This window comes from Tenrec ecaudatus, chromosome 5 (genome assembly GCF_050624435.1).
Source record: "Tenrec ecaudatus isolate mTenEca1 chromosome 5, mTenEca1.hap1, whole genome shotgun sequence".
Lineage (NCBI taxonomy): Eukaryota > Metazoa > Chordata > Mammalia > Afrosoricida > Tenrecidae > Tenrec > Tenrec ecaudatus.
Window position 1 is genome coordinate 152,710,243 of NC_134534.1, and position 71,493 is coordinate 152,781,735.

The window sequence follows — 71,493 nt, forward strand, 5'->3', positions numbered from 1 at the left end:
AACTAGGGGAAAGTTATGTTTCATCGTTGTTACACTGCACCCTGACTGGCTCATCTCCTCCCAGCGACCCTTCTGTAAGGGGATGTCCAGTTGTCTACAGATGGGCTTTGGGTCCCCATTCTGCACTCCCCATCATTCACAATGATAGGATTTTTTTTGTTCTTTGATGCCTGATACCTGATTCCTTCGACACCTCGTGATCACACAGGCTGGTGTGCTTCTGCCATGTGGGCTTTGTTGCTTTCTAGCTAGATGGCAAAAAATACAGGATTTTATAGTTCAATGGAGAGGGGATGCCTTAAGGGGAGGGATATCCAAACAGATGTATTTATTATTAAATCATTTTATTGGGGGGTCGTACAACTCTATTACAATCCATGCATACAACAGATGTATTCTTTTATTATTATTTTAAACAGATGTATTCTTATCAGGATGGGAGGAGAGGAGACCAGGGGGGAACAGCACAGCTGTAGATGCTGATGCAGTCTAACAGAATCGTTTAAATTTCTTGCTAATTGGACAGGCAGTTTGGAGACATCTTGAGAGTCAAAGTATGTCAGGAGAGAAGGGAGGGGAAGGAGAGGAAGGGGGGTTACCTACTATCAGTGTTGAAGGTCATTTAAAACAAAGTGGATTATTTTATGCTAAGTTGGGTTACCAGGTTATCCAAAGAACACAGGATGAAGATTAATTGGTTACCTATGTGCCTTGTCACTGCTTCCAAACACCTTTTATGTGGATGGAAACTAATGGCTAGTTTCAAATTAAATAAAACTGCGTTCATGATTCAATTTTTCTTAAATGAGAATGTTAAAAAAAGTGCATGGCCTTGAATTATCTACCAATTACTTAAATATTTGTAGTGCATAGTAATGTAATACATGTTCAAAGCAAGATTAAGAAAATTTAAAAATAAAAAAACCAAGGAAATGGGGAGAAATGTCAATAGAATTATAACCACTATTAACATTTTTTAAATGAGCATTTTTATTATAAAATTTGCGGGAATGTCTGAACTGCCTTTTTCAATGAACCGTGAATGACCTTGTGCTTGGGACAGATGTGGCTTCTTAGATGGGTTGAATGTGGGATGACTACCCTTACTGGATGTCTCAGTACAAACACTCCCTATAGTAAACGGTGCCCTCTGAGCACATCCCTTCCCTCTTGCCTTGAGCTCATTTCTAGGAATTGGATCCTAGCTAAGCATGTGAAGAGTCCCACTGCTGTAGCTGCCCCAAGTGAGGGGCTGGGGTATGCAGGCCATTCCCTGCTTCCACTAGAGATGCAATGAGAGCTAATGACCTAACCTGGGGTACCCATTTGAAGCTACTGTGTATAAAGCATTGTTTCATGCAGTGGACCACCTGAAAACTGCTGCCTTTAACGGATCCAATTCATAACCCCACATGCAAGAGAATGAATGAAACACTACCCAATTGTGCCAGCCTCACAATTACTCAGGTTTGAGCCCATTGATCTAACCTGTCCAAGGTCCTCTTTTTCACTTCAATGCTTTACGAAGCAAGTCTTCCTCCTCCTTTGTCTTTAGAGCATTCTGGCTAGAATTCTTCCAAGATCCATTTTGGCAGTCCATAGAACTTGAGTGGGTTACTTCCTGTCCCCCATGCAACAGGAATCATCTCTTGGAGGTATATGGCATTACCACCTGGACAAAAAATATTACTTCTTATATGCACATAAATTTTTATCAATTTCATATGTATCTCTTAACTATCTGACTTCAATATACATTTGAAGTTCCAGAAAAGTTTCAATAGTAAAATTCCTATGTATTCTAAAAATTCCTGTTCCTTTTGACAATTTTGAGGGCTATTTTTTTTTTTTTGCCATTCACCGCACTTTTATTTCTCCTTACACAATGCCGTGTTGCTGGGGCATAACAGTAGAAAACCAAAATTTGTTGTGTCATTTCAAAGTGTTGAGAATTGCATACAAAAAATACCCTTACATAAAAGAATGAGTAAATTTACAGGTTTAAATGCAAACCGTCTTCCAACTCACAAGTAACAGCCCCCAGGGTTCCAGTGGCCAACATCAGCTAAAGAAAGGACACTTGGTTCCAAGGCTCAGATTCTTCTGCCCCGCAGGCCACACACTGCAAGGACTGGCTGCTTCCGGTCCCCTGCTGGCCTCCGGGCGATCCTGGCAGGGCTCTTACAATTTTTCCTTACAATCCATACTTCAATTATCAGGCGTATATGGCAAATGTTGCCATTTGTTTCTAGACAATTACTTTCTATTAAGCCTGCAATTATGATTTTGTGTGTCCCTTCTCCAATGGTTTGTTCTTCTCTCTGGAAGGGTGTATGGTTTTGTGTCCACCATTATGGTGGTCGCCCTTCTTCCCTTCCTCCCCACTCATGCTATTCCCATTCCTGCTCCGGTGTTGCATAGTTGTGTTCCTTTTCAACGTGTGTTGTCTATTAACATTTTACCAAATCTACCATTATCATCACAGCCAAAATTTGCTCATGGTGACTTCTATTCCAATTACCTAGTAAGATAAATACTATTATCCCTCATTTTACATACTAATAAATTAGGTCTTGTTTAAGGTTATGCACTGAGTCGTCTTTAGGGTTTCACTAACAGCTCTATATGATGATCCACAAGAATCTCGAAGATCCATGACAGGACAGAAAGACGTTTGTTATTGAACCTTAAACATCTTATGAATGGGCCTAACAAAGCACAAGATGCACAATAATTTTTTCTGAGCATTTTATTTTTTAAATTTTTCTAAGTTTTATTGGCATATAATTCGCATACCATACAATCCAATAGCTCAGTCAGAAGTCATTACGTCTTAAAATTATGCTAAAAATTTTTTTAAACGGGGGGGGGAGAAACTTTGTTATTGTAGAGATCTCTTCATTCACTCCGCCTAGAGATCATTTCACCCACTGCTCTGTTTGGCAGCCAGTCTCTTGTCTCTCTCTTCAGCAATGGTGAGGCGGATACCTTTTCCTCGGGGAAGAGAAATCCACGGTTTGTTGCCTTTTCCAATAACGAAAATGTTGGAAAGCCGGGTGGCAAAGCTATTGCCATTGGCATCTTTCACATGAACGACATCGAAAGAGCCAGGGTGTTTCTCTCTATTAGTGATCACGCCAATTCTTCCCAGGTTAGCACCTCCGGTCACCATGCACATGTTGCCTGTGTCGAACTTGATGAAATCAGTAATCTTTCCGGTCTCCAAATCAATCTGAACGGTGTCATTCACCTTGATGAGAGGATCAGGATAGCGGATGGTGCGAGCATCGTGAGTCACCAGGTGAGGGATTCCTTTTGTGCCCACAAAGATCTTCCTTACTTTGCACAACTTGTACTTCGCCTCCTCAGGTGTAATACGATGAACAGCAAAGCGACCCTTGGTGTCATAGATCAGACGGAAATTCTCTCCGGTCTTGTCAATGGCGATGACATCCATAAAACCAGCAGGGTAGGTTATATCAGTTCGGACTTTGCCATCAATTTTAATGAAGCGTTGCATGCAAATTTTTTTAACTTCATCTCCAGTCAGAGCATACTTAAGTCTATTTCTTAAGAAAATGATCAGTGGGAGACATTCTCTCAGCTTGTGGGGACCAGTGGATGGACGAGGAGCAAACACACCGGTGAGTTTGTCCAGCATCCAATGCTTTGGAGCAGCTACACGCTTCAGGTGCTTTTTGGGACCACGAGCCATGGCAGCACTGAGTACAGAAAGAACAAGAATTAATTTTTTATACCTTCTAAAGACTTTACTGTTTTTAATGGTGAAAATGCTTTGCTAAATGTAAACATATAAAACACAGGGTACTCAAAGATGTAAATAATTATCTATCTTTATTTAAAGCCCTTATAAGTAAGGCCTGAGGCAAATACATCCCATATCTCAGTAATCTGGGGTTGCTTTCCAACAATTGTTCACCGCTGTGCAATCATCCCTGACTTCTGGTGACCCCCGTACCACCCAGCAACACTGTCCCCAGTCCTCCGCTGCTCCAAGAGTGGGCAGAGATCACTGTTAGAGACACAGGGTTTTCACTGAATTTTAGAACTGCATTGGCAGTTTGTTCTCTCCACTCTATCTTAGTCAGAAATTCCAACTAGTTCAGCATTGTAACAATACACAAGCCTCCAAAGAAAGGTGAGCAGCAAGTGCTTGCATGAGGCGCCTTGACAGGATGGGAATTAAACTCAGGTCCTTCACCCAAAATGGGGATGTTTCATTGTTTTAATTATCCCCATGTGTCCACTTTTTAAAGGCTTAGGAATAGCACACCAATTTATTTTTCATACTCAAAGATCAATTCCAATGCTGAAGCTGCTACATTTCACAGGCATTAGATACACCTGAGTGATTCTTTGGCAGAATTTGATGCTGTCATTGTTTTACATGACAATCACCCTAAAGGGTAAGATATACCAACAAAAGAAAGTTTTCTCTGTAGAGAACAGGCATTTACTTCAATCAAAAGACCTTGAATGCCACCTTCTCCAAACCCCTACTTCCCTTAAAAATAGCTAGCTAGCTTTGAAGAGGGCTCAAGTTTTTATATGGATTTGGATCTTTTGCTGCAAGTACTAATTTTGACCTTGAAATTTTAATCACCTTTAAGTTGAAGCTCACAAACCTTTATTAAACATCCTGGTTTCAGCTTGAGAGGTGACCCCCACAGTTTTTCTATTTTCTCTTTGGAAGCAGAACCCTGGTGGTGTAGTGGTTGCTCTTGGGGTTTTAACTCCTAACGACTCTACCTGTACAATAGAACAAGCCACCTCCCAGGTTTGCATCATCCTTGCACTCATTCCTGTTTGAGTCCCTTGTTACTGCCACTCTGTTAATCCCCATCAGTCTTCCTCTTATTTAATATGCCTAAAAATCTAGTGTTATGTGTAATGAATGTCATACCAGTGGTACGAGCCTCTAACATGCATGATGTCCCTCTCTAGGGAATGGTCTCTCCTGACCATGGCCAACGTATGAGACAAATGTCAACCTCACTCCTGAGTATTTTTTTAAATAATCATTTTATTAGGGGCTCATATAACTCTTATCACAATCCATACATACATCAATTGTGTAAAACACATTTGTACATTCATTGTCATCATTCTCCAAAGCCCCTAGCTTCAACTCCTCACTTTCCCCTCCCTCCCCAAAGAGTATTCTGGTTGTACTTCCATTTGTTCATTCTTCTACCAGTCCAAGGTATATTCAATATTCTTCACATCATTACATCATTTGAATTCATTAATTTTTCTTTGTCTTTATTCAAATTGACCAAATCTAATTTTAAAATATAGTACTTGTCCATAGCACATTCCAAGAGACACAAAGTCTTACGGTGAACACTCAGTAGCCCTCTTATTGTTTACTAGGAATTTTGTTACTGTGTCCCCCTCAATCAGTGGTTGGGAGGACTGAAATAGCCTTAACGCGCAGGACGTGATAAAACCCCTTTCGAGAGCCTCAAGAACCACCTGGGCTGGGAGTCCCTGGGTGCAGCCCTCCCCCGGGACGGGTTTTCGGCGTTAATGAGTGATTGCAAGCACAAAATCCCGGCTTCTGAGGCACATCCCACCACGCCAAGCGAGGGCGGCGGCGGCCCTGAAATGGAGTCACCGCCCTCACTGTGGCAGCGCTGGCCGCCATCTTAGGCTTTCGCCGGGCTCCCCCGTCAAGCAAAGAAACCTGGAAACCCTGCGGCAGTCATCTTACGTGAACCAAACGAATCACTGCGCAGCTTCTCGAGTGTTCCACACAACCTTAAAAGCAGCAGTTAGCTTAAACGGCACCCCGTCCCAAACTTAGGCCTGGTCGGCTGTGAACTCACGCGGCAGAGTAGTGAACTCACGCGGCTGAGTAGCGTACTCCCTGGAGGCGAGACCGGAACAGGAACGTCGAGGGCGTGGCTTCCGCCTTTATGGGGCGTGGGCTCTGACGTCAGAGGACGCAGGCTGAGAAGACCCAATCGGGACGAGGCTTTGATCTGAGCATGCGTGTAGAGCTGTGCGCGTGCGCTCCGCGGGCGGGCCCTGGGGGCGTGCCTTGGTAAGAGTATGCGCTGTCAGCATTGGCGACCGGAAGCTCGGCGGAGTTCCGGTCCTCCTCGTACCGCTTACACGTGACGAGACCTGCTCATTCTTTGTTCACTCAGTGAGGCTGTGGTATAGATGGGGTGAGGAGAAAAAAGCAGACGCACAGGGTAGAACTGCCCCCGTGAGTTTCCGAGACTGTTTACTGGAGTAGAAAACCGCGACTTTCTCCCACGGAGCGGCAGGGGGCTTTGAACAGCTGCCCTTGCAGTTAGCAGCCCAATGCGCACTCACTACACCAGAGCTCACAACACAATACGGTTCTTTAAACTTTAGGCCAGTTTCAAGAGGTCTTTGTTGATTACCCAGATAGCAGAACCTAGTTTTTTTGGTCATTAATAGTCAAGCAAATATAAAATTTTACCTGATTGTTGGGTAACTAGCTTAGGGACAGGGAGATTGTCCCTCCCATTGCCTGCAAAGGCCCACATGAAGGAGGTTGGAAAGAAACCAGGCAACCATTGAACACCTAGGGAGACCCCAAACTGAGCATGCTTGGGCATAAGGCTCCTAGGCCCAGGCAAAACCAATGTCTTGGACACACCCACCTTAGGTGCATCACAACTAACTCAGCAGTGGGGTCAACCAATACCATTAACCATGCCTCCCCAGCCGAGGTCTCAACTATCCTGGCTGTGGGAAGGCGTCCTCTCTTATCCTGCTCCTCAGCAGCTGATGGAGGTTGAGGGTTTCTCCCTGCCCCTCCCGCCTCAGCAGGCCTACAGGCACCCGCTCTGGGCATATTGGGGGTCCATAGCCTCTTGGAGCCTCTAGGGTTCTTGGACTTCTGGCCTCCCAGGATCAACCCCCTCCCCCCATTCCACACGTGTGGGTGCTCTTTTCCAGTTGTGAACCACAGCGCAGCTTCGAAATCGCACGTACCCTTTTGAGATGGTAAAACCTGAAACTTGTTCTTAATAAAAACCCACTTGGCTCATTCCACGTGCTTCCAGGCAAATTCTTTCAGCATGCACAGCAAAGAACCTAGGTATATCCCACTCTACTTAACAATTCCAAGCTATAGCCACACTCTCCTTGTTTGCCTCTAAGCAAGGTGGTGGTGGTTAGGTGTCCTTGAGTGAGTTCCGACTCCTAGCAACCCTGTTCCCAAAATAAATGAAACACTGCCTGGCCCTGCTGTGCTATTCTCATAATTGTTCCTAGGCCTGAGCCCATTGTTGCAATCACTGTGTCAATTCCTCTTTAGCAGTCCCTCTACTTAACCAAGCATGATGTTCTTCTCCAGGGTCTGGTCTCTCCTGACCACATATCCAAAGTACATGAGGAGCAACACCCTTTCCTCTAAGGAGCTGTTCTTCCAAGACAAACCTGTTCATCCTTTTAGCAGTCCATTGTAGTTTCAATATTCTTCTCCAGCACCACAATTCAAATGCATAAATTCTTCTTTGGTCTTCCTTATTCATTGTCCAACTTTCACATGCATATGAAGTGACTGAAAATACCACAGCTTGGGGCAGGCTTCCCTTAGTCCTCAAAATAACATCATTTGCTTTTTAACGCACTAAAGAGGTCTTGGTGGTAGATTTACCCAATGCAATGTATTGCTTGATCTCTTCACTCCTGCTCCTATGAGCCGTCATTGTGGATCCAAGCAAGACAACATTTTTGACAACTTCCATCTTTTCTTTATTTATCATGATGTTACCAATTAGTCCAGTTAGGAGGATTGTAGTCATCTTTATATTGAGTTCTAATCCACGCTGAAAGCTGCAATTCTTGAACTTCATCAGCAAGTATCTCAAGTCTCCTCACTTTCAGCAAGCCAGGTTGTGTCATCTGCATATTATGGGTTGTTAATAAGCTTTGCTCCAGTCCTACTGCTGTAATGCATAGCACCTGCAGTAAACAAATTAACTTGGGCTACAGTGATTACATAAAAGCAGTGACCACATACCAGGCCATTACTATCGTTTCACATTACAACTCTGAGATAACCCACTTATAGCAGGCCCTATAGCACAGGGAAGTCTGCTCCTTATAGTTCCCTAGGTCATACATCTTTATAAACTCAGACTGCCACATCTTTATCCTCAGCCACTCATTTTACAGATGAGGACAGTGAAGAAGGACAATTAACATGGCCAAGGTCACAGAAAATGTTGGTGGCAATGCTGAGATGTAAAACCAGGCAGTTTGGGATGGGAGATTCTGGTCTTCACATCTACAAGTTCTCTCTGGTAAGGACATTTTCGGAGTTCCTTGTTTCTTTTTATGTGTCTAGCTTCAAAATATTATAAAGAAACAGGAACTGAGCGTTAACGTTTTTTGCAACTGTTTGCAACCTGCAGGGGCTTCTAAGAACAGACCCAGCAGGAAGAGAAGAGAAAAATTAGGAGTGAGTTTCAGTACACCTCCAAAGAAATGGACTAGAGAGGGTGGGTGGGGAGGGAGGGAAACATAAGAAGCTGATATCAAGGGCTCAAGTAAAAAATGTTTTGAAATGATGGCAACAAATTCACAAATGTGCTTGACACATGGGTGTAGGCATGGATTGTGATAAGAGTTGTATGAGACCCCCAAAAAATGATTTAAAAAGTAAGAAAAATAAAATGGACTAGAGGGGATAGGACAAAAAAATTATTCTATTTGCACCATAATAGAAATATGGCTTCCAGCTTTGGGAATGAGAACCAGGGATGATAGGACACAGATACTAATTTAAAAAATCATTTTATTAGGGGCTTGTAAAATTCTTATCACAATCCATCCATCCATCCATCGTGTCAAGCACATTTGTACATTTGTTGTCGTCATCATTCTCAAAACATTTGCTTTCCACCTGAGCCCTTCATATCAGCTACTCATTTTTACCCCTTCCTCCCACTAATACTGATTTTTAGGTTTTTTTTGCTATGATCATTTTTAATTGTTGTGATTTATTAAGCAATTACCATCTATATGTTTAGAAACTATAATATGTCATTCAACATAATATTTACAAATTTAATGTGTTGTACTAGTCTGGGTTGACTAGAGAAACAAATCCAGAGACACTCATGTGTATAAAAGAAAGCTCTGAAAAAAAAAGCTCTATATCAAAGAGTAATTGTATATTAAAAAAAAAAACCAGCCCAGTCCAGATCAAGTCCATAAGTTCGATATTAGCCAATATGTCTGGTACCAGCCTATAAATTCCTCTTCAGACTCATGCAACAACACATGCAATGATGCCATATGCAGGAAGATCAAGGCCTGTGGGTAAAAAGTCTTGTGGATCCAGTGGTGCTAGAAGCATCTTAGTACTGGCATGGGTCTCCACGTGGCTCCTCCAGCTCCAAGGCTCTGGCTGGAATCCGCACAGCTCCATGTGTCTTGTCAGCAGGAAGATGAAGCAGAGGGTGTGTGTCCTGCCTCCAGAGAGGAAGGTAGGAATTCCCAGAATCTTTAGGAGAAGGCCATGCCCACACAGAGACATCACCGACTAGACTATGACCTGTTTGACAGGTTGTGCTCCACCCCTTCACTCAAGTGATAGGAGCCCTAATGTTTTTTTTTGCCCTAATGCTTTTTGTTTGTCTTTGATAATCTGATTTTATTCAATTGTCTTGGTTAGTGGAAAGAGCTCTAGTTTGGAGTCTTTCCAGGTTTCCAAATCAACTTGACAAAGAACGACTTTGATATTTGAGTTTATGCATCTATAAAACAGAGGTACGAACATTTATAATTAAGAGTTCATTAAAAAAGAGTTCATTTATTCACTCAAAATGTTTCCTGGCCACTCACATGTCAGGGATTGTATAATCAGCTGAGGCCCTGAGATAAACCATCTAGACAATGTCTTGCCTTTATGGTATTTACCTTCTGTGTTAGTTTCCTGTTACACCTAGAACAAATTGCCATAGGCTTAGTGGCTTAAAACAATGCAAATATATTATTTCAGCACCATCTCCGGGTATAAACCTGAAGTTAATTTTGTTGTTACAAAATCAAGACTCAGCAGAGTTGTGTTCATTCTGGAGATTCTAAGAAGAATCCTCTTTCTTGCGTTTTCTAGCTAATACAAGGTGTCTATATTCCTTGCCTGATGATCTTCCATCTTCAAATATAGCAGTGGCCAAATATTTTTCAGAATGCTTCCAGGTCTGCCTTCCTTGAACGTTTAAGGTGACTACATTGGACCCACCCAGATCACTCAGGATTAATCTTTTTAAGGTCAACTGATCAAAAATTTTATCTTCAACCTTAATTGCCCCTTGCCATGCAACCTAACATTCCCAAGGTTTATATATTTATACAAACCCTAGTGATGCTGTTAGGCACAGACACATCATCCAGATGAGGGCAACCATTAGTACAGGGTCAAAATGATGTCCCAGGATCCACAATTGGGAAGCTAGACAAATAAGGCAAGGGACAAGGGAACTGTCACAAATTCTTGGTGGTAGCTCAATACATCACAATTACAGGTGGGACTACAAGAGTAGGAACAGAACCATGATTGAGATCTATACATTACTTTAGATAGAAGGGCTAATAAGATTGGCACAGACTGATAGGGAAAGACTTTAACTCTTTCCTGGAGTAGATGCAAACCTCACTGCTACCAAGTTGTTTGCGACTCAGAAGGACCCAAATAGGGCAGGGACTGCCCCTGTGGTTAACCAAGGCCATAACTCTTTACGGGAGCAGAAAGTTTTTCTTGTACCATGGAGCAGCTGGTGATTTTATGTTTAAGCAGCTCAATTTTATTTTTACAAGTAGAAAGAACATGTTTTTAAAACGATGATGGCAACATGTACAAATGTGCTTGACACAATGGATGTATGGATTTTCATAAGAGCTGTAAGAGCCCCTAACAAAATGGTTATAAATAAACAAATACCACCCCCAAATAGTATATTCTTAACATTTTGAATAAAGCTTCAAACTTCCACTTAAAATAAGGAACGTTATACAAATGAAAGGAACTGGGGGAAAAAAAAGGAACTGTGTTAGTGCGGGTTGACTAGAGAAACAACTTCTTATACACTCATGTGTTTAAGAAAGAGTTTTATATCAAAGAGCAATTGTACATTAAGCAAGCATCCCGACCCAGTCCAGGTTAAGTCTTGAAATCCGATATTAGCCCATATGTCCCTTTCCAGCCTATCAATTTCTAGCAGCTCAATTTTTAACACAGTACGTTAGGAGAGCACCTTTACCTAAGTGCAGGGTGCTAGTAGTAATTATCCTTCCCTAATAAAAACAGGCGCCTTGGGCTGCGATCGGTAAGGTCGGCTGTTCGAAACCACCTGCCGCTCTGCGAGAGAACGCCCGGGCTTTGTAGTCCAGTAAAAAGTTATAGTTTCGGAAACGCAGAGCCAGTTCTACCCTGCCTCCAGGCGCGCTATGAGTGGCAGCGCGAAGTAGTAGCAGCAGAACAAACAAAAGGACAGCGTGGTGAGTTCCGGGAAGTAATTTTCAATCAGGCACCACGTAGATCGCCCGGTTGTCATGGAGACGACGGGTCCTCGGGCGCGGCGAGTTTTGGGAAGTCATTTTCAATCAGGCACCAAGTAGACCGCCCGGTTGTCATGGAGACGGCGGGTCCTTCTCCTCGGGCGCCGCCATCTTGTGGCGCCAGTTCCGCCCAATGAGCGGCCGCGCGGTGGCAGGAGGCGGATCGACGGCGGTGCAGGGCCAGGCCTGCCGCTCCGCACGGTCCTCGTCATGGAGGCTCCTGCCGCCCTCTTCTTGCTCCTGCTGCTCAGGGCTTGGGTCCCTGCGCTGGGCGGCGGCTCTTCGGAAGCGCTGCCGATGGTCAACGAGGACGTGAAGCGCACCGTGGACCTGAGCAGCCACCTGGCCAAGGTGACGACCGAAGTGGTCTTGGCGCACGCGGCTGGCGGCTCCACGTCCCGCGCCGCTTCGTTCCTGCTGGCGCTGGAGCCCGAGCTTGAGACCCGCCTGGCGCACCTCGGCGTGCAGGTGAGTGCCGGCCGCTGGGCCCCCGAGGCCCTTCCCGAGGCTTCGGCCACGGCTGTCGGGATCCCCGGAAATGGGGTGCGTGGCCGCGTCTGGCGGCGCGGCGGGGGTCCCGGGGGTGGCGGCGCGCCTCGGGCCGTCGCCTGGGACACGTCAGCAGAGGACGGGAGCGCGGGCGGCACCTTCTCACGCGGGGGCCCTTCGGCGCGGGGCGGTGGGAGCCAGCGCGCAGAAACGCTCCCACCCCGAGGAGCAGGAAATGAATTAAAGCGCACTCCCCGCTCCTTCGCTGCTTTCCAGGCATTCCCCGGTCCCCTACAGCTCCACAGGTCCGGTGACTTGAGTTGACTCCTCAGTACTTGGAAGCCGAGACCAACTCTTGAAGCTGCTAACACACACTTCATTATGTTACACTTAAAAGAACGTTGAGTTTGCTTTTTAAAAAATCACGAATGCTCTTTTAGAAACCACAGAAAAGTAAAGTCTACTCCCCCTTCTCATTCATTAGGCCTCAGCAGGAAGTGTTGCTCAGGAGTTTGGCGTGTGGCCTTTCCAAGCATTTGGTGAACACTTTTACAACTCTTAAGGAATGGCTGATTTAGGGAATGTATAAATGTATATGTATATATATGTATATATATATTATATAATGCACATAGTGTGCTTTTTATTACTATTTTCATTAAACACCATTTATTAAGTGATTACCCAGTTGTCTGCTGAGAACAGAATAGTCATTGCAGTCTCATATTTCCTGTAAACACACTTTATTCTCTAACAGAATCTGTAACTATGAAATTGAGTTTACAGAGATAATGTTTCTGAAATGATTGCCATTCCCTTTCATGCCTTGTCCGTCATGAAATGCTCAGTGTTACCTAAAGATTTGTGGAAATCTTTGATGAAGCTTTCATGAACTAAAACTCCACTTAAATTTATTCTGCTACCTTTGAATGTTAAATTCCGTTGTAATTTAATGAGGTTGTAATAGTGTAGACCACAGCAGAAGCTAGCTCTTTTGCCACTATCTTACAAACTGCAAGCTGGGCTCCTACACTTAATTCTTACTGCGAATTTATGTCAATTATTGTGATTTGTTTGTGTACCTTGTCAATCTTTTAACCCTAATGGCAAACCCCTGAGGTGCAGTTTTAATTCTCTTTCTGTGAGGAGGCTGTTTTCTGGGAGGGTAAATTATGTAATACCTTCCTCCTGCCTGAAGTTTTACAGTGAGGAGTGTTCGATTCGTTTGTTTCAAACTTTGTGAGAGTTCTTTACTGCACCATGTTGCTGCTTCTGACCTAGATGACTCTGAAGTAGGATTGTACTGCCGGTGTGAGACCTACAGTCTTATCACCTGGTTTAGTCACAATCAATTGTCTGTGAATTCTGAAGTCAGAGAGAAAGGAGTTGATGGAACCATGTGCTTTATACATACTCTGTCCAAATGTGAGAGGAGCCCCGTGGACCTGTGCTTTAGCACTCAGCGCCTAATCCAAAGGTCGGCAATGTAAACTCACCAGTCTGAAAAGTTCACTGGCGACCCTACAGGTACAGTGAGAGAGACACTCTGCCCTGTAGAATCACTGATTTGGAACCATCTCCTACAGCAGATTTAGTTTGGTATCCAAACGGGAGACATAAGTAGGTGATAAAAGTTAACAAAGAAGATTTGCTTTTTATAATAATTGACTGGTAAACCTTGGTGAGGTTGCTGAAATGTTTCTCACACATTATCCTCAGTGTATAATTTTAGGAGCTAGTAAAAGGAACCATTGTAATTATTGACTTAGACATTAGTGGTTTCTAACCTTTGTACAACTAAGGACCCAATTTATTTGTTCTCTCATTTGAATTTCTTTTTTGAATTTTCTGATTTTTTTCCATTAATTGATTTTTATTAGAGATATATAGTGGAACATTGACTTTTTGATAAACATGAGAATACTTGAATATTGATGTGGTGAGATTCAGATCTAAGTAATGAAAGTTTTTTATTAGGCTATAAAAACTATGGTTATAGGATTGCTTTTAGGCATTTTGGAATATTAAAAATAACTTTCTCATTCTAGCTAAGGGTTCCCTCTCGAGAATTGCTGCTTTAGCTCTGAAGGTAGTCCTATTTGTGTATGTGTGTGTGTGGTGGTGGTGGTGGTGGTCGTGGAACATGGGTAAGGGGTATTGAATTGGAAAAGGAATTGCTGGTTTCTGTATAAGAATTTCCCCCATAGTTCCACAGTCTCATGATTTGAATGCATACTGTATCTCAGAAATACCTGGAAGCCTTTTCCAGTTAGCATCCTTTTCCTAGGACACCGCTGCAGCACAGTGAATTATTTAATCTGGCTCTCAGTAATTATTAGTCTTTGTAACTTCCACCAAAGGGCTAGGCAAATGTGAGGCGCTTGTGGCCTGCAAAGGGGATTGGATCCCTTGGCCCTTATGCTGGGACAGGAGACAGAACTGTGATATTGGAGACCTAGAGACAACAACAAGAAAAAGGGCAGCGGCAGAGGCATAGCAACAGCAGAACTAGGAGACCAATTGGAGACAATGTGTTGGGCTTCCTGACCTGACCCATGATACAAGAAAGCTTTGACCAGGAGGTTTGTCTGTGGAGTGAGGGTCTCCGAACATTTGTCAAGGGAGCAGTGTTAGCTGACCCATCAAGCTCGAGTTGAGCACTTCTGGGCTGAGGCTGACTGGCCGAGTGGGATGCCTTCGGGCACCTATCAGAGCTAAAAGAGCATGTGATACTTGTCAGCAGGCCAGAGACCAGGGTGAGAGGCTGTGGGCTAGAGAGAGGCCTGTTTGTGTGTATGTATGGCTGAGAAGAGGTTGTCTTGATTGAAAACCCACGTGAGCATTCTTGAAACTGAATTGTAACATCACTTCCCTAATTAGCTCCATAACTTGAGTATCCTCTAAGTTCTTTGTGGCTCTTCCAATAAGTTATTGAACCAGTAGAAAAGTACGGAATGCTATGGGAGGGATGTTTGGTGTCAAATTGGTAAAAAAGGTTGAAGGGTAGAGGCATGTTTGAATCTCCCAATCTATTAGGAATCAGCGTTGGGCTGGTAATTTTCTTCCCCCCTTTTGTGAAGTTTGAGGTGATTACATGCAATCCCTGTGTAATTTTACAACACTTGTGGCATCGTGGTTCTGTGCTGATCTGGTAGTGCAGGATCAGCAGTTTGAGCCCATCAGCTCCTCTGTAGAAGAGAAATGAGGCTATTTTTTCTCGTAAAGATTTGTAGTCTCAGAAACCCAAAGGGGGAGTTCTACTCTGTTTTGTAGGGTTTCTATGAGTTGAAATCCATTCAGTGGCAGTGAGTTTTTTTGCAGTGGAAGATAATAAGGGAATATGCCAAGCAGTGGCTATTCGTGCCCTCTTTCTGCATGAACAATTTCTTAGCAGGATCAGGATAAGGCTGGTCCCTCTGAGGTGGTGGTACAGATCTCCCCCAAATAACCAGTTTTTCTAAACCGCTCTACTACATTAACTTTATGAACAACTATTCCTCTCCTGAGTACTCTCTCCCTCCTTCATGTCCCATCATTTACCACAATGTCTCAAAGAACTCATGTTGTAGACGCTGACAAGTGGTCATCCTGTGGGTCAGGTGGTGTTAGTATGGAGAGGTCTCCTCACTCACGTGGTTGTAGGGACTGATGGACCCTCATTGGCAGGTACTATGACAGGTTGCTGACTCCCAATGCTGTGGAAACTGGCCAGTTAAGCTGGATGATACTTGTTCAGATGAAAAAGTTATTGAGATCAGGATTCAATTTTTTTTCAGAATTCAATTTAAAAACAATGTTGGAAGTTCAGATTTATTGATGCGGACATTTGGAAGTAGTTGGTTAATTATTGACTCGAAGTTGAAATGGTAAAAGACATATAAAGAAAGAACCTGATTTGCCTTGTTTTAGGTGAAGGGAGAAGATGAGGAAGAAAACAACCTGGAAGTACGAGAAACCAAAATTAAAGGTAAAAGGTAAGCTTATAAGCATTCAGGATATAATTTCAACTTCCCTCACTTTTGACTGTTTTTGTTATATTACCAGGGGTGGAATATAAAGCTAGGAAAAGTTGTTTAGGAAGTACCAGTTAACCAGTTACCTTCAAGTTGATTTTAACTTAGGGTGACCCCAAACAAGGTAACCTGCAAACGGCTGCACAGCGAGGCTGAAGCGTTCAGTCCATGCAGAGATGCCTTAGAAGAAAGGCCTGACTATCTATTTCCAATTAATAAGACATTTAATATCTTCTGGAATACTATTCCACTCTGACAACCCTTGGTATTGCTGGTTGTCATGAGTTATAGTCAATTAAATGACAACCGGTTTCACTTCTTGTGAAATCTTTTATAAATCTCTGCCCCCCCCCCCCCCCGCCAGCAATATTTCCCAGTGTTTCTTTTGGTCCTCATAATTGTCTTTCCTGTGTTTAATTCTCTTTGAGTTGCTTTTCATGCACAAGAGTGTTGTCTTCGATGGAGCCAAATTTTAATGCATGGCAATTACCATGATTTTTTTAATTGTAGCATCTGAGTACATGAAATAGGTGTGTCACTGCCCCCAACGTTATCAGCTATTAGAGTTAGCTTTAAATAAGTTACTATTAAAATTCCTACCCCTATAAAAATATATCCTACTTTTCCTGTGTTTACTCTTGCTTGATGACCTGCAGCACATCTGGAGAGGCGGGACAGTGTAGTTTTGCAGCTTTTACTGCCTAGGTTCTCATTTCTGCTCCACTATTTACTTTGCAGTAAAATAAGAGTGTGTATATCCTTTGAGCCTGATTAAGACCCACTAAGTTAATACATATAATGTGCACAATGTACTTAGAATAAGACCTGCTACTTGTTAAGTCTTCAGTAAATCTTGAAACAGTTTGTTAGCTAAGGAACATGATCCTTCAGATCAAGGGAGGGAACGTGTAAAGACTTGACAGTTGGACATGTATTTCATGCAGTGTTGGGTCAGGGAGGTGGAATGTGGAAAAGGAGAGTTGAAATCCGTTGGAGAGAGCCTCACGTGCCGTTCTTAGCATTCTTAGGGTAGGCAGTTGATGCTGCAGTCAGTTGATAGCATTTAAGGCCTCCCCTTTGTAAACAGACCATTTTTAGCTCTTAGTACAGATACTATATAAATTTGTATTAAGTAGCAGAGTAGGGAAACTGACCTGTTCTCAAGGATCTGAGGAAATACATAAGTAATTGCTTTAGTTAACCCAACAAAACCAAATTCTTTTAAAAATGGTCTCCCATCAGGGGACAGAAAAAAATATGTCCAGCGAACACAAATTGCACAAGTGGTGTGGGGCATCCTTAGGCCTTCTTGTCCCACGTCAGGGGAGGACAGTGACTGAGCAACATCAGCCCAAGATGCAGCCCTGTGAGAGACCAGGCATGCCTTCCTTCCTGCCCCAACCTTTTTACTGATTCTGACACTGACTGCCCCTCTAACAGCACTCTACTTCTCTCAGGTGTCAAAATCTGTTGCAGTGGCTACACAGAACTCAACAGACCATGTTTACAATATGGGATTTACAAGTTACAATGCAGAATCAGAAATGTTCTTTGGTTAGGACTGCTTTTTGGCCATGCCCACAGGCAAGCCCACTTGCCATCTTCTGCCTGTCCCCTGGTTCTGCTTCAGCTGTTTCTCTGCTGCTGGTACTGCTGTCTTATGCCATTTGTGATGTTACAGCTCTCTGTCACTTAGTTCAGGAGGTTCTCAGTGCAGGGCCCAGGGTACCAAGGATGTGCTTCACTCCTGGATCTTTCTTGATTATAATGTAGTTCCCCCTTACTCCCTCTTCAGGGATTGGTTCTTTTTTTAAGTCTAGTGGGACGACAAATGGGACTTAATTCCCCATGCTTGGGGTCTATACATCTTATTACATGGTAAGGATTCTGTGTACCTTATTTGTATTATTAGTAGGTTCAATCCCCTTGGTGGGGCACAAACATTCATTTAACTTACGTCCACACAATCATGTATGGGAGTCACAAAGACTACGACTAGAAAGGTTCTACCAGTTCACTCCCCTGCAATAGTGTAGTCAATTCTGTGTTATCTATTCTACTGATTGTCAGTTGGAAATCTTCACTAGCTGGCAAGTAAGCATTTCAACAAGAATTGATGGTCATGATAGTCCTGGAGCTCTGAAAAGTTCTGAATTGTTTTCTGAATGTTCAACCAAAAAACCAAACACTGCAATTGAGATGATTCGAACTACCCCTGTGTGCTTCCAAGACTGTAACTCTTTACAGGAGTAGAAAGCTTCTTTCTCCTGGGGAGTAGCTGGTGGTTTTGAACTGCTGACCCTGTGGTTAGCAGCCTTAAGGCTTAATGATCAAGATTTAGTTGTGTTGGGAGCATTTGAAAACTGTAAAGATTAAGGTGGGGATCACACCATAAGGTGTGTAGTTTTAATTGACAGTAGAATGAAGACTGGGCTGGAGGGGGACAGAGATTAGTAGATGAATTAGCAAGAGATGCACTAATCCAGACACACATAATGAAGGAAGGCATGGGTTTGAGAGGTCTTTCTAAGGTAAGAGTGGCCAGATATTAGGGATAGGGAAATTTCTGGATTAAACTGGGTTAGATATTAGTAGGTTAGATGGTAGCAGTATAAACAGAGGTTTGAGATTATGGATGAGCTTCATACTGGATATATTGATTTGCTTGTGAGGTGGTCAATGGAGCTGTCAGGTAGACATTTAAAGATTTGAGTCTTAGAGTTTAGGATAGAGGTTGGGATAAAAAGCAGATTTGGGACCTGCATATGTTCATTTGTATAGTTAAGGTAGTTTGGTGCGTGAAATCTAAGATAGATAAACCCTGCAGAAATAGTAATGGGACTAATGATTTCCTGAGGGTATGGAAAAAGGGGTGTTGGGGGTTTGGGGGAACCGACAGCAATGATGACTGAATAATCTCACTTGAGGGGAATGAATAACAGAGTTGTAGGTTAATGGATAGATGGTATAAGACACGGCCAAATAAAATAATATGTAATATGTTAATAAGGGTTCTTGGAGGGTAGGGTGGAGGAGGGAGGGGATAAAGAATTGATATCAAAGAGTTCAAGAAAAAGAAATGTTTAGAAACTGATGGTGGCAGCAATTGTATAATTATGCTTCATCTAATTGAATTATGGATTGTTATTAATATCTGTAATCTCCCAATAAAATGATTTTTTAAAAGTAAGGGATCTGTATTAGGATGTTAATGTTTTAGGGATTTAGTTTATTTTTAAAGTATTTAAACTATTTTTAAAATTTAAAAACTTTAAAAAAAGAAAGGCAGATTTGGCATTTGAAGCTACAGAAGTAGGTCAGACTGCCCTGGGAGAAGGCATCCTGTTGTTAGATACTTCGAGTCCATGTTGGCTCATTGTGACACTGTGACAATAGCACTGCTCCATTGGTGTTTCTTTATGGGAGCAGATGGCCAGCCTTCTACCCTGGAATTACTGGAAGTATACCTCCACGGCTTCTCAGAAGTCATGGTTTTATTATATTTAGAGTAGTGGACTTTTGAATAGTGCTATGAAGTGTAATGAAGTGAGTGATGAAGTGGTGTCATGCAAGTGCCTTGTGAAACCCTATCAGGACCACGGAATCCTGACCTTAGTGTACCAGTAGTGGTTTCTGGCTCTACCAAAAGTGGTCTCCTAGCTTAGAGAACCCTTGAGTGTGGTACAATTTCTTTGTCACACAAATGGGAAAACCAACTAAAACACCCCCAAACAATAAAATCAGGTTTGCTTTCTAATCTGAGGAATAGCGACTATTTATTGAAATAGTTTTCTTCATATGTAGTTGCCTTTTCATATATGTTAAAATGGAATAAAAATGGAATTGTACTGTGTCGTTTGTATGTGGGTTTCAGTTACTACATGGTCTCCTACATCTTTCTGCGGCACTGTATGTAGATTCAAGCGTCTTCAGTGGCTGCTAGCATTTTATTGTTACTCTAATGCAGTGTTTTAAACTGGCATCTTATTGTTGACATTTAGGTAGTTATACTCTACTAGTACAAACAACCATGAGATGAACCTCTAGACGCTTATCTTAAATGGTGTAATAGATTAAAGTTGATCTCTTAAAGGTAACTGTTTTCATCTTGGTTGCCAAATTTTGCTTTGACTTAACTGATAGCTCTGTTTTTAATTTCCTTAATTTCTCCATTCTCTTGCCCCGTTCTTCTTTCAGTGGGAGATTCTTCGTGGTCAAGCTCCCGTTTGCTCTTGATCCTGGGGCTAAGATTTCAGTTATTGTGGAAACAGTCTACACCCATGTCCTTCAGCCATACCCAACACAGATCACCCAATCAGAGAAGCAGTTTGTAGTATTTGAGGGGAACCATTATTTCTACTCTCCCTATCCTACAAAGACACAAACCATGCGTGTGAAACTTGCCTCCCGAAACGTGGAGAGCTACACTAAACTGGGAAACCCCACACGCTCAGAAGACCTCCTGGATTATGGGCCTTTCAGAGACATCCCTGCCTACAGTCAGGTAGGCTTGTGCATGGTGCATCCATCCCTGTGTGCTTCAAAATATGTCTGGTGATGAGATTATTAGTTGTTAGGCTGGGGCACTGTGGGGTGGTAGAAACTTAAAGTCGTCAAAATCATCCTCAACATTTTTAACGTGGTGTGAAATGACAAAAGGCTTACATTTTCCTGTTGGAAGTGCTGTGAGGGTGACGGGAGGGTTAAAGATGACCTTGGAGAATTTTGAGGCATTTGGGTGGTAGTTGGTAGAAGAGGAAGCAAGGCATTCTGGGAATAAAGTTTTCCTGGTACTTTTATTTTAGATTTCATTTCGTTAGGGTTCTAGGTAGAACCCTTCGACATCTGTAGTTATTTAATGACTAGAAAGATATTTTAATACTAATATCAGTGGTAAAATTGGCAAAGATATTGGAGAATTGCTTAAGGTGTCACTTTTCCTCACTGGAAGGGAGTACTTAGTACATAGAACTTCCACCTAGTAGAATACCTGAAGACCTAGTAATATTGTCACTTAGTAGGTTTATGCTTATGACCTTGAACAAGTTAATGAAAACTGGTGGTTTTGTGTTTTTTTTTTTAAGTGTAAATTGAAAGTAAATAGCACTTCATTTTATTGTTTTGAGGATTAAATGAGATACAATTTCTTAAAAACTCAGAAATTGTACATATAATGTCAAGTCAAAAGTATTGCTAAAAATAGAAACTTTATTAAACAAATTATCAGAACGTGACATATCTTAGATCTAGGTTTTATAGTCTTTGGAAGGCATTGTTTCCATTTCTAACTTTTTCCCAGAGAATTCTTCAGTTTACACCATACCCAGATAGCAAGTTGGGCATCCACCCTGGAGGGACTCACACTGTCCCTTTTAAATATTTTTGTGCTTTGGGAACAAAAATCTGCAGAGGCAAGATCAGGGTGGTAGAGTGGATAGGATAAGGCTTCCTAGTGAAATTCTCACGGAATAGTCTTTGTTACAAAACATGAGGTGTGATGGGAAAATGCCATGTTGCAACTTTCTTGGCTTTTTTCTCATCAATGCAGTTTTCACTTTTCTTAAAACGTTTAATAAGCTCTTGCTATTGCCCTTTGTTCTCTGAGAAGATCTATCAAGATGACCCTTGAAGGGACCCATAAAACAATTGCCGTAACCTTCTGAGCCCTCCTCTCTGCCGGAATTGAACTGCTCCAGCAGATTCTCTCAGAAGCATTGTTATCATTGGACTGTGCTCTCTGGATTGTATTGATTCATTCCATAACATTGTCTTCTTTAGCTTCAATCTTGTTTAGAAACTGATGGAAAGAAAGATGAATTCTTTAGCTAGCTGATCTGGATGGAATGCTTTTGATACCCGTTGAGCCAAAAGCTTGGTGAGACCAAAATGTTTGCTTAAAATTCAAAGTGCCAATCTATGTGAGATCCCAGTAGTTGCTACATCAGTGGCAATTCTGTGGTCTTTGGCCCCCAGTTGCTGGACTTCGGCCACAGTTTTTTTATTCAGTGAGGTTGACTGTCTTCATCTCTTAAGCCATCTTTGAGGTCTTCTTGACTTTCTTACAATCCATCTAAAAACTGTTATTTTATGTTGGGCAGCATTACTATAGACCTGTTGCAGAGCTTTAGGGATTTGAGAAGATGGCCACTTCAGTTTCGTTAAAAAATTGACATTAGCTCTGACCTCAAAATCTTGTTTTCCCCATTGCACAGAAAGAATCATTTTTGTTGTTTTGAAGGCGCCTAGGGAGGTTGCAGACATGAACTGGAGTCTTAGTAGTAATACATTTTGATTTATTCTCAGACATGATGGGGCTTCAAAAAGTTTGTGGAAAATGAGATTAAATGATTATGGAGTGATCTACATATAATTCCCTCCCAGGGGGACAGACAACAGAAAAATGGGTGAAGGGAGACATTGATCAGTGTAAACCATGAATAAACAATAGTAACATAAAATAACCAAGGGTTCATGAGCGAGGAAGGGTGAGGGGGCAGAGGGAAAAAAATGAGCTGATACCAAATGCTCAAGTAGAAAAAAAATGTTTTGAAAATGATGAAGGCAACAAGTGTGCTTGACACAATGTATGTATGGATTGTGATAAGAGCTGTATGAACCCCCAATAAAATGATAAAAATAATGATTATGGAGTTTTTTTAACAAACTTTTTGAAACTCCTTTGTATGTATTAACTTAAAAGCCTCTTAAGTCGCTTTCAGGAAAGAACTGAAGAATGCTACGAATCGCCTTTAGTTTTGAGTTTATTTTTTAACTGCTTGAGTAGAAGTTTTATATTCATTAGATTTTATCTATATCCTTGTCAGTTTTTTCCCCATTTAATTTCCAATTTAAGATTTTATTTTGAAACCGTAACATTTTTTAGAAGGCAAGGGTTTTCATTGTAGAAATTTAGAAAATAAAAGCAGGAAGGAGAAAAACCATCTATAATTCTACTCATTTTCTGTACTAATATTCTCATGGACGTCACCTCAGGCTCGTTTATTTCCCTTCCTTTCCCCTTTCTTTGATAGTGGCTGTAAAATCAGTGAGTATAATTTTCTTTTTTAATAAACGATTTATGTTGGGACATAAGTTTAGAATGATTCATAAATGCTTTTCTAACTAATAATTTGAACATCTCAATGTCATAAGAAATTCATAGTAAATATATGTGATTTTATTTTTTATGTGCTTTATATTCTATATTCTTCTGTAGCTGATCATAGGTTATTTCCTGTTGTTTTAAACTCAAATAATGTTGCCAAAACTTGAAGCTACTTGTTTCCTTCCTTTCCAGGATCCTTTTAAAGTACATTATGAGAACAACAGCCCGTTCCTGACTATCACCAGCATGACTCGCGTCATTGAGGTCTCTCACTGGGGCAACATTGCTGTGGAAGAAAATGTAGACTTGAAGCATACAGGTGCTGTGCTCAAGGGACCTTTTTCACGCTATGATTACCAGAGACAGCCAGATAGTGGGATAGCCTCCATCCGCTCTTTTAAGGTATAGCATGTACACATTTGTCATTGTGAGAGAATATTACTTCTTCATGTTTGTTTTTTGTTTTCCTTTTGAAACTAGGCAAATATAGATGGCTGTTTGGGATTGACTGGTACCTATGTAGTTGAGTGTTAGAAACTAAGAGAAAGCATTTCTATTTACCTATTTTTCAGAAAACATTTTTAAAAGAAAACAAATTCTCATTTATGAATAGACCACTTGTTTTAAAGTAATTTTGAATAATAGGATGAGAGAGGTATTTACACAGTACAATTGCACGAACAATAGTGTATTGCTGGCCTTTTTAGTATATTTCCTTTTATAATTCTTGTCTTTTAAAAACATTAACTGATTGTGTAGTTCGCATCTTTTGTCTTAGAAATGGGATTTCAAAAATTCATTTTATTGAGTAGAAATGGGATTTTATATTTTCCACACAATTACAAAAGGGGTCACTATGAAAATAGTATTACAGCTAGCCCTCCTGTGCCTATTTTCAGAATGTGCTTACAGGTTTAGAAGATAGAATAAGGAATATTAGGTAGAGAAAAGTGCTTCCCATAACATTCATACTAAGTAATTTGTTATAGTTCCTCCCATCTTTAGATTCCCTTTCTTCAAAATAACCTGAGATTTTTTTTAATATTCTTTTTAAGTCTCCAGGATACACAAAAGTATTTGAGATTCTTTATAAGAATTTGGCTACTTGCCAACCTTGTTTGAAAGTAGATGTGATTCATAGGCATTTTGAAGCTTTAGGGGGAGAAAGTTAGACAATTTTAGATTGTTTGTAATTTGGATGCCTTTTAAATGAAATGATGCTATGGTACAGATGAGTGTTTTGGATTATTTCTTGAGACTAGGTTTCTAAACTATTGCGAACGGTCTGTCAACTCTATTGCAGACAATCCTCCCTGCTGCTGCCCAGGATGTTTATTACCGGGACGAGATTGGCAATGTTTCTACCAGCCATCTCCTTATTTTGGATGACTCTGTGGAGATGGAAATCCGTCCTCGATTCCCTCTCTTTGGTGGATGGAAGACCCATTACATCGTTGGCTACAATCTTCCAAGCTATGAATACCTTTATAATTTGGGTCAGTCTTCAGTAGAGTTCTTCTAGGTGGGGAAAGAATGTTCTCTTGTCATTCCTAGGAAGGCTGGGATATCTGGAACAACTTTTCATGAACGGGTACAAATCATTGTTGCAAAAGTAATACTAATGTATATGGTTAGCTTACTCCTTTGTCATCAGAAAGGAGCCCTGGAGGCACAGTGGTTATCAGCTGCTAACTGTCCCCCCCAGGGGAGAGAGGTGGGGCGCTCAATTCCCAGAGTTACAGTCTCAGAAACCTACAGTGACAGTTCTATCCTGCCTTGTAGGGCTGCCGTGAATTAGCATCGACTCAATGACAATGAGGGGTATCAGAAAGAAAAATTTGTTGTCTAATAAGAAACACTTCACATATCACCTAGAACTGACATTTCGGTCTTTCTTGTAAAATATTAAAAAACCAACTATACTGTAAAATAAAATACAGAAAACCAAACAACATTCTCAGTGAGATAATGTAAAGAGAAATTCCTTGTAGCCATTACCCAAGTCAATAGCATTTGCCAGCTACTTAAAAAGCTCTTCATGTACCTCTTCCCTTCTGCCATTAGTCTTCACTTTAAATATTAGTAATAATCTCCTTGAAGTTCTTAACATAGTTTTATTGCCTACATCGATATTTCTCAACACTGTAGTTTTGCTCTTTTCTGATTTTTTTTTGTCCTTAATCTACAGATTCCGCCCTATTTTCCTTGCAGTTTATCTGTTCAAGGACTTGAGCCGCTTGAATTTGGATAGGTGCAATTCAACACAATCCTTTGTCCCCCTCTGTAATTCTTGCAAATTGGCAGTTGTCTGGAGACTTGGTCAGATGCCGTTTTAATCCCTTGGCAAGATTTGAGAGGAGGAATTCTTTCATTCGAAGGCTAGTTCTCCCGCTGGCATTACTTAGTGTGAGTACTTTCCTGGGAACTATGAGTGCTGGTCTTCTAATTCTAGCATTTTTGTTCTTTTATTAAGTAGAATTTTAAGAAAGACGTTCCATCTCATTTGCTGTGTGTTTTTTCAGTGTTGTAGTTCATTTAGAAAAGGCAGGAAAAAAATTTCATTCCATTTTACTTACTAGATGACCAATTATTATTAAAAAACAAAACAGCTTTATACTATGAATTGGGGTAAGGTTTATAGAGCAGACCAATTTCCCATTCAACATTTCATACAGTTTGTTTCATCTCATTGATTGCAGTCCCCACAACATAATGTCACTCATTCCAGTTCTCCCTTCCTAACCCTCATGAACGTTGTTTTTGGGTGAAGGCTGCCCTTTGATCGTAGGTGTTGGATTATTGTAAGGTGTGCTTAACCTCTGCAGGGACAACCAGCATTCTTGCTTCAGGGCCTTTCCTCAGCATTGATGCTGCTTTTTCCTCCAGTATGTGGTTAATCCCCTCTATTCTTGGTCCCTGCTGAATTGCCCTCTTTACAGGAACAGAAAGCCTCATTTTTTTCTCTCTCAAAGTGGATTGTGCGTTTAAACCACCAAACTTGTTAGCAGCCCAATTCATAACCCACGACAGCACCAGGTGCTGGGCCATGTCAAATAGATTCAGGAACTTACTTGTCTAAATGTGGGAAATCTGAGCGCCAATTAGGGCAATGCATGCAAAGCAATGAAATCAATCAGACATTTAAAGTCCTCTGTAGATAATGCATTAAAAAACCCCAAAATCTTAGGTGAGCACTTTAACCACTGTACTAGGGCTCCTTAAAAAACAGATTACTCAAAAAAAAAAATTAGAGCAGACAGGTGTATGCGATTTTACATACTATATATTTTACATAAAATTATCTTAATTTTTACAATGTTCAAACTGAAGAATACTAAGCACTTTTAGATCAAAAGACTAAGTGAACCATTCAGTATGTGGAGGGTTTGAATTTGGTCAAAAAGAGAGCCCTTGTGGCTAAATATCTGCCGATACTTTTGCATAAAAGGGTGAAATCTATGCTTTTGAGCGCAGTAGCCCCCTAACATCCGGCCAGTCTGCTTGCCTTTGGAAAAGTTCATCTGCACGCAAGCTGGCAAGAGGTTGGCTCCCAGACACAGGAGGGAGCAAAGCCTGTCATTGTGATCGCTTTCACTCTTTCCGCAAATTTATGCTGAGCACTTCCCATGGCCAGGTGTTGAGCTGAGGACTAAGACGAGTAAAACTACAGTTGTGAGTAAACCATCAAGCTCCCTGCTTTCATTCCAGTTTGGGATGGAGGAAAGATAGGAAAAACAAATGAGAAGAATGTCTACTAACACGAGATGCTAAGGGGAAAGTAGGCAGGGAATAAAGGGCTTAACCAGGGAAGACCTCACTACTATGAGGGCAAATTCTAACCGAACTGTGTTCTTTTTTTTTTTATTTCAACAATTTATTGGGGCTCATACAATTCTTTTCACAGTTCATGCATATACATACATCAATTGTATAAAGCACATCTGTACAGTCTTTGCCCTAATCATTTTTTCTCTTTTCTTCTTTTACATTTTATTAGGGACTCATACAACTCTTACCACAATCCATACATATACATACATCAATTGTATAAAGCACATCCATACATTCCCTGCCCCAATCATTCTCAAGGCATTTGCTCTCCACTTAAGCCCCTTGCATCAGGTCCTCTTTTTTTTTCCCCCCTCCCTCCCCATTCCCCCCTCCCTCATATGCCCTTGGTAATTTATACATCGTTATTTTGTCATATCTTGCCCTATCCGGAGTCTCCCTTCCCCCCTTCTCTGCTGTCCCTCTCCCAGGGAAGAGGTCACATGTGGATCCTTGTAATCAGTTCCCCCTTTCCAACCCACTCACCCTCCACTCTCCCAGCATCGTCCCTCACACCCTTGGTCCTGAAGGTATCATCCACCCTGGATTCCCTGTACCTCCAACCCTCATATGCACCAGTGTACAGCCTCTGTCCTATCCAGCCCTGCAAGGTAGAATTCAGATCATGGTAGTTGGGGGGAGGAAGCATCCAAGATCTGGGGGAAAGCTGTGTTCTTCATCGATACTACTTCACACCCTAATTAACCCATCTCCTCTCCTAAACCCCTCTATGAGGGGATCTCCATTGGTCGACACTTGGGCCTTGGGTCTCCACTCTGCACTTCCCCCTTCATTTAATATGATATATATATACATATATATACATACATATATACAGATACACATATATATACATACATACACACACATATCTTTTTTTTTTTGCATGATGCCTTATACCTGGTCCCTTGGGCACCTCGTGATCGCACTGGCCGGTATGCTTCTTCCATGTGGGCTTATTTGCTTCTGAGCTAGATGGCCGCTTGTTCACCTTCAAGCCTTTAAGACCCCAGACACTATCTCTTTTGATAGCTGGGCACCATCAGCTTTCCCGAACTGTGTTCTTTTTAGTCTGTTTTACAATGCATTCTGGGTGACGGCAAGGCGTTTTCCATATCCCCATCCTTGGTCAGTGTTCTGAGGGAATTCAGCGGAGGATTCATCTGTGTGGAGACTCTGCAAATGGATTTGGGCTTTCACGGTCATTGTTAGGTGTAGTCGAGTCGGTTCCACGTCATAGTGACCTTATGTTCCGGCAACCCTGTGTACAATGGAGTGAAACACTACTCGTTCTTGTACCAGCTTCACTATTCCGGCTCAAGGTTGCAGTCCCTGTGTCATTGCATCTTTGTCGAAGATCTGCCTCTTTTCCGCTAACCCTCTACTTACCAAGCATGACGTCCTTTTCCAGGGACCTGTCTCTTCTGATAACATCTGGAAAACAGGAGATGAATAAACTCTCACCGTTCTTGCTTCTAAGGTGCTGCTGTACTTCTTCCAAGACAGGTTTTTTGGTTTGTTTGGTCTTTTCAGTGTGCTTCGCCAGCACCATCGTTCACATGCATTAATTCTTCGTTACTCTTACTCAGCACCCAACTTTCTCATGCTTATGAAACTATTGAAAATACCATGGCTTGGGTCATGTACTCCTTAATTCTCAGAGTAACATCCTTTCTTTTCAACACTTTAAAGAGATCTTATGCAGTAGACTTACCCAATATAGTATATCATTTAATCTGACTGCTGCCTCATGAGCGTTGACTGGATTCATGGAAAACAAAATCCTCAACACTTCAGCCCTTTCTCTGTTCATGATTTTACCTATTCCAACGGAGAGGATTTGGGGGATGTTAGAGTAAGTTGGTCAAAACCACCAGCGGCACCACTGGAGAAAGAAACCCACAAGGAAAGTTGTACTTGGACCTATATAGTCACGGAGTTGGCATCCACTTAGTGACAGTGACACTCAGGTTCATTTTGTTTTGGAGTTACATTAAGTTGTAATCCATACTGAAGTCTGCAGTCCTTGATCTTCATTAGCACTTGCTTCAAGTATTCCTCATTTTAAGCAAGCAAGGTTGTGTCATCTGCATAGTGTAGGACATTAGTAAGCCTTCCTCCATTCATGATAGTGCAGTCTTTATGTGGTCCAGCCTCATTATTCGCTCAGCATACAGATTGAATCAGTCTGAGGCTACAACTCTGATGCACACCTTTCCTGATTTTTAATCACGCGATATTCCCTGTTCCGTTCTCACAGCTGCCTCTTGATCCTATGTACAGGTTTCACATTAGCATAGTTAAGTGTTCTGGAATTCCCATTCTTCTCAGGGCTGTCCATAGTGTGTTGTGGTCACAGTCTAATGCCTTTGCACAGTCAGTGAAAGCAAGTGAACATCTTGCTGATGTTCTCTACTTTCAGCCAAGATTCATCAAACAACGATATCTCTTGTTCCATGTCGTCTTCTTAATCAGACCAGAACCTCTTGTGGCTAGCTCCCTGTCAGTGTTATTACTGCAACTATTGTTGATGAGCTTAGCAAACTTTTACTTGCACTTGAAATTAATTTACTTGCACTTGAAATTAATGCTAATGTTCTAATTTGTGCATTCTGTTGTATCACCTTTCTTTGGAATGGGCACAACCAAATGGCTCTCTTGCAGTCAGTTGGCCGGTTAGCTGTCTCCCAAATTTCTTGGCATAGAGAAGTGAGTGCTTCAGCTTGTTGAAACTTTTTAATTGGTGTTTCATCAATTTCTGGAGCCTTGTTTTGGGCTAATGCTTTCTGTGCATCTTGAACTTCTTCCTTCAGTACCATTGGTTCTTGATGATATGGTGTCTCTTGAAGTGGGTGAATGTGGACCGGGTCTTTTGGTGTACTGACACCGGGTGTTCATCTTCCTTTGACGCTCCCTGCACTGTTCAATATTTTGCCCATAGAAATTTTCAGTATTACACTTTGATGTTTGAATTTTTTTTCTTTAGTTCTTTCAGTTGAACATTATACTGAGGGTGTTTTTCCATTTTGGCTTTTGCACATTTAATTATCATATTTTACTTTGTTTTCTCTAGCTGCCCGCTCACATTTTCTGTTCAGCTCTTTCACTTCATCATTCTATTTTCCTTAGCTATTCTATGATTAAGATCAAGTTTCAGAGTCTCTTCTGGGATACATTTTGAACTTTTCTATCTTTTCTTTGTAATGACCTTTTGCTTTGTTCATGAATGATGTTCTTGATGTTATTCTACAGATCATCAGGCCATCTGTCCTTACTGTTCAGTGTGTCAATTCTGTATTTGAGATGTTCTCAAAATTTAGGTGGGATTTACTCAAAATTTAGGTGGGATTATTTTTACCTTGATGAACTTAAAAATTTTTTTTTCCAACTTCACCCTAAACTTACATATGAGCAATTGATGGTCTAATCCTCATGTAGCCTCTGACCTGGTTTTAGCTGCTGATGCTGAGCTGCTCCATGGTCTCTTCCCCGAGCTGGACGTAGGTTTGATTCATGTGTCTCCTGGTGAAGTCCGCGTGGACAGTCACTATTTGAGTTGTTGACAAAAGGCATTTCCAGCGAAGAAGTCTTTGGTCTTGCAGAATTCTGTCATGCAATCTCCAGCTTCCTTTCCATCACCAAGGCCTCGTTTCTCGACTACTGTTATTTCCCCTTGCTGCTAGCAACTTTCACTCCAGATGCCAGTGATGAACAACGCATCTTGATTGCGTGTTTGGTCAACTTCAGACTTAGTAAAGTTAGTAAAACTAGAAGTTAGTAAAGTTTTTCAAATTCTTCATTAGTGGTTGTTGCATGAATTTTGAGTAGTTTTATTGATTGGATTTCCTTGTATACGGATAGATATTATCCCATCACAGACAGCATTGTGCTTCAAGATCCAGATTTTGAAGTGTCCAATTTGACGCGTGTAATACAATTCCTCTTGAATCTGTAAATCACATGATAGCCAATACCAATCTATTTTAGCTCACTGACATCTAGGATATAAGCCTTTTTTTTAACAGTAATTTAAACTTTTTAGGACACTAATCTTTATGCATCCATTTTATTGTGATGCAAACTTCCTAGATTAATACATTTAAGATTTCAGTTGTTAATAGATGTCTGCAGCTGTTTCTTGTTAATTTGAGTCATACCCCATCAGCAAAAGCAGGGTCTCATCTTCGGTCATTCTGACAATGATCTGCTACTATTCATGAGCTTTTCAGTATCTCACAGTATTCTGCTATCCACAAGGTTTTCAGTTTTCTCTGAAGTAGACAGCCTATTCCTTCATAATCTGTAAAACCTGCAGAAACTTGTTCACGTTGGGATGATCCTGTTGGTATTTGACATAGTTTTCACCATCACAGCAACACACCAGCCACCTCAATACAGCAAACAAGTCTGCAAACCAGGTGCTCATGTTTCAATCTCTAATACAGTCACCTCTTCTGATACTGGACTTTATTCTTTACAACCCTTGCATCGTACTGGCCAGTTTGCTTCCTCCATGTGGATTTAGCAGGTACCTCACTTAGTTGGTGTCGTGGTGCGCATTGGCCTAACTGCAGAGTCAGCAGTTTGAAACCATTAACTGCTCTTGTGGGGGATACTTGAGGCTCTTTCTACTTCTGTAAAGGTTACAGTCACATATTCTTTTTCTTTCACATTTATATTCTTTATATTTCATTAAAAGCGGTTTCATTTTGATTTTTTTTCTGTCACATTTCTAAGAGTCTTAGTGGCATTGTTAGGTAAGCATTAGACAGTTTTGTTCTGCGGTACGATCATGGAAGGGCTGTACTGTGCTGGTGGGCTTGTCAAAGATTGTAGGACTTTGATTGGTCTGGATTCCACAGAGCTTCTGTGAGCTTGTCCCACACTCCTGCTGTGGGAGAGAAGGAAACGGCCTTTTTCACATTGGCCCGCCACGCTTTCTGGTTCTTTGTATTGACGTTCTTCTGCTCTCTGGTCCATCGGTCGCCCTCTTCTAGTTGCTTCTGCTTTCTCAGACGCTGGTAGATAATGTGTATACCTTGGTGTTGGTTTCATTTTCTCACCCTGTGGGTGGAGAGAGCAGGTTAAATAAGGCCTCTGGGTTTTGGTTTGGCTCATTCATTGCTCTGCTTTTTAATGTAGAGATTAGGCAAAATTCATGGTACCCCCACCTTTGTCTCCTGAGCCCACTTGCCTATGGACTTAGGGGAACAACTCATCCCTCCCCTCTGCTTAGATGAAAACACTGTAAGACCGTGCTTCTCCTGCCACCTGTCCCATTTTTTGTGTTTTTCATATTGCATCTGATTTCTTGATCCTTCAGGTGACCAGTATGCACTGAAGATGAGGTTTGTGGACCATGTATTTGATGAGCAAGTGATAGATTCTCTAACTGTGAAGATCATCTTGCCTGAAGGGGCCAAGTAAGTGTGACTGCACCTGTGCTCTGCGTCCCGCTTTGCAACACTGAAGAGGGCTGTCTCCTGGGAGCACGGGTGGCTTATCATTAGGAACTATTGGAAGGTGTACAGAGTAGATGCTCCATTTCATATCTGACATTTCACACATATCTTGTGTAATCTCATTGGTTGCTATTTTCTCAATGTAGCATCACTTATCCTGCTATCTTTCTGGGTTTCCTGCTTCTATTTCTCCCTTTTTTCAGCCCCTTTGAATTTTGTCCTCAGGTAAATGCTGCTCTTTGGGTCTCAAATAGTTGATTTTTCTAAGATGTGCACACCTTCCTAGTGTTACTGTCTGGCTGAAAATTAAGCTGTGGGAGTGAGTTTATTTCCAGACCTGAAGGGTGCCTGGGAGCCAGGCCACACTCTCAGAGGTTTCACCAGCCTCGATCTGACCGCAAGCCTGGCCTCCCGTAGGATTTTTAGTTTTGTTCCACATATTCTTTCACCCTATCCATGACCTTATAGTGTGAACCCTTTCTTAGCAGTCGGTAGTGGTAGCCAGGCACCACCTAGATTTTCTGTTCTGCGAGTCACAGGAACTGGCGTTTGAGCGAGCCATTGGTTCATTCAACTAGTTGTTTCCGTGTGTCTTTGATTTTCATGTTTCTCTCAAGACACAGTTATAAATCAGAAGCCCGTGGGAACATAACCAGACAGTTACGTTCAAATAGAAGCTATTTGTGAAAACTGCTGTTGCATGACTGGGGCAGTATCCCAAGACAACTCATTACGTCAGAAATTTGGCCTGAATCTGCTGAGGCGTTATCTGACAGGACAGAATGCAAATTTAAAAACAGAAAACTATGAACATGGTTCTTGTCCTACTCTGGATGTGTGTGTTTAAGATGGATGCCAGCCCAGGTTAGAAAAGAGGAATAGAACAGGAAATACAGGTGTGCCAGCATTGCGTGGTTTCAGGTAATAGGACTATCGGGCAATTTAAACTAAAAGAAATCTAGCTGAAGGATAAGAGATCAAAGCCCAAGCTGAAGAACGAGGCTTTGGAAAGGATAGCCCAAAGCCTTTCCCCGTCTTAAGTGGGAGACAAACTGAAACAGCCTGATGTGGGACCTGCCTGGGGTGGAGTGAGCAACTTGTATTTTCAGTGATAGTGCCACTTCCCAGTCTCGATGAATTTAAAAGGAGGAACCTTTCTTTAGCTTTGTTTTGGGTCACATACTCTGATCACCTGGAGGGGCCTTGCTGGCTCCTTCCTGTGGAGGACAGTCAAGTGGTCAGGGCAGTTCCACGGAGCAAGACTAGAGTGTGCTGTTGACTCAGAGAAGAGAGAATGCGGCTGGGCACGACTTCCTGTCAGCCTTCAGTGTGTACTGTACCTGTCCATCATATCCTAGAACAAGTTTTCAGTCATGTGATGAGGAAGAATATTTGGAATAACTCATGAGGGGTCTCTTTAAGTCCTATCCTGTGATAGAATGACGTGATAGCTGTGTGATTCTAAGGCACAGACTAGACATTTTAAGCACTTGAGAGTGGAGGAGGATGGAGGGAAGCGGTTACAGCCTCAGCAGAATTCGGTAGTCCTTTTGACTTTTTGGTGGTGGTGCATCCTGTTGTGAGAAGGGAGGCAGAGGGGCAGATTATGAACTTAGTGACTTTGAAGGCCCCTTCCTTCTCCTTGGAATTTTCCAGCCCTACATTTCATTTGTCAGTGCAGTTTATCTCTGACCATGTTTGGTTTTCCCCTGTCCTTAGAAACATCCAAGTTGATAGTCCCTATGAGATCAGCAGGGCCCAAGATGAGCTGCACTACACCTATCTGGACACATTTGGCCGTCCCGTGATTGTTGCATACAAGAAAAATTTGGTAGAACAGCACATTCAGGACATTGTGGTAAGTGATTTCATTGTTTTGCCTCCCATACGTTCCTCCTCTCAGAGTGAATGTTGGAAGTCAAAGAGTGACCCTTCTCTCCTTTGAGTGTGGGAGTGGTATGAGCCTACAACCCCATCTGGGGATAGCAGTGGCTCAGCAGATAAAAAAACTCAACTGACATAGTTTCTAAATCATAGCAGCCCTATAGGACATGGTAGAGTTGTCCCTGTGGGTTTCTGAGACCAACTTTGTGGGCATTTAAAGTCTCACCTTTCTCCCTAGAAGGCGCTGGTGGTTTCAAACTGCTGATCTTGCAGTTGACAGTCCAACTGGTAACTACTGTGCCACTAGGGCTCGTTGGGCAGATAGCAGGAAGGAGTTTCTTGTGGTTGGGCCAAGTTGGGTGATTCTAGCCTGATAAGATAGACCTGTAAAAGCCATCTTCCTGGTTCCTTTCACAGGTCCACTACACATTCAATAAGGTCCTCATGCTACAGGAGCCCCTGCTGGTGGTGGCTGCTTTCTACATCTTGTTCTTCACTGTCATCATCTACGTCAGGCTGGACTTCTCCATCACAAAGGTACCATACCTCTTGGTTTTGTTCCGGTGCTTATCAGCACTCCTGATACTGTGAGTCTCACCAGGTTTACTGAGAACCACTGATCCTCATGACAAGCCCAAGGCAGAATTCCACTCCCCAGCAAACTCCGTGTGTAGCTTCTGTTAATGCTGCCGTAGGTCGGTTGTTGTGATGAAGGGCCCTTTGATATGAAGTGTCCCCCTATTCTTGTTTGGGCTTTGTAGGCCCAGTTGGATGCACAGTGAGATTGAAAACAGATTGGTGGACTTTTGGTCGTTACTATTCAACTGCACCCGGAGGTGGAAATGCTCTGTAGTTCTTTCACCAGCACCCCCTCTTCCTTCTTGTAATACCTCCTTGAGCAGAAACCTTGTATTTGGGCTGTGCTAGTCTGGGTTTGCTAGAGAAGCAAATTCCTAGACACTCATGTGTATAAGAAAGAGCTTGATATAAAGAGTAATTGTATATTAAGAAAAACAACCCAGTCCACATCAAGTCCATAAATCTGATACCAGTCTATCGCCCAGTGGGTGGAAAGTCTTGTGGATCCAGTGGCGGTGGAAGCATCTCATCGCTGGTGTGGGTCTCCACATGACTTTTCCAGCTCAGGGCTCTTGGCTTCATCAGTGTAGCTCCATGTGGCTTGTCATCAGGAATATGAAGCAAAGGGAGTCTGTGTGTCCCACCTCTAGGGAGGAAAGACAGGAGTTCCAGAATCCTCAGGAGAAGGCCATGCCCACACAGAGGCCTCATTGGCTGTGATCTGATTGATAGGCTAGACTCCACCCCTTCCTAAGTTGACAGATTATAATAGGACCATATGGCCCTATCAGCAGTGTGGCGTATCCCCCACCTCCCTGCCACATTTTTCTCTCGACTGGCAGACCCCATGGCTTCTTGTCTTCCCCAGTTATCTTCTTGCTTACGGCCAACTCCTTTGTTTAATAACATTTATGAAACTTTGCAAGAATGGTAATAGCCATTCTAGTACACTCTTCACTTAGATTTATCTTTGTTAACATTTGGTTTATTTTTCTACTTTGTATTATATTAAAAAAAATACTTTTATTGTGAGCTCTTACATCTCTTGTCACAGTCCATACATTCATCCAGTGTTGTCAAGCATATTTACACATATGTCACCAACATCATTTTCAAAGCATTCTCTTTCCACTTGAGCTCCTGATATCAGCTCCCCATTTCTTCCCCCTCTGTCACCCGCCCACCCTCCCTCATGAACCTTTGATAATTAATAGATTATTTTCATATATTTTTTTCACTGTAAAGTTACTATTATTTTCCCTTGGCAATTAGCATGTAGTTCGTTTAAGGCCATATTAATAGCCTCTTCTCACTAGTTTTTTTAAATCATTTTATTGGGTGCTTGTATAACTTTTTTGTTTCGTACAACTCTTATCACCATCCATCCATCCATTGTGTCAAGCATATTTGTACATTTCTTGCCATCATCATTCTCAAAACATTTGCTTTCCACTTGAGCCCTTGGTATCTGTTTATTTTTTTCTCCTCCCTCCCCGCTCCTCTGCTCCTTCGTGAACTCTTGATAATTTACAAATTATTATTATTTTGTCATGTCTTACATCTCCCTTCACCTATTTTGCTGTTGTCCATCTCCCAGAGAAGAGGTTATATGTTGATCATTGTAATTGGTTCCCCCTTTCTACTCCACCCTCCCGGTATCTCCGCTCTCAGCACTGGTCCTTAGGGTTCATCTGTCCTGGATGTCCTGTGTTTCCAGTTCCTATCTATTCCAGTGTACATCCTCTGGGCTAGCTAGATTTCTAAGGTAGAATTGGGAGCATGATAGTGGGGGAGGAGGAAGCATTTAGGAACTAGAGGAAAGTTGTATGTTTCATCATTGCTAGACTGCACCTTGACTAGCTCATCTTCTCACTAGTTTTAGCATTTATTATTCTTGCCTGGATTAGTTATCAATAATGCCTATTGCAAAACTGATTTTTTTTGCTTGCATTTATGAGTTATAAATTTGTTATTTGCTTAGATGCATGAGTTCTTATTTTATTCAGTAGGCTCTTGTCCACTAGTGGTATTTATTTCTAGCTCTGTTATTTTGAGTTCCAGATTTGACAATGTCTTCTCCACATATCCTTCATATTTTTTGAGCACCTTTTTACTCCTTGGCACAGCAGTATGTTTTGGGTACATCTTTTACTTTGTCTCATGAGCCCCGTTTCATGTTTGTGGGGATTGGCACTTAATGAGTATGATCTGGGATCTAGATGTCGTCATTGCTTTTGCCCTACCTGTGCTTCTAGGCCCTAGCAGACAGCTTGGAAATAAATGCGTGTAATATTTGAAACATGAGTTAATAGGGATCCCCTTAATTCCTGTCCATAAGTTCTTATGTGTTCTCTCATTCCATGGTTGTTCCTTCTCCCACAGTGAGTGTTTAGTAGCCCCAAACAGTAGTAAGCACACAACATAGATTCCCTAGCCTACATTCACTACAAACACCAAAGCTAACAGGTAATGTCCCAACAACGTCATTTGCAGGCTGTTCTGTTTTTAGATGGAGAACGTATTATCAAAGTACTGTGTTCCGTGGTACTTAGGTTAGGTTTTTCTTTTGTCTGCGGTACTTATTTGAAAGAAATTAAAGTTCACTTATTTCTGTTTGAATGCTATTTTAGTTATTCCCTTCACCTTTTTAATATTTTATTTGGGTTATAAGTATGTAAAACATTAACCAAAAAGAAAAAAAACCATTAACAAGCTCTTAATTTAGAACTCTAAAGTGGTGCCACTTTCCACCTTTCCTTTTCATTCTCACTCGGTAGGAACCCGTTTCACCAAACCTTTGATTTCCTTCCTGATTTTCTTTTGGTAAAAATACATCCACATGCTATATGTTTCAGTGCTTTAAACATAAAAGGAGTGCATTCATCACAATTAATTTTAGAACTTTTTTGGGGTCTTGTATCCATTATTGACAGCTCTCCATTTTCCTCCACTCTCCTCTACCATAATCCTAAGGAACTATTAAAATCAACCTAGTTACTGTCCCTATAGATCTAATTGTCCTCGATTTCATAAACCAAATTCATACAAAAAAGATCTCAACAACAGCAATAACAAAATAAAACAGAAAAACCTCAGTCTGTTTTTTGTTATTGTTTTCCCTTCCTGTAACACTTTTACTCCAAACATGTGGCCTGCTTGTCTGTTTTCAGTCTATGGGTAGAGATGTGGCCCCAGGTGTTTTGTTTCTCCCCCCCCCCCCCCCCCCCCCCGGCTCCTGTGCTCATGCATTGGGGGCTGTGCCTGGAACACCTGTTTGGGGGCCTGGTCGAGATGGAAGAGAGGATTTCACTGGTTGTTGTAGGTACAGCTTATTAAATGTAAGTTTTTTTCAGCATCTGGTAAAGTCAAAGATTCAATACAAGGATGCTACTTCAGAGGCAAACAAGGAAAACCATAGGGTCTTACCTAGTGTGTCTCTGCAGGGCTCTGTGGCCTAGAGTCCCCACCATCGCTGCTCAGGCCCGGTGATCAGTGCCGTGGGCAACATCTACAAAACTCAATCGGCTTCCCTTTTATTCTTGTAGGAGAAAGTAAGGCCCACAATTCTCCGTTGGTCAAAGCATTGTTGTCTGAGTTCTTCTGGTGTTTGTTTCTGTTGAGTAATTTATGATTGCTACATGAAAAGGCAGGATCCAGGCTCGCTGAATTTGCAGTTCCGTTCAAGAGCTGTGTGGTGACGGATGAAACCTATGGAAAGATGACTTCTGATTCTCAGGGATTGTTCACTGTGCTGCTTAATACAGATTGGATTTATATGTATTAGTTGGTGGTTGCAGTCTTGCGAACTCTGGGGATCTCTACCAATTACAAAGTCTCCTTATGCTGCCTGCTGACCTTCAGTAAGGAAGGGTTCATTGCTGCTTGACGGCCATTCTCTGCTTTTTATAGTCAGATGGCGGTGTGACATGATCATTTCTTGCTGAAAATGTTGTTTCTTGTGCAGCTTGCTCTGTGGGCAGGTGTGGGGTGTTTGTTGGCTCTGTTGTGTTTTTCACCAATTTGTACATTATTTGTTGTCCTTTACTATTATAAACAATAAATATAGTTTGGTGTTCTGTCTCTTGGCTTCTATTAAACACTGCATCTGAAAGCTGGGGGGAAAATGCAATACAAAAGAAAACTAAAAGTGAAAATGATAAAGAGTAGAATAAGTTAGAAATGGGTCAGAGGGCGGGGACACAGATAGTCAGGTTTTAAGTTTTAAGTGTCTGCAGCAATGCACTTCCCAGTGTACTCTGCCGAGGAGTAGACTACTCCCTTCTTTGGTCAATGGACTGAGGAGAGTAATGGGGTCAGAACCCATGTGGAGGCCCTGTAACTGGATTGTAAGCTTCACTGTCAATCAGTGCTCAGACTGGAAGCTGTGTTAACAGTTCTCCACCGCCTCTGATCAGGGGTTTTTATGATTAATAAATTTTCGATCATACTTTGTGGTGAGCTTCTGTGTGAATTTAGTTGATATCTTAGTTGGCTACTTGTAAGACAAGCCTTTAAGACTTCAGACTCTTCTTTTTTTTAGCTGGGCACATCTGATTTTTTTAAAATTGCAATACTGTGTGTATTTATTTATTTTGTTATTTTAATTATAAGGGAAATTTTGTTATGCTGTAAAGTGAGAGGAAGAATATTTCCTCGATGCCCTCTTAATATTTTTTGATCAATAATCTTAAAAAAAAGTCTGCAACAAGGACAGGGGCTGTTGTTACCATCGTTCCCTTTCACTATTTTTTAAAAAACATTTTATTAGGGGCTCATACAACTCTTATCACAATCCATCCAGGCATCAATTGTGTAAAGCACATTTGTACATTCAGTGCCCTCACATCTGATTTCTTTACCACACTTTGCTATAACACTCGTCTTCAGAGATCACTTTATATAGGTAAGTATTAAGCAAGGCCACAACAGAAGAGTTAATTGTTCTTACATTAGGGTTGGCACTGAAGTGCAAGCTCAAAAATCTGTTCATACACCTGCAGCTTATGTATACCCCCTGTCTCCTCTAGAGGCAACATTAGCCTCTTTTTTTTTTTTTTACATTATTAGTTTCTTGAGAAATAATAAAAATAACCGTCCAGGGGACATGTAGTAATTCTAGTAGTATTATTAATCTAGCCAATGGTAAAGAACTTAAAGTGCTATTGAGAAAAGAAAAATATACATAAATAGGAAAGCCTTGTAGACCCAAATACATGAACTTTCATTTATAATGATTAAAAACTTACGTGACTGAACACTTTTAGAACACATGGGCTGAGGGTTAGACACCAGGTCAAACTACATTAACAGGACTAAGATGAGTCATAGAAAGCAGAGTATGCGAAAAGAGAGAAATACATGGTGGTCTTAAGTTAGCACTCTCAAAAGCAAGAGATTTAAGTCAAAGTCCAATGACTTCCAAATCCATGATCTCTGGAGAGCAGTCATCTGTTTCTTCTCACAAGAAGGCATTTCAGCCTTAAGTCCAAAGGAGTATTTCAGTTCCTTTCATCTGGAACTGATGTGTTTAAGGGAAGTCTGGTTTATTTAGTGGGGTTTCCAAGTTGGATCTTTCTGAGAATGGTTTATGAAGAGAGCCATGTGCCACAAAAGACGAGCCCTGTAATTCAGGCATCCTATAGCATGTGGCCTCGCTTACCAAGATGAAGGTACCATTGGGATCAATACAGAGCAGCGTTCCCCATTGGCAGTTTAGATAAGTAATGTTAAATGGTTTCTCTGAGGGCAGGCTGCCCCTCCTTGGTTTAACCACCAACAGAAGTGAAATCACTTTCTAGAGGCAGGCATATCTTCCTCCCACCCCTCTGGTCATGAATTTCCATGGAAGTTCACTATAAATACCACTGTAGGAGTGTCTTAATTTAGGGTGACCATGGGACAGGGCTATAGGGCAGGAGCTATTTTGACCTCTATTCCTGACTCCAGCTGAGGTAAGGTCTCCTCTGAAGTTTTTTTTATTTATTAAGGTTTGCACTGTAACCTTATGGTTTTTCATAGCTGCAGAACGCTCTGTTGTATGGTTGTTCCGTCATGCAATTAACCAATCTCTCCTATTTATAAATCTCCTTTAAAGTTTTGACAATATCTTGTGGAATAAAATATTGAGGTCTGTTTCATCCCTTGAATTGCCAAATTAGGACTTTTGAAATAGACCAGTGGAGAGACCTCTAAAGGGCCTGGGAGTGGCTGGGTAAGGACCTTGTTAGGCTTTATCCCACAGGTCCTGGGGGAAACCCTGCAGAGCTTAGGAAGGAAAGCTATACCTCTGAAGAACTTCTTTGACCTGAGCTGAAATTTCTTTCCTTTTGGTATCTTACATTATTATTATTTTTCATTATAATTTTTATAATGATTAATTTTCACATAAAGTTGTTTGCCCCAGTGGACTACAGATTGAATGTTAACTTCATTTTTGTTTCCCTTGTCTGGTGCTGGACCTGGCATAGATTGGTAGTAGGCTTGATTATAGTGTCTTTCCAAGAAGATGGCTGCTTTTGCTTGGACAGCTGCTGCTGGTGGGTGCTCTTGGGAGTTGAAGGCTGGTGTGGGCTCAAACTTGCATGTTGTCATACATGGTCTTTTCCTCCTCCAGGATCCAGCTGCGGAAGCCAGGATGAAAGTTGCCTGCATCACAGAGCAGGTCCTGACCCTGGTCAACAAGAGAATAGGTCTCTACCGTCACTTTGATGAGGTCGTTAATAGGTACAAGCAATCCCGAGATGTCTCCTCCCTCAATAGCGGCAAGAAGAGCCTGGAGACGGAGCACAAGGCCTTGACCAGTGAAATTGCACTGCTGCAGTCCAGGCTCAAGACAGAGGGCTCTGACCTGTGCGACAAAGTAGGTGTAGCTTTTTGTCTTTTCCATCCTTCACTTGAAGGGACTGTTTCCCAAAGTGGGCAACACTGCCCCCTGGAGGGTGCTGGAAGGATCTAGGGTGGTCACACAGTTATGTACTGTATGCAGTATTCTGGATAATGGACTATAGGACAGAAGTTTCTAATTGCCAAGGGGGAAACTGACTAATTTTTTCTGAAAAGGGAACTTAGGACCTAGAGCATCAGGAGTCTAGGTGACAATTAACCAACACCATCAGGCCTACTAACTGCTCTGTGGGACAAAGATGTGATACTGTTTTCATAAAGATTTACAGCCCAGGAAATTCTGCGAGGCAGTTCTACTCTGTCCATTGCGTTTCCGTTAGTTAGAATTGACTCTGTGGTAGGCCTTTTTAAAAAAAAAAATTTTTTTTTAAGCTATCTAGAGCAGCATGTTACTGCTCTTGTCTAGGTCAGACGCTGGGCAACCTCCTTGTTTACTTGTTGGTTTGTAGGGTGAGATACTACCTAGTTGTGAACTTGTTTTGGTGCTGACCCTTGTGGTGAGAGAAGAGGGTTTAGAGAAAAGCTGTGCCAGCATTTACAGGACTGTTTATCCTAAGGCTGATATTTAGAGCAGCTCTCCCTCTCTGTAGACCAAACCAGACAAGGTCCCCCACCTCTCATGCCATAGTAAAGACCTGGATTTTTAGAATCATGGGTTTGAATCCAGTCTCTGATTCAGACTTAGTAAACTTGGGCAAGTAAGTGGCTTAGCCAAGCCTGTTTCCTCAATAAAATGAGCATGCTGTTATTTTAATTAGTGCATGTAAAGTGATTTAGAACCCCACTGATTGCTCTGTTAGTGAGGGTGGTGATAAATTCCCCTTCAGAGAGCCCTTGTCCCTGACCACTCTATCTACTGTGCCACTCTCAAGCACTCCCTCTCCCTCCCTGCCAGAAGACCTTTGATGTGTTTCTTATCTATCCTACCCACTAGAATGTCGGCTTCATGAGGGCAAGGTGCTCTATATATGATTGATGTTTCCACACCCTAAGATTTTGCTCGGCAGGAGTAGTACAGCTCACTTCATATCTGTTGAATACTGAACAAATGTGACTGTAAGAATGTTCCCAACCTCTGCTCCCTTGCACATCCTCTCCCTACTCTGGTATTTAGCCTAACTGAATTCCTGCACCTAATTTGGTTAAGTTGAAAGCTTGAGAAAGAACATTTAAAAAAAAAAGTCTACTCCAAGTGGCTTCACATATTTTCGCACTTAATTCACAGTCCTGTTACAGATAAGCCCAGGGATGATGAGGGACTTAACTTGTAAGGGTCAGAGCTGGAGGTAATTGTTTGTAAGTAGTGCAATTGGTATTTAAAGTCAGCTTGTCTTTTTTTCACAGCCCTCACCCCCCTCTATTGTGCCCACTGCACTTCTGCCCCGAGTCACTGGACTTGTTTCTGCCCTTGTGGCTGGTTATGGGAATTCTGGAATCTTGTCAGTAGGGGAGGTGTGGGAGGACCACTCTGAAGCCCTGATTTGCTCTTGTTTTGGCTAGGTGAGTGAAATGCAGAAGCTGGATGCGCAGGTCAAGGAACTGGTGCTAAAGTTGGCGGTGGAAGCTGAGCGACTGGTGGCAGGCAAGCTCAAGAAAGACACGTACATTGAGAATGAGAAGCTCATCTCAGGAAAACGGCAGGAGCTGGTCACCAAGATCGACCACATCCTGGATGCTCTGTAGTCTCCGTACATCATGCCCTGGATGGGCCAGGGTACCTGCACTGATGGCAGGCAGAATGGGGTGGGAAGGTTGGCTTGCCTTTTTATTTTCCAAAGGCCTTCAAGGAGGAGAGGCCTGGCCCTGCCTCACGCAGTAGAAGCAGCTTAGTTCTTGTCCCTAAATCTTTTTTTTAAAGGAAACAAAACCAAAACATCCACAAATCCCATTAAAATAACACTTGTTTTTTGAACAAAATAATTTTCTGTAGTTGATTGACATGGTTTTGTTCTAGAGCCTAGGATACTCTTTCAGCCTGTTAAGTCCCATGTTTTCCACCCTTCTAATTCCTGATGTTTGGGTATTTTGTGAGGTGTGTCTGGGTTTTTTAAAAAATGTGTGTGAGACCAAATGAAAATAAAGCAGGGACTGTGAACAGTTGCTGAATATTTTTGTTCTTTTGAAAGTCTCAGCTTTGGGGAGAGTACTTTTATTAAGTAGCTTTTATTAAATAATGGGTTTGCTCTTCAAAGCAAGTTTGCAAGGCAAATATTTTCATTTTCACATGTGAGAAAATCTGTCAGAAAGGTAAAATCGCTCAGTTAGCCATAGAGCACTAGTGAGGAAAGGGCTCTATTTTTTTTTAATCCAACAAGCTGTAACCGTATTAATGATGGAAACAGTACAAATTTAAAACCAAAATGCAGTTAATCTTTTGAAACACCAAAAAAAGGTCTTTGGTTTCAGATGATGGTTACATTGTTAATTCCATAACATCATTTACAACATCATGTTCTTCAAGGTTCTGACTGCTGTTGCCTTTGCACTCAGTGTTTGCTTGTGACATGACGAATTCTGTGTCCTTATCTTCTACACCTGTTTCATCAACTTCTTCCTTTTCGCTCTCCTCTCGTACAGTTGGGGTTTGTGTATTTTCTTGAATGTTCAGGACAACTTTCTCTTGACTTTTGAACTTCTCAGCAGCTGTTAGATAAATCTTCAACCTTGGCTCCCCCCAGAACTAGGTAACGGAGGCCGGGCTTTTGTAGACTATCTGGCTTCGTGATGACAACGAGGATATTCTTTGATTTCCGGATAGTGACTCTAGTAACCCCTGTGGCTTGCTGTAGACCCAGTTTGGACTTAGCCTTGCGGCCTGCTTTCTTTTCTCCTACTCTGCTTTGCTTTACTGACTGGTTTTGTCGATTTCAGCTGCCAGCTGGGCTGCTTGTGTGGTTGCCTGGGTTGAATCCTGTGCCTCCAGCTCTGGTACTGACTCGTCACTCTCAGAATCTGTTCCAGACCCTGTCTCAGCACGGGGACGGTTTCTGTGACTTCACTGGGCATTTTGTACAGGGAATGTGGAACCAAGATGGTCACAGAGTCAGTATATTTAGGATACCTGTTCTAATTCATTACTCTTTTCTACTAGCCACTAAAGAGAGTGATGGGCAGAGCAGAGGGCTTATATAGAAGATGGGCAGTGAAATGATCAAATACAAGTTCATAAGTCGTGAGAAAACCTTGGTGGGAAAGGGCACAAGGCCTTCTCATAGTATGTACTGCTGACTCCTGGACTTAATCCAAGTGCCTGTAGGAGGGAGTTGGAGAGGATCTCTCCAAGGAAATGACTTTGTGTTGAGTTCTGTAGGAGTTGGCAGAAAGGGGGGTGGAGAGTACTCCAGGTGGAGAGGCACTGGAGTGTGGTCTCAGGGCTCTAGTGCTGCCTGCCACAACAGAAATGTAGAGACGAGAAGTCTGAGTTGGGCATCAGCTTTAGGGGAAGACTTTCTCTGTTTTGGTGCTGGGGAAGAAGGTCTTCTTTAGCTTTTTGCAATGTGGCAGCTGTCATACTAGTACTGCCTAATTACAACAGAACCCATTCCCAGATGTGGTTATACTGTAACCGTTACAACCAAAGGTTATGATTGGGGGTGGGGCACAATGCAATATGTAACCGCATCTGGAAAGCCCTGTGGGGAATCAGGTTGGAGAGTACACTGCATAAGGTTGCAGAGGTGAGACAGGCCAGGAACAAAACAGGATTGTGTAGGTTCATGACAAGACTTGCCTTTTATCGTGAAATTAAGGGAAGACTGGCCAGTGTGAGAGAGATGCTTAGATTTGTCTTTTGGCCAGGAAGGAGTGAAGGCCCAGGAGACAGACTGCCGATTGCAGGAGTCCTGAGAAGAAGTGATCTTAGGGTTAGAGTGGTGATGTGGGGGGTGCAGTGCCACCATTTGCTCCTGGGATGGTTCTGTGCCTAGCAGAAGGTAATGAATGTTGTGAAGTCGCATTTGGCAACTGCTTTTTACCCATTTGCATTCTTACCCCAGTAGTTCCTCTGGCCTGAGTGGGGTGTCACGTGCCCATGAGCTGGAACAAGGAGGCTGCCTGGCAGCAGTGTTCACCGTGGTCTGGGAGCACCTGGCCTCTGGAGCCCCCCAGGGGCGGAGGTGGGCTGGGTGCCTACGGACCCTACCGCCCGATGTCTGGGTGGCCAGTAGAAAATTGCACCCTCCCCGGTCCAGAGAAAGCTGCGCATTTTTTGGCGTGAGCCCTGGCTTCCCTGGTTCTTCATCATCCCTCCCCCACCTTGAACGCCTCTAAACATTTCCTCACTTTTGGACACAGAGTAAACCGAGCGTCAAGCTCCGCCTTACCTGCCGTCGGTGGACAGGCGCCCCCTGTAGGAGGAACGGCGCCTGCGCCTTACTGTCTTGCGCGTCACTGGGGGCGCCTCCAGAGCTTCAAGAAGTAGGCCGGTGTCAGGGTCAGACTGCGCATGCGTGGGATGCATTTCGCTCAGGTGCCGGCGGCTTCCAGTGGCGGCTCCGACTAGGGCGCCACCTAGTGGTGCGCGGCCGCAAGAGCCCACCGCTGCAGTTTGGGCTCCTGGAAGGTGGGTCCTGGGGTCGGATGCGGGAGCCTGGGTAGGAGTGCTAAGGGTTCATTGCAATTTGGCCTCGCAGCTGCAGGGGGCGGGGGCAACTGCGCTCAAAGCTGCCCCTCATCCAAGTAGGCTGGGCTTCCACCAAGCCTCCCATCCCTCTATCCCTGTGCCGAAGGGACTCTCAGGCACCTCCCTGGTCGTGTTTCTATAGTAGTAAGTGGCCTCCGTTCCCCTTGTAAGTCACGGAGAAGGGGTGCAGGAGCGGGGGTAACCTTGGTGTGAAACCTTTGCCTGGGCCTGGTACCACTATCCCTTTTAGTAGGATGAGCTCTCCTTCTTTGGCACTCTGCGGGGTGGGAATGAGTAGCCCACACTCGCTTCCCTCACTGGGAATGCCCTAAAGCCAGGCCCACTGGTCAGCAGGCCCCTTCTAACCTGCAGCTCTAAGCTAGCCCCACCCCTGCTCTGCAAGCCTGGGAGGCAGCCCCCGCCCCGCCCTTGCAGATGGCTAGAGCCCAGCCCCTGGCCCCGAGCGGGCAAACAGGGCTGAGGAGACGCTCACTGCCACTTTTCCTTCTTCATTTGTCTTGGAGGCTGACACAGGAGAAAACCCCAAAGGCCTGAGTGTACCCTCACAGTTTCACCACAAGTATCCTGACCAGGCATCTGGTGCCGAGCTGATAGTGCAGGCCCCGGCCGCAGCCCCGCCGGAAACCCGCCCTGCCAGCGGTTGAGGGCCACAGGCCCAGACAGGAAACGCCCCCAGCCGTACCCCACGGCCCATGGTCTCCATATAGGTCTGCTGCCTTGGACCAGGCCTGGTGCCATTTTGAAGCTGGCCTGAATTTGGGGCCCTGGCCTGGTGCTGGTCCTGGTCTGGATCCTGGTAGCTTGGGACCTGGCACCTGCCCCGACAGGTTGGGAGATAACGGAGAGAGAAGGCAGAACCTCTAAACTGGGCGAGGCCTGACCCTTACTTCTGTGCCATAACCAAGTCCCCTTGGTGCTTCCAACCCAGCTGTGGCCAGATCGGTTGCCACATAAATGTTTATCTACTGTGACAGGTGCAGAACTGAGTGCAGGAAGCCAAGACATGAACGGAACGATGGTGGTGTCTGGTGTTGAAGACAGGGGCTAAGAAGTGTAATTGAAGAGTATGGGAGATTTCCATGTACGATGTAATGAGGGAAGAGCCCAAATTCTAGCCTCGCATTTTGATTTGTGTTCAGAACATGGGATCCAGAAAGACTTAAGGTGGGGAAGTAAGGAGCCAGTTTAAATGCAGATGAACCTGTTTAATGGGGAGGGGGAGGTGGTGGATAAGAGGAATAATGGAGCCAGTAAGTAGAAAGAGACCCGGAAGAGCAGGATTGGGTGGGATCAGCAGAGATTCCGGGGGTGGGGGGAGGGGATTGGCTGGGTCTTCCATTAGCCCCAAGCAAAGGGCTGGTTTTGCCTCCTGAGCAGCCAGGTGGGTTGAGGGTCCTCGGGCTTTGAAGTCTAATGGGTTGTTTGCATCCCTACCTAGAAGCTTGTTTTCAGCATAGTTTAAAAAAGGAACATAGTCACACATATCAGTTCCTGTAACTCATTTAACAAATATCTGTACTATGCATCAAACTCTGCTTCTGGCGCAGGATGGAGAAAGTAGGACACAGTCTTGTGTGGCTTGTGAGAAAGGCAAACTGGAGAACATTTGTCAGTGCTATGGAGAAAATGCCGTGGTGGGTGGGTCTAGTCTGGGGGGCCAGGGAAAAGGAATCCTGAGAAGACACAGCTGAGCCAAGATCTGAAGGACCCAAGAGCAGGAGAGGGCTGAGCTGAGTGCTGATGGTAAGACTTAGCCAGTGATCAAGTCCTGTTGTTCCACTCCTTGCCTGGATCCATACAGGTCTCTCATGGCTGCAGAACCTCTTGTTCCTGTCAGGTTTCAGCCTCAGCCCCTTCTCGCTTGAGCCTGGTTCCCTCAGATCCCTGTGATCTTGGCTTCCTTCATCTCAGCCTTCACGTCAGGGAGTGGTCATGCCCCCACTTCACTTAACCAGGCCAGGCTCCTGACAGGAAAACCCCTGGTAGTGGGCCTTGGGGCTGGTCCCTTCTCTGCTGCTGCTCCACATTCTTCAGCTGTAGAATAGGAACCAATGTAGGGGCCAAAAGAACTCAAGGATGTGAAGTTCTCCAAACAGCTGGACTCCAGAAACAAAAATTGCTTCCTGGCAAGTAGAATCTTTTTGTTTAAGTGGGACAAAGCGAGAGCCTAGCCCTGCCTAAGGGAGTTCCAACAGGTCCCACCCTCTCCTTGAGCCTCAAGTCTTCACTGCTAACACCATGTGTCCTGAGGGCCCTTTTAGCAATGACACTTTGGGATTCTGGGTTTAAGAGAGTCCCAGGAACAATCTTGATGGAGGGAGGGAGGGAGGGAGGGGGGAGATACAGGTTGGCTTGTTTCCCTGTGCTGGGCTCTGATGGTCCACAGTTTAAGCTGCCCGGCTAGTGAGGCTAGTGGGTGGGGCGAGTACTGTGATGTGACTACGTGACCCGGGATGGCGGGGGGGGGGGGGGGGGGCGGTGGCTCTCAAGGGGCACCGGGGACATACAGCCACAGATATACATTCCATTGTTGGGCACACATTTTGTCATGCCCATAGCCCTCATGGATGCCGGCAGACCCAAAGCAGCACATGCACTGTCACACATAGTCCCCTCACATCTGTGAGCCTAGCCAGGGTGGAGATAGCTCAGTCAGACGGCATTTTTCCTTCCTCTCTGTTTTTTTCAAGGGAATGTATGTAGAGCGAAGAACTACAATATAAACAGGGTATGTGGGGGTAGGCTTCCTGGCTGTTGACAATCATCCATGCAGTGGAGAGGGGAGCACGTCCCTTTTGGAGCATGAATGGTTCTGTGCTGGGAACTCTCTCCGATCTCACACTGTCTTGTATCCTTTTCGGAACAGTAAAGCTAATATTGGTGTGAGAACTGGGTTATGATGTTTCCCCAGCAATTGGTAGCCTATGAGAAGAGAAGAGATCCGGGGAAGATGGAGCAGAGAGGGGTGCAGTGATTCAGGCCTAAGCTGTGGAATGGCTGGCTAGTAGAAACTGGAGGGCAAGAAAGGTTACTCCCCGGGGGGCTTTGCACACAGCATGGCCTTGCAGACACCCTGAATTTGGACCCGAGCCTCTGGAGCTATGAGATTGTTGATCCTGTTTTGGGTCAAGAACGACAACAATAACAAAAGAAAAACAACAGCAAGAAAATAACTCCAAACAAAATAGTGTGTGTGGCAAAGCACTCCGGTGTCGCGTCCAGGGAAATGCACGCTGGAGAGCAGAGCTGGAAGTACCAAAGACCACGGGTTTTACTTTGATCAAAATTGTTCTCCGTGACACTCGTATAAAGGTCACAAATACTGGCACTTTTCCTAACAAAGTTCCTGGCCCTGGGGACACAGTGGGATTGGGCAAAATCTCTTTCCTTCCCCAAGGAGACCTACACAGTCACCAGGATAGCCACCTCCACCCCCAGCACTCCCTGCTGCGAGCCAGGTGTCGCTGTCCTCCCCTGATGGATCTCAGCCTGCCCAGCAACCTTCCCATTTCATGGCTGAGAGAACTGAAGCCCAGAGGGATGAAGCGATGGGCCCAACCCAAGGACGAAGCCTGGTATTCTGCTCCCAGAGCCTTGCTCCTATGGTCCGGTGCCCTCTCTCTCGGCCTTGCCTCTGCTGCACACACTCATGGGCCCTGGAGCTCTGCAGCTGCGCACAGGCAGCTCCCGTATGTAGAAGAGCGCTTGTCAGCATGCACAAGACTGTGCAGTGCTTGTGCGCACGCGCCTCACAGCTCCGTTCACCTGCTCTGTGTCTCCAATACGCTGGCTTCTCTGAGGAGCCCTTTGGTTAAGAAGCAGAGACTCACTGTGTACTGGGGGAACAGGGACTGGATTTTTGACTCCCACTGTGTATCCCAAGCACCAGCACAAGGCTCAGTGTAGGGAAGGTGGTCCATACCTGTGGTCGCTGTGAGTGGTTTTTGTCCGCACATGCCTTGAAGCCACTGGTACTGGAAGCTCTTCCAGGGAGCTAAGATGTACATTCTCAGACCAGGTCCCGGGGCAGGGTGCTTGGAGGTAGGAAGTAATGGGGCCTGGAAATCATGCAGCAGGGGAGGGTGGAGCTTTATGAAGACGAGCCCTTTTTGAACTTGGCCATGCTGGAGATGCTGAGTGGGTGACACTTGCAGGGGCGTCTATGTACACCTGGGTATCTGTGTGAGGTAGGCGGAGGGAGCTGGGCGATGGGCTCAGAATTACCTCATCTTAAATCGTATTTTCTGCTAACTGGGTGCATTTGGGACAACTCATGTAGCTCTCTTAGCCCTAGTTTCTCCATTCAAAATGTAGACCAGCTAGGCTGTGAGTATGGAAGTTAATGGAGAAAATGTTTCATACCTGGCAGTGATGAGTGTGTGTGTGTGTGTGTGTGTGTGTGTGTATAGACTGAGCCACCCTTGAACCTTGTGAAATGCTCTGCAGAGCTAGTGGGAGATCGTCTGTGATCCCATGACTTTCCTTAATGTGCACTCACCATGTCTTTGTGTAGGTGGCATGGGGAGTCAGCGCTTCTTAAGCCGCTCCTGATGTAAGTCAGACTCCGATGCCAGCTCTCTCTCTTCCCTTCCTTTATCCTTTTCTTCAGCGTGGAGCCCACCGTGGGCCCCTTCCCGCTCATGGCCCGCTTCCCTCCCCTCAGCCCTCCTGTGCTGGATGCATGTCACCAGAGGGATGGGGCCATGTGAAGGGTGCAGTCAGTGGTCTTTGATGTCTGTCCATTTTTCACTTACATGAATGTCTTCTGCTGCTTTTATTTCAGGGCAGGTGTGACACCCCCTTTACTCTGCCCCCTGCTAATGTACTGAATCAGAATCTACATTTTAACAAAATCTCTAAGAATCACCTGAGGATTGTGTGAAAATACAGATTCAGATTCACCATCTGGGGGAGAAGTGCAAACTCACAGCAGGGGTTGGACTGGGGTGCAGCCCTAGTTTCTTCCCAGCCCCCCCAGCTCTGCTTCTTTAAGGTCCGCCTGTGTTGTGTGTTCACACATCCCTCCATGTGTGTGCTCCCTGTGTGCTACCCTCTGGTGATGGAAGCCTGGACTGCTTCCCTCTTCCCAGGATCTCAGAGGATGCAGGGAGGAATCGGTGGATGTCCCTGGATAGGAGCACCCTGGAAGAGAGAGGGCTTGCTGCCTGGCACGCACTAGGCACTGTGCCACGCCATCTGCTTAGTCACTGAAGCGAACCTGGGAGGAAGACATGCTGATTCCCATGTTACAGATATGGGAGCCAGAGAGGAGTGGTGACTTGTCCACGCTCACGTCGCGCACGGAGCAAGTCTGGCTGCCACTCGGGTGGGGCTTGCAGCGCGATCACCACACTGTGCGGTCCCTGCTTCTCTTGGGGCCACCCGGTTTAGCAGTAGCTGCTCCCATGGCTCCAGGCTTAGCTCTAAAGTGTTGGAGCTGCAAGAGGCTTGGCTATCCACTGATAGGGGTGTGAGTGGTGTTTCAGGAGAGAGTGGTGTGTGTGTGTGTGTGTGTGTAGTGTGTTTCAGGAGAGAGTGCTGTGTGTGTGTTTGTGTGTTATCCAGGTGTGGGGTGAGCAGCACCGCCCCCGAGGGAGTGGTGTGTTTCAGGAGAGAGTGGTGGGGGTGCTGCGGGGTGTTCAGAGCAGCTTAGGAAGGGCAGGGATTTTACTTGTCCAGCCAGAATGGGGTCATTGTTTGATTTCTACTCGAGTAATTTTTTCCAATGACCTTTTAGGCAAGTGAAATGGGTTTTCCATTTATGATGGCTGTTGAAATAATTATTTAAAAATAAACTAGCCTCCCCCAGAGAGCGTGAGAGAAACAGAACTCAGGTTCTTAAAAAGTTCACATTTATGGGTCCAGTTGAGCCTACAGGGCTTCCCGACACTTTTGAGATACTTTTAAACCTCGAACCAAAGCTATCTCCTGAGGTCACTTTGTAATAAAATGACAGACAGGCCTACAAAGTAAGGGATGTTATCCATGGCTAGGGTGGCCCATCAAACAAACAACAAAACCACAAACACATGTATATGAGACCCCAAACTCTACAACTACTCTTGAAGGGAAAATGGGAAGCTAAGGGGCCAGGGACATCAGAGCACTGGAAACACAACAGCCAGAATGCAATTTATGGGAATGACACCTTGTACAAAATGTCATTAAAGTCACTGAACCATTTGTGTAGAAATGGCCAAATAGGAACCTGATTTGCTGTATAAGCTTTCACCAAAAACAGTGAATATTATTTAAAAATCTATGAAGCTCAAAGAAGCACGTGAGTTCTGGAGGGAGATGGGTGTCTGAGAATGGAGTCTCAGACTCGGGCTAGGCGTGGCTGGCTGCCTGGCCCACCCCACGGGCACGCCACTCACTCACTCGCCAGCCCCCTCCCCTCCCCTTCCAGGGGCACTGTAGCACTCGCCAGCCCGGGAGTTCGTGTTGGGGCGTTTTGCCCACAGCGAGCACGAGCACCCTGGACGTGTGCTGACGCAGACGCGGTGAGATGTGCACGTCGCAAAGGTGTGCTGGTGGAACTTGTACGGACAGAACTGGCCTCATTCGGCTTCCACTTTAGAGGGGGTACTCAGGTTCTCTTGCCTTCTGCTGCATTCTCCGAACCCCAAAGCGCCGCTTCGGAGGTGGCGCGCGCAGAGACCGCGCGGAAGGAGGCGCAGGAGCTCGGCCGGGCGCGCGCCCCACGGCCGCCAGGGGGCGCGCCAGCCCCGGGCATCCAGGCCGCGCGCCCCCGAGTGCGCGTGCACGTGCGCGGCAGAACCCTTCCGGTCCGCGCGCGGCCCAGCGCGCCCAGCCGGCAGCAGGTACTGTGGCCGCAAACGCGGTCCCCAGGGTGCGCCAACTTCAACCCGGGAAGACGCAGACAGCTGCGGACCGGTGGTCCGTGCTCAAGACCCTGCCCGCCTCCTCGCGGCTGTGTGCCTTGCGTGCTTTGCGTGCCTCAGTTTCCTCACAAAGCACATCGCTGGAACGACCGAGCGGCCAGGGCGACCGAGCACGTAGACGAGTGTGCCTAACGAGCGCCAGATGTTCCTCACAATGACGTGTGTGTGGGGGGGTGGGGGGTGGGGGGGATCCTCTGTAGCCATCATGGAAACTGGCTTAGGACAAGGCAGCCAGAGGTTGTGTCCCCTAACCGACCTTGGACGAGGAGGTTCCAGGGTGGGTGTCCCTGATGCTCTGGTCCTCAGGCCTTTGTCACCACGGAGGCCTCGGCCTCGGGAGAACGCACGGACACACCACGGCAGAGTAGCCGTGTATCCCACAGTTGTGGATAAGGGACCTTTGGATTTCTGAATCCGACCCTGTGGGGATCCTGCGGGGTCTTCAGCTGCTGTGACCCCTGCTGGGTGGGACCGGAACCATCACACGGTGAGCAGAGGCCGGGGTCACATCAGACAAGACACCAAATCAACCAAACCCTTTGCCAACTTGGTAACAGAACTGCCCCATTGGGCTTCCCAGGCTGTACATCTTGGTGGATCCTTCTCGTGTGAGTGGAGAGTGGTCTCTCATGTTCGCTTTCTCCTCCACTGAGCTGTGCTGAGCTGAGTGGACTCTCAGCAAACTACTGCACTGGGTCTCCGCTCAGTCCTGGGTGAAGGTGGTTTAGGCCCAGGAGGGTGGATGCCTATCTGACAGTCAAAGCATTCCCCAACCTTGCAGGCCACTGTGATGAAAGCACCCCTTTTCTTCCAGTGGGGGTCCCCCAAGGGTTTGTCCTACTCAGTCTCAGTGTGAGTGAACAAGTGTGACACTCCATTGAACAGAGGAGAGGAGGTCTATGTAGAGAGATCAAGTTCAAGGTCACACATGATAAGTAGCAGAAATAGGGCTGGCATCCAGGTCTCCCCTGCACCCTTTCACCATACCAGAAGATACTGCTTGAAAAAAAAGAACAAAGAAGATACAACTTGGTGGCTATAGCTCAAACGCAGTAAGTCGTGGAGGCGACCTTCCTAGAGCTCTGCTCATGTCTCCTGTTCTATGCCTCCACCCCAACTCTCTCCAGTCCAACCCTGTTCCTGCTCTGGGTTCCAGCTGACACATCCTTCCATGCTCTGTGATCCCGACAGCTTCCTTGGTTTGAAAGGAAACTCCCTCTTTTTTACCTACTTGGAAAAACTCCTGTTCATACTCTAAAGCCTGCCCCTGGCATTCTTACGTCTTGGGAAGCTGAGGTAGAGACCGACACTGCTTTACTGACATCTCTGCGTTCTCAGACTGCCACATTGTCACCGCTTCTCAGCCGTGGTTCATCTGTAAATTCATGACAAGTGAATCCAGGCTTTTAAAATGGAAAATGAATATATCCATGTTTGTGGTAGAACACTCAAGTGCATCAGAGGGGTAATAAAGAGAACTTTGGAAGCCCCTTGCCTTTCTACTAGCCCCAGTAGCCTGGAGGGAAACAGAAATACCCCCGATTTTCCCACATTTGAGTCATCGGTCTATAGACATCCCCACCTAAGCTGGGGTCGGACTCGGCGAAGGGTGTTCTCCCAACCCGACCGTGGGGCATCCAGCAACGCATTCGTGAATCTCCTAGTTCCCAAACGAAGGTATACCAGCCTCCTGCAGACACGTTTTCTCTGGAATGCTGTTGTTTTTAAACATGGGTTTGTCCTCTATACTTACAAAGCAGGAGATTGTATCTAGAAGCTCTTAATTTCAACGTCTCTTGACAAACTCGGTCTCGCCTACAGGCCCCAGCATGTTGGTCTGCTCCTCATCACATGCAGGGACCCCCACGTTAGACCACTCCACTCAGGTGGGGCATGGTCCTCTGTGGGTTGCTAGGCTAGTGACCTCTGTACTTGACCATGTAAAGAAGGAGACGCGAGGCAGTCAAAGGCCAGAGTAGAGGCAGAGGATTCTCTGAGAAGGACTCACTCAGAGCAGAGTGAGGTGCATGGGTGAGTGAGTGCCTCTTAGAGCCCCAGGACCCTCAGTCCCACCTGCCACTCTCTGACCTGGGAGTGTGTCATGGGGATAGGGCCTGTACTGTTATGTGCAGGGAGAGGTCCTGAGCTGAGCTGTGGCCACCTGGCCCTTCAAGGTCAATGGCACTTAACAGGCCCTCACAGGCCCACGGATGTTCAGCGTGAGGAGAGCCTGAGTTTGAGCCGAGGACCACATAGATGGAGGGACACTGCATTGGTGGGATCAGGGGAGCCTGGGCATTCCTAAGGGGGTGGTGCTGCTCAGCCCAGGGGGACCCAGTCAGGAGGGAACATGGACTCAGAGTTTCCCAAAGTGGAGCTGGAAATTCAATGGGAAAGCATTGGACGTAAGGACTCCAAAACTGAACTACAATCAAGGACAGATCCAATTAAAAAATTACCTCTAGGCCACTAGCTTGCAGTCTCTGATTTCCAAGTACCTTAATTTCTTTAAAAAAAAATATATATATATATTCCTTTAAAAATGGGAAGCTCATAATTGCAGAGAAGAGTATAGCCCCTCTCTCAATGAATGTGTTTTGCTTTATGGAAAATCCACTGGGCTGCCCTTGGCTTTCGGGGTCCCCACAAAGAGAGGGAACTTCACCTGGCTGAGTCTGCGGCCGAGTGCAAGGGGTTCCGAATGTTAAGATTCCCCAGAGGTTTCTGCGCCTGTGGTTCAGCCGCTCTGCAGGGATCCAGGCCTGAGTCCTGGGCCCAGCTGCAGAGGTAGAGGAATGTTTTGGAGCACTAGAACGGGCTGTCAGCCAAGGAGAAACCCACATCCCGTTCTGTGCAGCAACCAGGCGTCCAGCGGGACCGGGAATGGTTCCCAGAGCTCCCTGGGGGCCCCAGGCCCCGGCAAGAGGGCTCAGAGCTTGGCTCCGGAGGGAGCTCCAGCTGCGCGGGAAACGTGCAGCCGGAGGGGAGGCCTCCACATGCTGCCCACCGTGCCCGCTGCCCAGCACAGGTCTGCTCAGGGCCTGGCCGCCATGATGCTCGCTCTGGGCATCCTGCCTCTGTCTCTCCCTGCTGGCCTGGCAGGACTCAGAGAGAGATTCAGGCTCGGCTGTCCCCTTGCCTATCTCTGCTTGAGGCCTTTCCTTTCCCAGTCGGCCCCCCCATCCGCCCCTGCTCCCCCTCGGGGTGCAGAGTGGGAGGTTGTTGACAATTTGTGCATTAATCTCTCTGCCTGGGGCCTCCTGGTCAGGTGGTGCTTATCAGGGTTCCGCTCCTGTCAGATGGGCCTTCCGGAGCCGGGGGGTGAGCGGGGGCAGGCAGAAGGCCCTGCTTTGCAAGGCCTGGAGGCTGCCTCACCATCTTTGGACTAGAACATCCCCTTGTCTTCCCCACCACCGTGCCCCCCCCACCCCGCGGGCTGCCTTCTTTACCACATCAGGATACAGACCATTGCATGAATTCCGGTCTCAATGGAATTATTTCAGAATTCTGGTCAACCGCAAGCTCGGGGTGTTTCACAAACGATCTATCACTGCTGTGTGGTGAGGCAGGGACTGGGCTGGGGACAAGTAACGAATGCAGAAGGCCCGCTGTCCACTGCCCGTGGGGGGAGTGCGCGCCCACCCCCAGTGGGATCCCAGCTCTCTCGCCAATGACCCTCTGCGGGCCCACGCCTCTGTGGACGCCTGCTGACAGCATGGGGAAGGCAGAAGGTGGGAGAGGCAGGGGTGAATGGGCGCCACCCAGGGTTGGGGGTCCTTTCCCACCTTCACCTCCTACTCGGTGGGGCCTTGGCAAGCACTTTAGTTCCGCAAGCCTCCGTTGACTCAGTTGTAGAATGGGGCTGGGAAGCTCGCTTGTCGGTCAGCTGAGGTTCCCTAAGCACCGGGGCTGTCCGAAAAAACCAAACCCGTGACCAGTAAGTAGATTCTGACTCATAGTGACCTTCACAGTGGTTCTCCACCTTCTGATGCCGCGACCTTTCATACAGTTCCTCATGTGGTGGTGACCCCCCCAACCGTAACATTGCTTTCGTTGCTACTTCATAACTGTCATTTGGCTACTGTTATGAATTGAGTGACCCCTGTGAAAGGGTCATTTGACCCCCAAAGGGATTGTGACCCTCAGGTGTAGAACCGCTGCTCTAGACAGAGGTGAACTGGCCCATAGGGTTTTTGGAGGCTGTACATCTTTACAGCGGTAACTGATGGGTGCGATGTGAGCAGCCCCCCAACCAGGGCACCAGGACTCTGCCACGGTAACAGCAGATGGACAAACTCCTCTTAGTAACTGCCACCCATCTCTCACTCTCTGGGGCCATGCTCGAAACTCGGGAAAGAAAGGGCCTAGCTCGGGAGGTGCCCCCAGTGTGCACACAGAGCAGACACCAACGCCTGCTTCCCTGTCATCGTGGACAAGGCCTCGGAGGCTTGGTCTTCGCACGGGCTGGTGGCACCAGCCGCCCATTTCAACAGGCGTGTGCGAGGAGACTTCCTGGGCTGTCTGCTCAGCGGTCGGCTTCAGCGACAGACCAGGGCTGGGGCCCAAGCACCTGGGGTTTGCTTCAGAGGCTCCGAGCTAATCTCAGTGACAAAGCACGGCAGTAGCCAGAAGTTTCCAGAACAGCCACAGCCCTCTCGTGCTGGACCTTGATCCTTGGCAGTGGTGGTGGTGGGGGCGGGTAGTCAGTCGGGGGACGAGCGGGGCCACTAAGCCACAGGCCCACAAACGATGACAACACTGGTGTCTCCCAACTGGCCACATCTGCCGCTACTAACAGCGATGATGGGAGGGACGTTGGAGGTGCGGCTCCGGGGTTCCTTCTCCTTGTGGAAGTGTGGGGGGTAGAGATAGTACGGCCAATTTTAGGGGTCTAGTTGGTTTCTTCTTTTTTAATTAAATAAGGGTTGTTTTATTCAATATTTAATAAACTGGAAATATTCGTCATGAGCAGCATTCATCATTTGATTTCAATTTTTTTAATAATGGACAAGAGTAATAAAATGAGGATATAAAAGATAACCACATTGTATTTGAACACCAAGAAGTATTTGGGGCCATCTTTCTTCCCTAGTTGATCCTTATAGAATACACATTCAATCCAAGGAGCCACTAGCCTCTCACTTCCTGTTCTCACAAAACATACTTGTCTCTCAAAGCCGAAAGCTTCCAGTGGCCTATGAAACCCTAACCTGTTACTAAAGCTTCTGAGTACCACGGAGATTTCTAAGAAATTCAAATTCACTTTCTGTGAAAGGGCAAGACAGCAGATCCAAATAGACGCATTGTATTTTGTGCTCAACAGAATCTACACGTTCTGCATCGTGAGAGATTTCTATAAAGATTTTTCAGGCATCTGAGTTACCCATCAGCATATTGTTTGAAGAAATATGTATATATTTAGCAGAGTACTACTCAGTCATCTTTATTTTTCTTAAAATACGTCAAGCTAATGGATTTCTTAGAAGGAGGAAGAGCCCTAAGCCCTTCACATAGAATCCAGCAAGGTGGTAATCTTTTCCTTGATTGCTTTATGATGGTTCGGGTGCAAGTTCATGGAGCAAATTCATCTGCTAGTCAACCATTCGTGCACAGTGTGTTTCATTAATGGCAAATCACTCAAGGTGACAGCAGTTTTCCTACTTCCTTCCTGGCTCCTCATTTTCTGCTCCCCCTTCTGACCTGCTCCTCCTGCCTCTGAGCTGTGCATGTGGGCAAATGCTACCTTTTCGGCCTGGACTGCTTGCGTATTCTGTTCATCTTTAGACCTGTCTGTTGTCTGATTGTAAGGTGATCCCTGGGGAGGGTTCATCCCCAGGTTTGAAGGACACCTAAGAGCCACAGTTTTGGGGGTCTCTGCTGGACCATAGACCAGTAAGAAGGTCGGGTCTTTTTTTTAAATGATCTTGACTTTTGGTCTACACTTTCCTCCCTTCTATCCAGGACCGTCTGTGGTCTGGGGAAGATTGGCAGTGGTCGTAGGGGTCTATCTAGTTCCTCTGGTCTCAGGCCAGTCGAAGTCATCGTCCATGCCCTTCCTTTGGGCAAATCATTCCCTTGGATTTTCAACTTCTGTCCACTTCTTTCCTCCAGACGGGGAAGACCAACAGTCGCATCGTGCGGTGGGTGCTCACAGGGCTGTCATCTTTAGGCCAGCAGATTGCCCGGTCTTGCCTCCTGCTGAGTGTGACCAGTAGAATCAACAACACTAGAGTCATTCACCATTGAGCCACAGTGATGAACCGGGGCTCATCTCACAGAGATGATAACCGAGACAATCCTATGGGGCAATTCTACTCTGTCCTGTAGGAAAATTCAGAGTTGGAATCAATCCCCTAGACAGCAAGTAGTTTATGAACAATGGTTTTCTTGTCCTTGTAATGAGCTCATCTGCTTCTACCACAAGAGAATACATGCTTGAAAAACAGCAATCCGGGGAGGGTGGGTTGGAAAGGGGGAATCGATTACAAGGATCTACATAAAATCTCCTCTCTGGGGGACGGACAACAGAAAAATGGGTGAAGGGAGACGTCGGACAGGGCAAGATATGAAAAAATCATAATTTATAAATTATCAAGGGTTCATGAGGGAGGGGCCAGTGGGGAGGGAAGGGTAAAAATGAGGACCTGATGCCAGGGGCTTAAGTGGAGAGCAAATGTTTTGGGAATGATGAGGGCAATGAATGTACAGATGTGCTTTGCACAATTGATTTATGCATGGATTGTGGTAAGAGTTGTATGAGCCCCTAATAAAACTCTCTCTCTCTCTCTCTCTCTCTCTCTCTCTCTCTCTCTCTCTCTCTATATATATATATATATATATATATATATATATATATATATATATATATATATATAAAGAAAAACAGCCATCCTGACCTGAAAGCCCACAAGACATGCCAGTGCCCCTCTGCTGGAGCCCTCAAGACCTGCATTGCCCCCAGGCCCTGGTATTCACTCATAGATGGCCATGAGTGGACTCTTCATGTCATCGGCTGCTTATATGAATTTGCCTCATCCTTTCACTTTAATTTTTAAACTAAAGTCACCTGTATTCTGAATTCATCCACTGTTAGGGTTTTACCCCATTCGCCTGGTGGCTTTCTCCTCCCTTCCCTTCCCCTCTGTGTGTGTGCATGCCTATTGCTCTGTGCACCTTCAGTACTATTTCTATTATGCATATAGGATAACACACATGATTTTGGTGGGCGGGGGAGAGGGACACTTTAGCCCTATCTTTAGCCAACTTTCTGCACATTCTCCACTGCTACCACTTGACCCGATCGTGAGTGTTAGAGCTTGGCCCCAGTTTGTTTTTAAAAGGCTCTCTGATCAGCCCGTCCTGCAGTCAGGGTGGGAGGGGGTTGGTGTATCTGAGGTTTCTCCTGTCTTTTGCCCCTCTTGTCTCTGTACTTTGGGTCTTCAGGATGACCAGCCATCCCTGTGTTCTCAGCAGTGGGACTGCTGGCTCCGAAGACATAGGCGTGATGTTTTTTTCTCGGCCCTTGCTGCACCGCTCCTCAGCTTGCCCTCCTGCCAGCCTCACCATGGTTTCGATCTTTACCAGCCTCCATCCTTGATGTCTGACAACGGATTAAAGTTCAGAGCAAAAGACCCCAAAAGACACTGTTTACAAATGCCGACTCTTAGTTTACTGATGGACCAGATAGTAAACAAGCAAACACCTAAACCCAACATCACAGCATCTCGTCTGACTCATTGCAACCCAATAGGATAGAGTAGAGCTGCCCCTTGGGTTGCTGAGACTAAATCTTTATAGGGTGCATCACCTCTTCTTTCTCCCAAGGATATAGATGGGCTCAAACTGCAGACTTTGGGGTTGGAAGCCCAATGCACAAACCTACGATGCCACCAGAGACCAAACATTAGAGGACATGAATGAGTTATTGTGTTCCTATGTACTGACTACATAGAACAGTGTTCAAACGCGGCACATGTAGTGTTGAGTGCTTGGCTCCTGACAACAGGGTTGGGGGTTCAAGCCTACCAGCGGCTCTGTGGGAGGAAAAAGCCTAATGATTTCTTTGAGTAAAGATTACATTCTAGGAAACATTAGGGAGCAATTCCATTTTCATGTGGTGTCACTGTGAGTTGAATCAACTTCATGACACACAACAAGAACAGAAAGCTTTTTTGTTTTGTTTTTTTTTTTCTCTCAGATATGTGCTGCTGTAGTTAGAGGTGGGAAGAAAGGATGTCTGGATTTACTTTGAAATATGTCAGCATTAAACAAAAGTGAATTTATAAAACTAAAAAAATGCCCTTCACCTTCAGACCGGAGTTTCACAGCCACTTGGCCATGAAGTGGGGCACAAGCCGAGGGACAGGGTCACTCCTGGGAGAGGCTGTGTCAGGGGCAGGACTCAGGAAGGCGTGGAAGGGACTAAGGATGGAGGAGGGTGCTTCATGGGGGGTGAAGAATGGTCCTATGGGTCCCAACTCCCACTTTCTCCTCTGAGCGCCTCCTGTCTGTGAGCTGCAGGTGAATGTTGCAGGTGTCATACACCAGAGTTAAATTTGGGAGGTATTTGGGGTCGGAGAGCAAGGGGACTTGGGGAAAATGGGGAGTCAGAAGTGATACTATGTCCTACTGTCCCCCCGCCCCCACTATCAATATACACTGGAAGGACGTATGTAAGATAGACTAGGTACTGTTTTAAGCACTTGTACACATGTTAACCTGTTTATGCCTGGCAACTACCTTCTTAAGTAGGTAATAGTATTACTCAATGGGGGCTCTGGTGGTGTAGTGGGTTAGACACATTGGTTTGCTAACCTCAAGGTTGGTGGTTCAACTCCACTAGCCTCTGTGAGAGACTCTGTTCTCATATACAGTCACAGCCTCCGAAACCCACAGGTTTAACCCAACCTGAAAGGGTTGCTTGAGTCAGAGGGGACTTGATGCCAATGAGCGAGGTTTTGAAAAATTATGATGACATTCATTTTATAAATAAGGAAACGAAATCGAAGTGAGGTTAAGGAGCTTGCCAGGAGGTGGGGGAGGCACTGGGGTAGAAGCACGGTAGTCTCGCTACACCGGCTTTGCCCGTAACCAGCAGTGCCCTGGCAAAGAGGGCAGCAGGATGGGGCCAGCATGTGTCTTAGTCCAGACTCTTCACAAAAAAGTTAAGAATAATGATAACAAAACAAACACAACGGGTCCCCACAAAGCTGTGTCCCCACAATGATTGTGTGCGTTCTTGCCCAGGAAGCATGATTTGTTTTTCTTTCTAGGCTCTCTCTCTCTCTCTCTGACTTTCGAAGGTTACATTTCTATTATTTTTTAAGTGGTTCTGGGTAGCTATTGTGCTGGGCCCCATCTTCCAGGGAATTCCCTGTGGGGAGGGTGGCGTGGGGGTGGCCTGAGCTGGCAGACATATCTTAGATCACTTCTGAGAGGCGTGTGGGAAGTGCCGTCCTATCAACCACCCTCATCTTCATCGAATTATCTGCAGCTCTTTCAGGAAGTGTCAGGGGCTTGGTGTGGAGAGGCTGACATCATCCCAGACTCAGCCTGGTCAAGCTTTCTCAAGAGCGACAGACGCGCCACTCAGCAAAGCTAGTGTAGGAAGAAAACCTTAAACTGAGATGCCCCCTTGGGTGTAAATGCCACCCATTCAGCCACCACTGTGCCAGGCCATGTAGCTTTTTGACTATGGCTGAGTGGAGCAGGGCATACCCTCTACACCAGTGGTTCTCTACCTTCCTAATGCCTCGACCCTTTAGTAGTTTCTCATGTGGTGACCCCTAACCATAAAATTATTTTCTTCTTTTTCTTTCATGAAATTATTTTCATTGCTACTTCATAACTGTAATTTGCTACTGTGATGAATCTGGTGACCCTGTGAAAGGGTCGTGTGACCCCCAAAGGGGTCTCGACCCACAGGTTGAGAGCCGCTGCTCTACACCCAGTGAGGCAGCCCTGGTGCGCAGCTGGTAATGTGCACCAAGGACCGGGCCAGGCATAGTGGGCTAACTCTGCTGGGACATTCTTTCCTTTCCACAAGTGAAACCCATCACCTTCTGATTCTGTTTCCATTTTTGATAGCTCCATGGGTCCTACAATTAGGATTCAGTCCTAAGGAAAACAATAGTATTCGGGCCTTTAGAAATGAAAACGAAATGAAACGAAACAGATTGAAACAGGGTCTCCGTGTTGGGGAGTGATGGACTGTGACAAGTGGGGAGAGCACATGTCGTATACGCAGGTCCAGCTGGTGGTGCTATGTGGGTAGAAAGTAAACGCCATTTCAATGGCTTCATCTTTATTTTATTTAAACCCCCCCCCCCCACCTTTTTTCTTGTCAACTGGGTAAAGATTTACAGAACAGATTGGGTTCCCAGTCAACGATGCACACCTGCTGTTTACTGTTCTTGATTGCAAGGCCCACAGTATGGCACCACCACATACCCCACGTCCTCCCTGCATTTTCCATGTCCATGCTTCCTTCTTTTCTACTCTAACCCTCCTGGACTTGTCCTTGCTCCCTTTGGATCTCAAGTGCTTGCCTATTGTAGGAAGTCCGTCCCTTCCCAGTGTTATTGTTCCCCTTGTAGACCTGATTATTGTTCTTTGTTTCTGCTTTTGACCCGTTGATTGGTTAGCTGAAACCTGAGCCGTAGGGAAGAGTGCACTTCCAGACCTGAGAGGTGACTAAGGGCCACATGCTCAGGGCTCCCAGAAGTCTTGACCCAACCAGTAACCGGATATATATATTTAAATGATATTGCCTCTTGTTCTCCATTCCTCTTCCTTGCTCTACTCCATCTACCTCATGAGGTGGACCCTTTCAGAGCAGTCGGTGGTAGTTTCTGGGCACCATCTAGTTCTTCAGGGTCTCAGGGTTGTAGACACGGATGTTTGGGTGGCCCATGAGTCTGGCTGTTTGCATGTGGCTTTTCTTCGCGTGTCACTTGTCCAGACAGGGAGAATCCAATGGTTGCATTCTAGACAGCCAACGCCAACATTTGAGACCTCAATCACTATTCACCCAAGTAGCACGCAGAGCATATATTCATGAATTATGTTATTCCGTATCCCAATCCTGTGCCTCAAGTTCCTCATCTCAACGTGAGGATGGTCCCAGAACCTTCCGCCAACAGTGGTTGTGAGAAACAATTACTGTAAGTCCAGCACTCGGAGCTACGCCTCGCTTACACCCACAGGGGACCTAGTTGGGGAGGAGGGGGGGATGTGTTCACGCACCAGTCCTTTCAATAAAACGTGTCGGTGTTCCTAATCACAAATGGCTATTGCGGTAGACAATCTTATCTATATTAACTACATTATGTATGTTAACTCAGCTTATTTAATTCATTCTCATCACTACACCGGGTGTCGTTTGCCCTGGCTTCCTGTTGAGGAAACTGAGGCATGGAGAAGTTGAAGTGCTTTGCTCCATGCAGCAGTCCAGCGTTCCTAGCCCAGGGTTCTGGCCCTGCACCGAATGGGACAGAAAGTGCTTTAGCATCGGAGGAGTTGCCTCTCCGACGAGACGGATCTTGTGAAGGGATGTGATGGGAGAGATCTCCAGATCTGCCTGGGTTGCTCTTCCCGGGTGTGCGTTTGCCCTAAAGCGAAGAACTTCTCTCTTTACCCTAGACGACAACACGACTGGCCGCTATCAATTTGATACTCCTCTTGATGTCAAGAGGAAGGAAATGGCGTTTCCTGAGGGCCATCACCCACCAGACACTGTCAGGGCGTCCAAGCCTTAAGGTGGTTTCACCCTCCTTCCCAGCAGACGCGAGAGCCAGAGCGCACAAGGCCCCTTTCCCTGGGAAGGGACCAGCCCTAGAGGGCCAACGCTGCTTGCCTACTGACACGGCTAGCACAAGAGCCAGACCAGCCTACGAAGGCTGGGCCTCCACCATCCACGGGCAGACATCGTGGCGTGAGTCCTGTGGGCCTGGCCTCCGCATGGGAAATCCGAGCTCTGTAGGGCCTCTTTTTCTGTGGACCCTTCAGAGGTCACCAGTCAAGCGTTGTAGGGGCAGGTACTGAGGTGACTGCTGGCTGGTGCCTCCTTCAAGTAATTACCGTGGATCCACAAGCATGTATGTGCAGATGTCCTTTAACAAAAAAGAATTGATGTACGCAAGACACCCTTATCAGCTTTTTTCCCCCAGCTTGTTTTTTGTTTAATGAATTTTTCTGTGCCTCAGGTAATATTTTTGGCACCCATTGCCCTGTGTCCTATGAGAAAATCTATCAAGATGACACCTTTAGAACCTCAAAAAATAGTACATCTCTTGTGGGTCTCTCCCTCACTCCCTTCTTTCAAAAGTTGAACTATATTAAAAAATACCCCTTGTTCTTTAAAATTCAAAAGCTACAAAAAGGTGAAAAGTGATCCAATGTGGAGACAGTCAACGTGATCAGTTCCTATGAATTCTTCTGGAGACAGACATAACTTACGCAGCATCAATGTGTATAATGAATGTCCTGCTTTTCATAATGACCGCATAAAACTTGATTCTTTTTGCACTGAACAACGTGTCTTGGACACCTGCTAGTAGAGTATCTTCATTTTTTTTTTTACAGCGGTGTATGTGTCACTTACTTAAGCAGTCTCTTATTTATGTCCACAGGAGCCCTGGTGGTGTAGTGGTTGTGAGTGGGGCTGCCATCTGCATGGTTGGTCGTTTGAAACCACCAGCAGCTCCTTGGAAGAAAGACTGGGTTTTCTACTCCCACAAGAGGTCACTGTGAGTCAGCATGGACTCAATAGCAGTGAGTATTGATATCCATGTAGGTCAAGTCCCGACACAGAGGTATCTGGCTGTGTGGCTCATAAAAAAGGTGTGTCTGACCCAAGTCATGGCATACCCAGTCAAAAAGTATTGATCCCCTTAGGGTTCCAAAGTCTTGTTCTTTGAGTTTTGGGAACAAAAAGAAGCCTCATGGGGAACAACAATTGATCTAAAATCTATGGCAAGGAGGGCATAGGATGCCTGTGGGGAGGGGGGGACCTTGATCAAGGAAGGCCAAAGTAGCCGAGGGGAATTCATGAAAGCTGAATGAAGGCTGAACATGATAGTGGGACAAGAGGAAAGAACTAGGAGGCAAAGGACATTGATAGAGGTCTAAATACAGGCATGTACATATGCAAATATATTTATATATAATGATAGGGAAATAGATCTATGTACATATATTTATATGTTAAGTATTAAGGTAGAACATGGACATTGGGCCTCTACTGAAGTCCTCCTTCAATGCCAGCACACTTTGTTCTAATAACCCAGCATTCTGTGACACAATCGCCGAAGACAAAATGGGTACATAGCAAATGTGGTGAAGAAAGCTGATGGTGCCCAGCTATCAAAAGGTATAGAGTCTGGGGTCTTAAAGGCTTGAAGATGAACAAGTGGTTGAGAAGCAACAAAGTCCACCTGGAAGAAGCACACCAGCCCGTGTGATCCCGAGGTGTCGATGGGATCAGGCATCAAAGACCCAGAACAAAAAAGTTCATATCAATGTGAATGAAGGGGAGCACAGAGTAGAGACCCCAAGCCCATCTGTAAACAATTGGACATCCCTTTACAGAAGGGTCACCAGGAAGAGATGAGCCAGTCAGGGTGCAGTACAGCACGGATGAAACATACAACTTTCCTCTAGTTATTTAATGCTTCCTCCCTGCCAACTATCATGAACCCAATTCTACCTTACAAATCTGACTGGACCAGAGCATGTACACTGGTACAGATAAGAGCTGGAAACACACAGAATCTAGGACAGATAAACCCCCTCAGGACCAATAATGAGAGTGACAATACCAGAAGGGAAAGGGGGAAGGTGGGGGGAGAAAGGGGTTACCGATCACAATGATCTACATATAACCCCCCAGATAACAGAAAAATGGGTGAAGGGAGACAGTGGTCAATGTAAGGCATGAAAATAATTATAAATTATCAAGGGATCATGATGGAGGGAGGGTGGGGGAGGAGGGAAATGAGCTGATACCAAGGGCTCAAGTGGAAAGGAAATGTTTTGAAAATGTACAGATGTGTTTGACACAGTGGATGGATGTATGGATTGTGATAAGAACTGTAGAGCCTCCAATAAAATGATTTAAAACAAACAAAAAACCGTCTTCCTAATAAGCTCTTGCAATCATCCTGTGTCTTTTGATACCCCCCTCCCACAAAAATGAGAAAACCCCAGTGTCATTTGGAATCTGAAAAGAGCAAAAAAAAACCAAAAAAAACCCCAAACCAATCTTTGTGCCTCAGAGCTGACCTCTCTGTCTTGAATTTAAGAAGATCCTCATAGAAGTCACTCTTTTGATTAGAGCTTGCTCTCTGGGTCATATTGACAAATCCAAGACATGTCCCTGGTTATGATTCAGTCTATAACATTGTCTTCTTTTGCTTTGATCTTCCTTCAAACAAAACAAAACACAGTGAAACAAAATAAAATAAATGGAAGGAAAGGTCAGCTCTTGGAGTTAGCTGATGTCTGAGCAGTCAGTCCTTTTGCCTCCATTGAGCTGAAAGCTTGCCGGGGACCAAGATGTTTGCTACAAATGGAAAATCCCAAACCAGGGAGAGCTCCACGCCCGTAGCTACTAAAGTAATGGTAGGTCTTCAACCACAGTGTTGTCCTTTGTTGGAGTTGACAGTCTTCTCTCTCTTGGCTCATCTGAGAGCTTCCTGACCATCCTGAAAATGTCTGATCTAGCTCAACCTATGGTTTTAAGCGAGTGAATGCCTGTAAACTTGTGGCAAAACTTCAATGATTTGGGAATCTGTCCACTTGAGTTTTATTAAACATTTGATATTAGCTCTGACCTCAAAAATCTTCCCCACCCCCGATGCAAAAAGTATCCTGTTTTGGAAGGCATCCCGAGAGGACCAAGACTAATGCTTCACCAAGAGAGCCTGTCTGCAGCCATCCACAAATTGCAGCGACATGTGTACACGTGTTTTGTTTGGAATAAACCTGTGCGTGTCTGAATGAGGACCATCATAGCAATACTTTTGGCCTTAATTTGGTAAACTGAATTTCAAAGATTTCTTTAGGGAAGGGTAGATGGTTGGAGACCATGTAGTGTTTAGTTCTAGATGCTAGATGGAGAATATTGTTGAGAAACAACAGCTTCATATTTTGATTCTTTTGCTTAATAAAGATTTTTATGGCCCCAAATAAAATGATTAAATTTAAAAAAGTGAATGTCTAGAAGAGAATGAGGACAACATATGTACAAACATGCCTGATTCAATTGATGTATGGATTGTGATAAGAGTTGTATGAGCCCCCAATAAAATGATTTTTAAAAAATGACTGAAGAATAGGATCTTCTGTCTCCTGTTCTCAGTTAAGTTGAATTCAATGTAATATACTTTGGACTGAATATTGGCTTTCCATTAAAAATATTTGGGGAATTTGAAACACCCTCCCCCCCAAATAAAAAAGATTTTTCTGGTTTTACTCCAATACTTTTTCACTGACTCTGATGCACAGGGTTTCTATGAATCAGCGTCAACTCAAGGGCATTTATCCGCAATAGGCCAATTCCAGGGAGCCCTGCTGGCACGAGCTCAGTGTCAGCCAGTGCAATAATCCATGGGGCTATACCTCATCTATGACCATGGAGGCTCCTTAGTGATGCTTGTCATTAATGTTAATTAAAGAAGAATATGCAGTAAGTAGTGAGGGTGGTGAGACTTTGTCTTACGTACTTTAGACATGTTTTCAGGAGGGCTCAGTTCCTGAGAAAAGGACCACAAGCTTGGTAAAGTGGAGGGTTAGCGGAAAGGAGGAAGACTCTCAGTGCAATGGATTGGCACAGTAGCTGCAACAATGGGCTTAAACGTAACAACTGTGAAGATAGCATATGCTGGACAGGGCAGTGTTTTGTTCTGGTGTACAAGGGTGGGTGTGAGTTTGAACCGATTCGCCTCACAACTAACAACCACAACATAGTTGTAAATTGCTTAATGTAATATATCTTAGATTATATGAACAACAAAATTGTTTGAAACATTTTAATTATTGAATTAAACATAATTAACTGAGTGGAAATCTTCTTTTCCTTTAATTGTTACTTCATTCTGGTGATAATTGGGTTTGTGTGAACTTGACTGAGCTGGGATTCTCAGTGGTTTGACAGTTCAGGTCTAATAATCTATGATGTGACCTCATACAGTGTAATCAACTCCAACATGGGATCTGCTATCAGCAGCCAATCAGTTGTAAGAAGATTAAGGTGGAATATAACCTTCTGATGAACTTTCCCCTGGGGTGTGGCCTGCTTTCTATATAAGTAGACTCTGTAGAGTGCTTGTTGACTTGCACCTGGCTCATTGACCTTTGGTTCTTTGGACTTGAGCCAATGGCCTGCCATATTGCCTGTCGACCCAGGGAGTCGTCAGCAACCCGTCATCTGAATTCACTGACTTTGAGTTCACTGGACTGTGCAACCACAAGCCTGAGTTTTCGACCTTGGGTTTACCCACATCTGGATCTACCAGCCTCTGGTCTCCCTGCTTCATTTTCCTAATTCTTGGTTTGTCTTCCTGATCTTGCTCGTTTTTCCTACTTCCTAGTTTATTCAAGTTATAATAAAAAGTTTAAAAAATGTTACTAACATAGATTAATAAATATTAATTACCGCAACATTGTAGCTAAAATGCCAGAAATTTGGCAAACTCGGTAACTATAAAAATACCAGCAGCTTCTTTTTGATTGAGGTTTCATCTATTTTACTTTGTTATTGTTGCTAGTTTCTGTTTTGCTGTTTTTTGTATATGAATTCAGAGTAGGTGAATCTATAGAGACAGTAACTGGATGAATGGATGGTTCCCCGGGGGTAGGGCCAGGGAAGTTGCAGGGAAACAGGCAGCTGGTTACGATGAGCACAAGAATGAGGAAAATGATCTTCGATTGACTGTGGTGATGATCAGACAATGTTTCTTGACATGATTGGACTATTGGATTATATGATACGGGGAATATGCCAACCAAACCGCTGCGACAAGAATCGAAACAAAACTCATCAAACTGCATACTACAGCAGGTGAACTTGATCATGAACCAATGTAAATTATGTCTCGGTACAGCTGTAAATAAATACAAAGAAAACTAAACCAACAAGCAACCCAAAACCCCCACCAGCAGCAAAGAAAACCACAGTGCAGGTTTGTGGTGCACGTCGACGAAACCATTCGACTCAAAGGGTCATTACACTGGATAATAACAACAGCCCTGAGCTGGGTACCCTAGAAGGTTCTAAACTAACTGTACTGGGGGATGAACAACAGAAACGTGGGTGAAGGGGGACAGCGGTCGGTGTAAGATATGAAAATAATTGAAAAATTATCAAAGGGTCTCAGGGTGCAAGGGTGCGGGAGGGGAAAAAGAGGAGCTGTTACCAAGGGCTCAAATAGAAAGTAAATGTTTAGAAAATGATGATGGCAATCAATATCATTGATACAATCGATGTATGGGTTGTTATAAGAGCTGTAAGTGCCCCCCATAAACTGATATTAAAAAGATGTGAAAACTGATCATTTATAATTTATCAAGGGGTCACAGGGGCAGGAGGGGGGAGGGAGCAGAAAAAGAGGAGCTGATATCAAGGGCTCAAATAGAAAGTAAATATTTAGAAAATGATGGTGGCAGCATAGGTGCAAATAGGCTTGCTACAATTGATGTATGGAAAGTTATGAGCTGTAAGAGTCCCCAATAAGATGATTAAAATGCACCCCCAAAAAACTAACTAGAGAGAGATTTTAAAAATATATCTATTTCAGAAGAACAAATAGGAGGCCTCTTACTTCCCGACATCAAAACCTATAGCAAAACCATGGTAGTCAAGGCAGCCTGTCCACCAGCAGACACAATGGGGCACAATGGCGAGCCCGGAAATAAGTCCATCCATCTACAGACAACGGGTCTTTGATAAAGGGCCAGAATGCTTTAATTGGGAACGAGATGGTCTCTTCAACAAATGGGGCCGGCAAAATAGGATTTCCATTTGCAGATGGATGAAACAGGACCCATGCTTCACCCCACAAGCAAACGTGAACTCAAGATGAGTGAGAGCGCTGAAGGTAAATGGCAGAGCAAC

General features: G+C 44.7%; 2 protein-coding genes across 4 annotated transcripts; one reads left to right on the forward strand and one right to left on the reverse strand.

Moving 5' to 3' along the window:
* Positions 1 to 2,773: 2,773 nt before the first annotated feature.
* LOC142448335 (small ribosomal subunit protein eS4, X isoform-like) lies at positions 2,774 to 5,939 on the reverse strand. Of its 3 annotated transcripts, none has more exons than XM_075550115.1 (2): positions 5,871 to 5,931; positions 2,774 to 3,722 (listed from the first exon to the last, which is right to left on the reverse strand). In XM_075550115.1, the coding sequence occupies exon 2, from the start codon at positions 3,713 to 3,715 to the stop codon at positions 2,924 to 2,926; it is 792 nt and encodes a 263-aa protein (XP_075406230.1). In that variant the 5' UTR covers positions 3,716 to 3,722; positions 5,871 to 5,931; the 3' UTR covers positions 2,774 to 2,923. The 3 variants fall into 3 exon arrangements, with proteins under 3 accessions (XP_075406230.1, XP_075406231.1, XP_075406229.1); XM_075550116.1 differs by having other exon boundaries at positions 5,735 to 5,871; XM_075550114.1 differs by having other exon boundaries at positions 2,775 to 3,722; positions 5,850 to 5,939.
* Positions 5,940 to 11,723: 5,784 nt separating this feature from the next.
* RPN1 (ribophorin I) lies at positions 11,724 to 43,934 on the forward strand. Its single transcript, XM_075550118.1, has 10 exons — positions 11,724 to 12,039; positions 15,970 to 16,034; positions 20,271 to 20,577; positions 23,371 to 23,580; positions 24,482 to 24,674; positions 32,330 to 32,429; positions 34,188 to 34,326; positions 34,770 to 34,889; positions 41,545 to 41,790; positions 43,335 to 43,934. Exons 1-10 carry the CDS (start codon positions 11,782 to 11,784, stop codon positions 43,515 to 43,517), a joined length of 1,821 nt encoding a protein of 606 aa, XP_075406233.1. The 5' UTR covers positions 11,724 to 11,781; the 3' UTR covers positions 43,518 to 43,934.
* Positions 43,935 to 71,493: the final 27,559 nt, after the last annotated feature.

Excerpts from the sequence above, each read along its gene's own strand:
- LOC142448335 (XM_075550115.1), bottom strand. The coding sequence starts at position 3,715 with ATGGCTCGTGGTCCCAAAAAGCACCTGAAGCGTGTAGCTGCTCCAAAG.
- RPN1 (XM_075550118.1), top strand. The coding sequence starts at position 11,782 with ATGGAGGCTCCTGCCGCCCTCTTCTTGCTCCTGCTGCTCAGGGCTTGG. Across the intron at positions 34,327-34,769 it reads AGCACATTCAGGACATTGTG|GTCCACTACACATTCAATAA; the intron begins GTAAGTGATTTC and ends TTCCTTTCACAG. Across the intron at positions 41,791-43,334 it reads GCTCTGACCTGTGCGACAAA|GTGAGTGAAATGCAGAAGCT; the intron begins GTAGGTGTAGCT and ends TGTTTTGGCTAG.